The 53,776-nt window shown below is 42.6% G+C and overlaps 1 protein-coding gene across 1 annotated transcript; it reads right to left on the bottom strand.

Annotated features, from left to right (window-relative positions):
• Nucleotides 1-15,028: 15,028 nt before the first annotated feature.
• Nucleotides 15,029-53,323, bottom strand: LOC133003448 (probable E3 ubiquitin-protein ligase HERC1). The gene is made up of 80 exons (XM_061073192.1): nucleotides 53,255-53,323; nucleotides 49,144-50,146; nucleotides 48,337-48,432; nucleotides 48,047-48,229; nucleotides 47,448-47,660; nucleotides 47,217-47,315; nucleotides 47,033-47,129; nucleotides 46,791-46,934; nucleotides 46,516-46,643; nucleotides 46,027-46,171; nucleotides 45,690-45,861; nucleotides 45,378-45,512; nucleotides 45,058-45,223; nucleotides 44,718-44,843; nucleotides 44,146-44,370; nucleotides 43,840-43,992; nucleotides 43,517-43,676; nucleotides 43,053-43,256; nucleotides 42,718-42,936; nucleotides 42,198-42,371; nucleotides 41,895-42,009; nucleotides 41,596-41,713; nucleotides 41,195-41,396; nucleotides 40,727-41,021; nucleotides 40,568-40,616; nucleotides 40,446-40,491; nucleotides 39,823-40,076; nucleotides 39,458-39,655; nucleotides 39,227-39,347; nucleotides 38,855-39,095; nucleotides 38,574-38,740; nucleotides 38,261-38,413; nucleotides 38,071-38,168; nucleotides 37,775-37,867; nucleotides 36,958-37,125; nucleotides 36,615-36,854; nucleotides 36,436-36,519; nucleotides 35,982-36,207; nucleotides 35,550-35,844; nucleotides 34,421-35,175; nucleotides 32,652-32,865; nucleotides 31,889-32,058; nucleotides 31,097-31,180; nucleotides 30,164-30,350; nucleotides 29,925-30,076; nucleotides 29,634-29,833; nucleotides 29,135-29,394; nucleotides 28,570-28,622; nucleotides 28,277-28,474; nucleotides 27,390-27,555; nucleotides 27,051-27,294; nucleotides 26,318-26,546; nucleotides 25,926-26,203; nucleotides 25,516-25,643; nucleotides 25,232-25,359; nucleotides 24,829-25,062; nucleotides 24,207-24,334; nucleotides 23,825-24,024; nucleotides 23,514-23,628; nucleotides 23,241-23,369; nucleotides 23,060-23,158; nucleotides 22,469-22,642; nucleotides 22,054-22,338; nucleotides 21,914-21,979; nucleotides 21,302-21,427; nucleotides 21,061-21,199; nucleotides 20,687-20,868; nucleotides 20,415-20,570; nucleotides 20,170-20,292; nucleotides 19,842-19,944; nucleotides 19,249-19,418; nucleotides 19,007-19,145; nucleotides 18,739-18,908; nucleotides 18,388-18,557; nucleotides 17,780-17,945; nucleotides 17,614-17,690; nucleotides 17,257-17,509; nucleotides 16,937-17,089; nucleotides 15,640-15,945; nucleotides 15,029-15,560 (listed from the first exon to the last, which is right to left on the bottom strand). The coding sequence occupies exons 2-80, from the start codon at nucleotides 50,113-50,115 to the stop codon at nucleotides 15,375-15,377; spliced, it is 14,469 nt and encodes a 4,822-aa protein (XP_060929175.1). The 5' UTR covers nucleotides 50,116-50,146; nucleotides 53,255-53,323; the 3' UTR covers nucleotides 15,029-15,374.
• Nucleotides 53,324-53,776: the final 453 nt, after the last annotated feature.

Raw genomic sequence — 53,776 nt, 5'->3', positions numbered from 1 at the left:
TGGAACTACCGAAGCAATAACTGTGGTTCTGTTTGTGACTACAGGTGTAGGTGGGCCTGCAGCGCTCTTCAGATCTCAGTCAGGCTCCTCTCCAATTATCACTTCTGGTTTCGCAAAGTCAAGATGGTGACGGACGGTGTCAAGCTCAAGGCCTCAAAATGGCAGCTCACAAACCAGTGGCTGACGTCACAGTTGCCACTTGGGCTTGATTCATTGCTGTAAGACAGAAGATGAGCAGATCAGTATTAAGTATGATGTTAGAAAGATATTAGTATAGCCTGTAGCTTAGCATGACGCTTTTTTTGTATTTTAACCACAACCAAGGAACCAGGCTAACAAGTCCCTGAATCACTGTATCATTGACTTTACTCTCACATTGCACAACTCTAAAACCATTCCCACAGGAATGAGATGGAATCACTTAAATGGAAATGCATTATGCAAATGACCTCTGAGCACAGATTGAACCGTAGTTCAATATCATATTATTGAATTATTGTTTATTTATGTAAATGTATAGTTTACTTGCTTTATTTGTTCATCACACCTGCTGAGTTTGTCTGGTTTGTCCCTGAAGTGTTGAAGTGGGTTATATTTATCAAACTAGATCATATTATCAGCGATAATCGCCTTCTTTATCATTGATGTGGATTAATGTGAAAGATCCATCACTGCAGCAAACATTAACTGTATCTGATCTGATGCAGCGCTCCGGAAAATATCAGCGTTGCTGCCATCATCTGACCGAGAGGTCACAGGATAAATATTGGTTTCTGGCAAAGCGAAACAATATTCATAAAACATGTGGGCAGAAACTCTCCGCTGATTATACAGTATCTGGAAAGGACAAGATGGCAGAGAGCCAAAGTAAACAAGTGGCTGGTGAAGATAGTCAAAATATCATGCAATGCCGGAGGTTCAGATATTGTTTCTCAGGACTTGGCAGAGAAAAGCAGGGCTGAGTCGTCCGTAAATATTTTGTTCAAATTTGACAGTGAGCGAGAAAGTGGAATCCAAAGAATGCAGAGAGTGCCCACTCTGCACTGTAAGTGGTTGTGTTCAGTGGTTTCTCTGCTCCATTCGAAGCAATGAGGAGGGAGTTAGCAAGATACAAAACCACACAATCTTCTGCCCAATTCCATTTGTTTCTGTGTGTAGAAAGCAGGTCATTTCTATTCTCTTGTCACTGTGACAACAAACCCCCTGTATTAACCCCAATAAACTAAACCACTGTGAACATATTCAAAAATCACATTTACACCAATTAAATCTAGTGACTCAACTCTAAATACCATAAATATGTTCTAGACTCCATCATGTAAGTATTTACCTGCAAAGCACCTTACTAATATTGTTACAAATACTGCTGTTAAGTAAAGTGGATACATTTTGTATACTATACCTGCCTTTTTACTGACTTACATATATATATATTTCTATATTTTTATATGTATATGTATTTCAATATCTTCCTACAGTATATACCCTTTACTCAAGTACATGTCTCTACAAACAATATTTTTTTACTGAAAGGTTTTTATTGTACATTTGCTTTATTTTGTTTAACTTCTATTCTATTATCTGCATCATTCTGACTATCTGCTGCTGGAGCCAGAGGATTTCACTGGTGTGGGGTTAATAAACTGTTTTCCTATCATCTTATCTTACATCATAAACACTTAACAGAAGCATTTGTAAACTAGAATTGCACTCAGAGCACAAGGCCCGGCAGTAAGTATGAAAATCAGTCCACTTAATATGCCACATTTTTAAATCAAGGTCCTTTAATTATTCCCTGGGAAAGTGTTGTGCATGTAAGAAATTACCTTATTAAAGAAAATGATTTATAACTCATAGATCTTCCTCTTCGGCCGGATGGGCAACACGATTTGATGGATTCTGTCTTGGCCCCCGTCCCATTGTCCCACCGAAGATATTTATTGTGTGTTTTTTGCTGACAATCACACAAACAGACAGGGGTGAAAACGGGACCTCCTCTGTGAAGATAATTCACATTTTTAATAAAAGTTCTGAAGGTAGTGACACTCGAAGAGATTCTGGAAACAATAATGACTAATGAAATTCCTGTGAAACCCTTGAATCTCTTTGAACCATGAAAACAGAGCACATACATTCACCTACAGGACTTAAGTTTTGAAAAATCTCCTTATTTTCTATGTGTGTGCTTGGTTTTGGTGCACGGCTCAGAAAGTGTCTGACATTGTAAGTTGCAGCAAACTTTTCCCTGGCGCGACAACAAAGCCGTCAGTCCATGTTTACAGCATTTGATGGATTATGGAAATTGCTTTAATCTTTTTCGCTGGAAATAAAGCGACATTCCCGCTGATCATCAATCTGCCTGACTTCAGAGTTCAGGCTCAAACTAACTAATGAGGACCTGAAAGTATCTGCTCCTCTCTTAGTGTGACACGGACAAGTCTGTAGGTTCTGGAATACAATGCATGAATAAAAATCATCAATATTAATAAGATTCGATTCACTCATATATGCACACATATTGGGTTTGTGGAAAACAGTGGATGTTCCTTCCCCCCCCCCCATCTTTCATTGCTCCCGCTTACAAGCCGGCAATAAATCTGCTTGGCCGACACAGACTTTGGATGACTCAGAGTCCGTCCACCTACTTACATCACACAGTCATGCATCACGTGAAAAAAAAAAAAAAAAAATACTTTGGCTCTGCAGCCGTAACCCCTCTGACAGAAAGCTATCAATATCGAGAGGCTCCAGCTAAGCGGGTACAAACTGTCGCCGTATTTCGGGAGTCGGGAAGCTGACAGCGTCCCGCCACTGACCGATGTTGTAGCCATGAAAAAGCTTTCAGAAAAATTAGTTTTTGGAGCTAGAACATAACAGCCACTGATGGATTGCTCTCAACTTATCACCTCTATGGGCGTCAGGGCAGAAGGTTCTCACTCCTCCCCGCCCTTGTGGTTCATGGAAAGGTCGCGGCGACGTCCCCCACTAATCAAGAATGACACTGCTGTCGTGTGTGTCCTGCTGTTTATCCTATGCCTGCGCCCCCTGTGTTCACAGAAATGTTCTTTTAGAGCTGTACGTTGTGATCCCAGGGCAAAATGTTGCAATAATAAAAACTCCCCATCAACCCGACGTAACGTCCTGCCCTCGTCGCAGCAGTAAAAGTAAATAGCAGCTGTGCGGGACATGTGACCGGGCCGCCAACCACACACGCAGGGGAACGAGAGCCATCATGATTGATAAGCCCCAACATCGCCTTAATTGAAGACTGTGTGGCAGCCGGGTATATCTGCTTGAAACACACAAGCGTGCACACGTTGCTACCTACTTGATGCATGAATAAACACATGCATGCACACAGGGGGTTTCTGAGAAGCTCTGCATTTTCTTCTTCACGTGCTGCTGTCGATCTTTGTTTGTGCAGTGTTTCCTTTGTCCATAGCCAAAACCCAACAAAAAGCAAGTCTCCGTATATGTTCTGACTCCATAATCATACTAATAATGTAGCCGGTGTAACACGTGCTGGACAGCTGGTACAGCTTCCAGTCCACCCCCCCTTCCCTTCTCCCTGCCAGCATACTTAGCCCTGGAGGTCAGCCGTGTACCATTCCCCTTGTTTAATCTCATTATGCAATTCTTTTGCTTTTATTTATTTTATTCTCTGAAAACGCTTCGTAATGATTCAGAGATTTTTTTTCCAAGATCGATGTACACTTGATACTTGTTTTTTATTCCTGTGATTACTGCTAATTTTGAAGAATTTCAATTTCCGGCTGATGTGTACATGTTAGTGTGTATGTATCATGTTATTGTGTAATTCCACATTTATGTGCCAGTTACAGCACATATCTATTACCCTACTTTTGTTAACCTATAGGAATTGGTAAATCCATTCCAAGCATCAAAACAACAACATCCACATGAGTAAAAGTGTGTTTTTAAGAAATTTGAAGAATTTCTAAATATAAATTCAATTTCTGCAGCTTTAGGGCCAACTGGTTTCTCTGGGCCAACTGGTTTCTCTCCACTACCCTCCAGTTTTTGAGCCCCAGCACGGAAAGCGGAGACTATCTTGGAAGAAATAATATATATATAACACATGGATATCCCCAGGGACCCAAGAGTGTTAATCTATGCTTGTAGTCAGGGATTTCTATAAACTTCCATATGGTACATTTTCATTAGCCAGCTCTCAATAGTACTCAGCATCTAAATTATAGGAAAAGAGTCATTTTAAATGTCCACATGATTTGTGTCATAAATGTATATGTTGGCCATTTGATTGAATCATGTTGTTCTGAACCTTGTTACCCAGACATGACAGAGCTGGACAGTAAATCCACTTCTCAATGATAAATGAGGGAGACTTTGCTGTTGCCAATGGACACAAGTGTTTCCTGGCTAGCTCTCCACACAGTGTGTGCACATGTTGCAGTTACATATATGCTACCCTATGTTTTGGATGCAGTATACGTCTAGTGCAGCATTTCAGTGACACATCAAGTATAAAACAGAACATTTACATAATGCATTACATGTTTAAAGCCCTATTTGAATTAGAGATAATTATCTGCATAGGTGTCATTGTGTGCCGGTTAAGCTCGAATGAAGAATCGTTCAGGAAATGTGGGCGGAGGCTCTCATGTTTCTCAGCGCCACTTCTCGCCGTCTTCTAACTGGGGTGCGTTTACCAGCGCACACAGGTCACCCGACACTTTGAGTGTAATGCTAGAGCCGTACCCACATCACTCACACCGCCACTGCAGGGTAAGAGTTGATCACAGGCAGCTCAAGTGCAAAGAAAGGACACCAAGCACCTGATTAATCTCTGGGATCATCCTCCTTAACAAACAAATAAAACGAATCATTTATATTCAGACTAATCTAGTCAAAGTCAGTCTGGTGTTGGCGTTATACAACCACATGGACCAAATACTAATATGCAATTGACCTTGAACCTTGAACAATTCTAATAACACTGTAAACGGAAATAAAATCCCCACTAATGCAACGTGAGAATTATTTTCTTCATCTTGCTCAACGTGAACGTCACAGGCACGAGGAGACTTTGTTGTATTTGCAGGTTTTTAGATAATACACCAGGCACAGTTGGCTGCATGATTAATATTGCAGTTAACCAAGAAGCCGAAGATAAATCACAGGCGCTGCTTAAAATATAATCTTCGAGGCTTTGAAGTCAGCATATAAGGACTTTTATGTAGGTCAGGTTTGCAGATTGAATTCTCACGGATGTCTAACATATAGCGTAGGATCCGATCTGTAGTCATGAATTAAGATCATTTCAAGTTCAAATAGCGATTCATTCCCCATCCCCGGATGCTCTCAGAAAATGATGTAATTCAAAGAATAAAGTTTGTGTCTGGCCCCATATACATTATCATCAACCCTCCATGCTACATACAATTCACTGTCTCCAACAGCGTGAGATGGATTTGAAAATAACTGACTTATTACTTCTGTAGATGTTACAATACTATTTTTTCCTTATACTTATATAAGGTAAGGTATACTTCTGAGTTTGTTTTCTATCTTTATGTATTGAAGAGCATGGTCTTTAAGTCTGAGGAGGACTCGTAGATTTCACCTTCGCCTCTTTGGGCACGTGAAACCCCTGCTCTGGGATTTCTTCTTCTGTTATTCCCCTGCCTCCTCCTACTAATCCTGTTTGGAAGTGCTAATTACTCTCATTGCTCTGTGGCCTGTCTCAGGTGAATGACTGTCATGGAACTTAGTTTATTTGACAATGAGAAAAGAACAAATACTCTTTTGCCCTCGCCCTGGAGCTTTTTCGTGTGATTCTTCTTTTAAACACTTCATGAGGTTGAAGATTTTGTGATTGGCATCACTTCTGCATTCGGTGTACATCCCTGTTTTACTTGTGGGACCTTCCAGCGTGAAATATTGACAAATGTCTGGCTAATTCTGAAGTACTGGAAATCCCTTCTTCTTCACCGCTCTTAAAACAGCACTTGCAAGTGGCAGTAAGTGCAACTGCTTTTTTGGAGCAGCGAAAAATAAGTGGTTTCTGGAAAAAGAAAGAAGAAGCTTTTATCTTGGTGAAATTAATATACAGTAATTTAAAGACGTGGTATCAGATTTGTAGCTACATTTGCGTCCTCCCCATTAAAGTATTTCCAATGCTGGTATTGGAACAGCTCTATTTATTTGTACCCATTGGCCCTCCATACATTCCTACATGCCTGTCTATGCACATACATATGTACTGTATTGCATTAACAGTGCTCTCTCTTCTTTCGACCATCCCCACTCCCCCCTGTTCTTCAGACTAATGCAGCAGCCACTTGTGCGCTCTGCACCAGTGTTTACCAGAGACCCATTCATCTGCTTGAGATGCTTCCGTGTGCACGAGACAAGTCTTTTATTCAGCTTTTCATTAAAACATTAGCCCGATAGATCTTTACAACAATGCGTTTTCAGTATAATTTGGTTATAGTGAGTGGTAATCTGGAATGAACTCACATTAGAGTAAACTGTTTTCTTTCAGTACAGCCCATTCTCGTTCCCCAGAGGAGGCTGTGTTTCACATGCATGTATATCTGTGCAGTTTAGGTCCTCTGACGTTTTGTCACATATTCTGTCTGGACACGCACAGACTGCATTGCAGCAATCGGCTGCCTCCTCCCAGTCGGCAGCTTCAATATTTATTTCATGCAAAGTGGAAATACATAATCCGTGAATCTTTTTTTATCATGTTTTGATCCGTGTTGATTCTCCAATTTGCTTTTCTCCCTCAGACTTTATGTTCAGTTCTATTGCACGTCCTCGCCCGTCATACTTGCGGTGAAGGTGGTATGTTCAAAGAGCTTTTTTCTCATTAATTTAATTTATGATTATTGGTCTCAGCATGTAGAAAACCATTGATCGTATAGTGTTCTCACAGAGAGAGAAAAGCCTTTGAGGTTATTAACCTGAGGGAGAAATGAATGGAGGTAGACTACACAGGAATATAAATCACAAGAAAAGGTGAGACGTGGTTATTTTGGTCTTTGTGATTACGCTGCAGACACAGTTTGGCAGCTGGAGTGCGCTGCTTGACAGCTGCGTGTGGAAGTGTGAGTCAACGCATACATGTTAGTGTGTAACAGTGTTTGTGAGTCTGTGCAACATGTGCATTATCCCAGGTGCAGAGTTTGGGCTGCAAAGGCCTACTTCGTTTGTCATTTTAAGCTCAGAGGAAGCTTAACTAGGTCCCTAACCAACCTTCATTTTCTCCTGTGTCATCATCTCTCTGCCCCCCCCCTTCAGCACGCACACTCCTACTTCTATCATGTGCTTATGGTAGAGACATATACACTTGTGCTATCCCAGAATATTTATCTCCGAGTTGTCTCAAATTCAACACCAGATAATAATCTGAAAAGCATAAAAGCAATGTCTCATTAATTCAGCTTTAAACCTGTTTGACAACCAAATGTGCAAAAGTTTTTGATTCAAATTTCACCTCCTGTACTTGGAAATATTTGAACATCGCTAATCCCGCAAAAATAGCTGGGCTTAACCCTGCTCGCATAGTTATATGTCTATTTTTTTTTACGTATGATCATGGTCAAGCCCATCGGAAAACATGGCCAGATGGCGAACACCAGATGGTCGTGATTACCGAGAGTAAAAAATGATTCCCAATTTCAATATCATTAGCAAATAAAAAATAAAAAAAAACAGGGAGGGTGGCGGGTGAAAGAAATTCGTGTTCCTGGCTCCAAATCAACAAATAGGATTCCACAGAGAGGGTTGGAGAGAGAGGAGGGGGTGGGGAGGATTGCTGGTGCGTTGGTGTAATCACAGCAGAGGCTCGTCCTGCAAGGTCCCTCTCCCAGATGTTGTTGCGTAACAGCACATTGCAAATGAAAGCTCTCCGTTGTTTGCCGTTGGCTTCAAACCCCCGGGAGCGGCCGGCCAGCTTTGGCTGCCGGCCGCGGGAGGTAAAGCCGCAGCCATCGGTGATGAACTGTACGCGGGCCAACGGGTGGATGGACACGCCGCTGCACGACGTTTGTAAGCCAGAGATATTAGACAACTGTAGCTCCAGCTGCCATCGCCAGGGATGACGTACCATAACGGGGATTTTGAGCAAAAAGAGGACACAATGAGCGTCAGTGCGTATTTAACTTGAATTTTAATAACGGATATTAGAAAATGGGGAGAAAGACTAAGCTGCTCAAACACTTTGCTGAAGTTCAGACAGACAACTCACCTTCAAATGTTCATTGCAACAGTAGAACATGTTTGGCGTCTGGGCTCCGACTTCATCCCTCCACCAGATATGATTACATAGATGTGATGGGAGTGATGAGCAAATACTTATAACCCCAAAGTCTGAGCTCACAGGTGGAGGCTGGGGTTGTTGAGGGGCTGAAGCAACAGGGGCAAACAAAGGGAGTGATGGGACATTTTCTCAGCGTAAATAGACCGACTAAAAGGGTGGCTGTGTATTATGGAAGATTGTGAAGGTTAAGGTATGTCACATGATATATGTCACATGATGTGTGTCACTTGATTGGAGCAGCGCAGCTCGAGCTGGCTGCCTAAACTAGCTCACTAGGGTCGCTCCATTTAAAGTATATACAAATAGACAAAAATGTACTTAAGTAAAAGTACCACATAACTTTTCTATCTGAGTAAAAGTAACTTCTTGCTTTAAGATCTAATTAAATAATTAAAAGTATACTTAGGTCTCTCTTCTGAATATGTGTATTATTTCCCCTCATGTTAAAAAGGTATCTTTCAATAATTAAAAGAAAAAACAATGTGAACATGTAACAATGTAAAAATATTGTGAAATAGACAGAACAGATATTTGCTGAGGTATGTAGGTGGAGTAAAAGTTTAAAGTACCTGAAAATAAATCGACTTAAATAAAGTGCAGAGACACGAAAAGTAAATGTACTTTGTTACATTCCATTACATCTGTCTTATACATTAGGTCCTGTGTGTTGTCCTTTCAACATAGTGCTGAACCCTCCTCTTTAAATCAGGGAAAACCCTTTGTGGATAAAATTCAGGTTTTCTATACCAGTTGAAAGACTGAAGTTGATTCTGAATCTGATTTGACATCCCCTGTTATTACTCCGTCTGTTTGTTGAGAGCAAAAGTGGTGTAGAAGAGAGATTGGAAAAGAACCAGGTGGGAAAATTACACTGTATTAGAATAAATTGCACACAGCTGGGAAATATAAACACCATGTACTGTACACCAAACACATGGGGGCCCATGTTTCATGCCACACAGTGTGCATGGCATGACAATACAATTACTGTACTCACCTCACAATGCTCTGTTAGTCTCCTCCCCACTGATGATTCATCTGCTTATGTCATATACTCGAGATCCACATCTTAAGGTTGACGAGAGCTCAATGCACTGCAGGTTAAGAAAACACATGCAAATTGAAACGACACGTGCAAATACAGAAAACAATTTCCTCAATTTGACGGCACCTGCGCTGCGAAGGTCACGAGACATGCAAATACAGAAACGTGATGCAAATTGAGAAAATGGAAATGTTTCCATGGGACCCTAAAAAGTAATGCACCTAGCTGTAGTTCAATGCTTTGTGAAATTCCATCAGCTCTGATGAGCAGCAGAATTAAAAAACGTCACAAAGCAGAGCTTGTTCCTACTGCAGGCAAAACCTGTGTCTCATATCAGAGGCTTCGAAGGACGCAGGAAAAAGAAGGTCTTGATGGGCCAAGACACAATTTTGTATTTATAGGAATCACACATAACAATGAAAAGAAATTCAAAAGTTTCAAAAGAAGTTTACTTGCAAAAATAAGGAGAAGAATAAAAACTCACAGAGCGCCTAAACTCAGAGGATCAGGCATTTCCGAGAAACAAAACAGGCAGAGGTCATACACAAGGACAAACATGGCTGGCATGCTCGTCTGCTTGAACAAAGGCAAACAGGAAGTGAAACACAGGTGGTATTAAAACAATGATGTTTGATAGGATGATTGGAAACAGGTGAACAGAGAACACTGGCAGGAAACGGAGCAATAACAGGAAGTAGAACTTACTGAAAAGCTTGAGGAGAAGACTTAACAAAATAAAATGGGAAATTAAGTTAAGTATAGTCCATAATGTCCATGCGAGTTGATGGTTGTTGGTGATAGACGTGAAGTTAGCGGGTTAACAATCAGTCAGTAGGATGTATCATCTGGAAACCATGACCGAGGAGAATTTAGATCTGCTGGTGGTGCTAGATTAAATGTTATAGGTAATAGGTGAGTATCCTCTGGGGATCATGAATGTCAACAATTCACAGCAATCCATCCTATAGTTGTTGAGGTCTTAGTGGAAAAAAAGCAACAATTTAAACCTCAAAAAAATCTCAATTACATAAATTATACAGACGCATCTACAAGTGTCGTCTTGTGATTCATCCTAGAAAGGACCAGCATGAGGACACTGTACTGCCCCTTAAGATTCTGTTGCATTATTCATCAGAGCAGCATCACCAGGTTCACACCTTGTGCCACTTAAATCCTCCTTAAGTCCCATGATACACTGCTCTTCACTCCACAGGCCATTGAACAGGACCCACCAGCACAGAGCAAGGTGGTGAAAGCTCCTGCTGCACCTGCTGAGTCACATCAAACACTGAAAAGGTAAAAAAGGAAACAGAAATAGAAGTGATGACGAATTGATAAACTTATGAAACGAGAGAAAATGACGAAACATGAGTTGAAAAAAATGGGAATTATAAAACAATAAATTTAGAAAGGGGTCTGATAAATAGTTACATTTCAATAATGTGGCTTTAATGGAGTTTGTGCTTGATAAGAAGGTCTTCACCACCAAATGCCTTTTTTTAACAAGTGGAGTTGCAAGAGGAAAGTTTTACGGTGACGTTGACTGTCTTGTTGTGATTTACATCGATTCCACACTTATATCTCTAAGCTAAATAAAAAGCTATATCATACATATCGTTTCATTTGTTTCTCTAGTGCTGAAACTCAAACTGAAGTTAAGGAATACAATTTAATAATACAATTAAATGAATTACTTTGCCAACACAAACACGTTTTGGTCTTGTGGACACAACGTCTCAGGTTCACCTCAGGGGATTTTCAAATTTGGTAGAAACAATTACTTAGAATCATAGATTATTTTATCAGATTTCAGAGGTCAAAGGTCACAGTGGCTTCACCAAACATGTTTTTATTGGTGGAGGCCTACAGCCGCAGTGATTACATATACACATACTTTGTTTGAGTTGATATTGATCCGGACTAAAGTTAATGTGAAGTCAAAAAGGTTAGCAATCAATCTTTCTGCAACACTTTAAATGATTTGGCTTTGCATTGTGTTCCAATGAATTAAATCACGATGAATCGCACTGCATCACAACAGCAGTGAATTATATCACCTCAGTGTTCGGTTCATACGTGTCTGTAATGTGTTGGATCATTGGTTTTGTGTAACGGCCTCAGTGATGGAAATACACAGCCCGACAGTAGCTCCATATTTAACAGATGTGTGAGTGATATCGATCTTCTCTCTCGACGCTCAACAAGAAATGATGCATTCTCCGATATGTGAAGCCGTCTAATTTCGCCTGACTTTTAGCAAACTGTAAATCAGACCCAGAGCGTTTCGCCAAGTCGTTTATCCGGCACACATCTCACAGCGGCCGGCGAACGTCCACTGGTAGGCAGGCGAGCACGTCCGTATCACATCACTGCCTGAAACCGTAGCAGAGTCTTAAATGTCTACATGGGTCAAACTCTGCCTGCCCTGTAACAGGAGAGGAGAAGGTGCCAGCGAGGACAGTCCAACAAGCCGTGTGCCACCCGGGCACACATCTCAACACCGCGCTACCTCAGCGGTTCACTGACCCGAGCTCAAGTGCCCTTGTTATCACAGCAGCCCTCGTCCACTCAACGTTGAGATGAAATGAGCCTCTCTGATTTTAGAGGTGTGGGGGGGGATCAGGTGACCATTCCCTGTTTTACCACGGTGAGACAATGTAGGTCACACCCTCCTTTGACTAATTAAAAATTCAGCATGGAGAGACCTGCCTCATTCTCTTGCGGCATGAAAAATATTTTGCGAATAAGAATTAAAATCTCAAGTTTTGGACTCAATAAAGAAGAAGCCTATCGAACCTTTTAGTTCAGTTCTGCTCTTTCTGAGGTCACACTACAGGTGATGTTCACACTCACAGTTCCAGGCCCAGGTTCCACCTTTTAGCTCTTTCCTAACACGCATTTGAATGTCATTGAATTTGTTATAGTTTAACCTTATGTTGGATGTTTTATTGTTGAAGGATTTCATTCCTCTGCCAACGAGGTTATGTTTTCATATAAGCGTCTGCTTGTTATTTAGCAGGATTATGAAGAAACTTCGAGACGGATTACCACAACACTTTTTGAAAGGATGCATTGTGGGTCAGGGAAGAACCACTTCCTTGACTTTCAGAGACATATTCATGGATGTTGATGAAAACAATCAGGTAGGTTTAGGTGAATGATATATGAGCTAGTGAAATTTGGTGCAGATCCAAATAAAACTCCTGATCTAGCGAATTTGAATGTGGTTTTATAATAAATAAAGGACTGGGTACCATTCTATTTTCTGTATTCTTCACTTATATTTTATGTAAAGCTGAGTTTCAGTTGTTGAAAATGTGTTATAGGAAGAAATGCCTGTTGATGACACTGTGGTAGATCCAGAGTGGATTAACAGAGATTCCTGAAATGCATGCTCATTCATTACATTCATTGTGGATATGAAAGTACGTCGGAGCAGAGCTCATATTCACTGTGAGCGAACGCATGCTGCACAGCTACCCCAGCACTTCAGCTCCCCTGCAGAGTGTTAAATAATGATGTCTCCACAGGGCTGCTTTAATTCATGTGGCTCACTTAATAACAAACATGTCATTTCTCAGAGCGCGCTCGGCATGATGCAGGTCACCGATGGCCAGAAGTCCTGTACGCTCGGCCTCCCAGTTTCATTTCTGAGATTTGCAGTGTGTGAAAAAAGTTGTTGAAATGTCGAGGAACCCATGTGTCCCTTTGAAAATGGAGCAAAGAGTTTTTTATTTTTTTTTGTGAATTGCACCTTGCCTGAAACAAACATAGGTGGCCTAGTTAGAGCGGTGACACGCGAGCAGCACAAATGATTTCATGGTGCAAACTGAGACCAGCTGCACTTATTTGGGCATCGACTGGACACAAAGATTTGTGCGGCAGTGTTAACGGTGTGTTATTGGAGTAATTTGACCACACACACACTGTTTGACAAACAGTACGTCTGACAAACAGTGTGTTGTCGTCTATTTGTACAGATCAAATGAGCTGAACTGGAGAAACAGGGCGACAGAGATTATCTGACAGGGAAATGCATTGTCAACTATACAGGATCTATTTGTGTGTTTGTGTGTGTATGCTCTCTTGAAATTGTTGTGTGTGTGGAACGTCAATGCCCATTGACCAGGCTGCCCTCCTGAGGGAATAGAAAGTATTACATATTCATGAGCACGTCTGCTCACAATTGGATAAAGAGAAATAAAGCTGGTCTTATGGTAAAATTCTGAATCACTACGACACAAAGGTTTTACATCTGCAGGACTGTTATCTAAAATAAAATATAAAATGTAAGACTTTTAGAGAGTTGAACAGGTTTCTTTCCTGAATAAGAGAAAATCCTGTAAGATGAATTGGAAATTTGCTGATTCAGGTGCAAGAAGGAGTTCTGTTTCAAAATAAGCTGCAATTTATTCCTGTTATTAAAACCTTATTATGCGTCTATGCTTTCTTTCAAACTCATTTCATCCACACAGTGGCGTATCTAGGATTTCTCTAGACCAAGGGCTTTAAAGGGGCCACAAGTTAACATCCGTGAACAATCTCTGATTCAGTAAGGTGCCCATTTGAATTATTCCCGATTAGTGTTCTCCCTACAGCTTTGAGCAAAGCCACACACACAAACACCTGGATCCGCCCCTGTATGTATACAGTGCTGTGGACTATGAAGAGAAAGAGGAGGCTTGGGTTCTTTTCAGGTAAATATGATCTCTTTTTGGCAAAGAGACCTAAAGTAGATTAAATAATTATTATTATAATAATAATAATAGTAATGATAAAATCAGACGCAAATATCCTGACGTGTGGGTATTTTTGGTCAATCTTCGCCTCCTCTCTGAACGTGTGCTCTTGTCAAACTGATGGATGGATGTTGTATTTATATACCTGGCGAGGTCTCTACATGAAGAAGCCTCCCTCTCTCAGCTGCAGGGCTGCTGACTGCAGGTCGACTCGAGCCCTTATTGGTCGACACCACCGCTCACGGGGGAAACAGATGGGTAATAAGGTCACAGCAGACGCACCTCTCACCGGCAGACAAATTGCAGACTCAACAGCGCTGCCGACTCAGGACAACACCGGACTCAGGGGAGCTGCATTAGGATCCTTGCTCTGCAACAAGGACAGCTGTTGATTTGTGTGTGTGGAGCGTAGGCATACATTGAAATGTCACAAAAAGCCCAAAAGGCCCAGAAAACCTTTTTATTCTCAATCAGCTTCTTACTACAAACAAATTATTTTTTTCACATGATATATTAATCTATTTGTGATCATTCATCTGTGCTCTTATCACTGGTTTGAAAACTGGTTGGGGCTCTGGTGCCATGTACCTCCACGCACCAATCAGGATTTAGTAGCATCAGTTGGCTCCTGTTGCCAGGCGCTCTCCAGGTGAGGCAGATTCCTTCTCGACTGATCGAATCAGTAGAAATACCAAGAGATCGTTCCTCTAATATTAAATTTGACTATGGATTATTTGGTCCCAACTATTTCGTATCATGGGCTTCATTAGAACATAAAACTGGATCATATTGTATTGACCCATACTGCATCCTTCTGCTAATCTTGCTTACAAACCTAATAGATATGACCAGACCGGGAGGAACACATGCCTTTCTTGCTGGAGGCAGTAACTTCTCATTTGGATGCATACATTTCAACCACAGTACAACAACATCCTTATTTAAACACTCTTTATTTTACAATAACACTGCCTATGTTTGGCAGCTCATTAAATTATTACATATTTTCAAACAAACAGGCACATGAACTCCTTTATTGTGGCTTAGTCGCCTATATTTTGAAATCTTACTCCGTATCCCTGTAGTTTGGATTCAGAGTAAGCCCTGTGATAATTACACCTTTCACAGTCGAAAAATCAGAACTCGAACATCTAGAAACCAACAGACATATAAACAGAACACTACCGTACAGGTTTGGCCAATAAAACTCTGGGTTCAGTGCATAACGTGCATGGCATCGGAGAAAATACATTCATCGCCATGTGAGCCGCGGCTTTCTGCCTCAGTCCTCGGTGTCGGAGCTGTCCACGGGGTCCGTGTTGTGGGTCAGCATGTAGTTGTCCATGTCGATGGAGGGGCAGTTGTGGATGGAGTAACGCAGACGCTCGGCGAGAATGGCCTGACTCGTGTACGGGGGCAGGCGGAGCAGGAAGAAGCAGGTCTGAGCCGTAGGGAGGCCGTTGACGGGCTGGACGAGATAGGGAGGAATTCTTTTTAGTATTTGTTCTGATAAACAGGCTTGTGACTTTCTTTATCCGTGACCTTACCCTGTCAACCTTGATGATTTGGAACTTCTGCGCGATATCGGCCGGGTTGGACGGCAACCTGGACCTGCCAGAGACGAAGCGGAGGAACAGCACCCTCTCCTCGTTGGTGAACTCCTCCAAGCTCTTCCAGAACCAGCCCACGAGCTCGTGGCTGTCAGTGATGTCGCGGTAGCGCACCAGCTTCTTCAGCATGTCGGCGGAGACCTCGGGCAGGCCGCAGACCAGCTGTTCCAGCTGCAGCGCCGTGAGCAGGGAGAGGAGGGGCACGGGGATGATGGTGGACATGCCCTCTCTGACAGCGGCCACCTGCACACGACAGAGCGGCTTTGATTCTTCATCCACCGAGATGAAAGCAGCAGCAACAGCACGGACAACAAACAGGAGCAACTGTGTGGTGAGCACTAATGGAAACTGGTGGCAGTGAATGTACTGTGTCTGTATTATTATACTGCCTGAGAGGACATTCACGTTTTGGTGAATTCAGGGCTGTTTTTATTATTGTTCACTTTAAAAGTCTCCCTGCCTAATTCTTTTATCAGTATGTTTATTTGCTGAGGGTTTAAGATTTTAAAACAGACTTCCTCACTTTGTTACAGGAGACAAATGTTCATATTTAGGGTGATGATTTTAATTTGGGTTATTGAAAAGGCTCCATTGCTCCGAAAACAAATCCTGTTTCACTTTTCTCTAACTGTCCATTACGGCAGCACCTCTTTTCAGTCTCTGTCTGAAACCCTTGGTTTTAGCTCTTTTATCTTTATGTATGATTGAAATATATATATATAAAAGATATACAAAAATATAAAAAATAACCTACATATTTCCTCAGAACCCAATCTACAATCGAAGATTTTATTTTGACGTACTGGTGTATTTGTCAATTAACTGTTATCAAGCTCTTCATCCCATTAAAAAAACGATGATTATAATGTTGTTGTCTGCATTTGAAGTAAACAGGTGAATGTCCCTGTTACACTGGATTCAGATGCCTCACCCTCATTAGTTTCATCAGTATAAACAAACTGCAGGTGTATATGCATGGAAACATACTGCCCATCAGTAGGCTGGCTCACTGGTTTACTGCTGGTCAGTTATTTTTTGACTTCTGCTTTTGACCTTGAGAGTCAAATCAATCAATCGATGACACTTGGTGTAGACTTAGTAAATTACTTTTGTGTATCTTACAGATATCAGTATTCCCTAATGTGTACATATGTAGAAGATTTCATGCAGATTATAGGCTGATACTTTGACCAGCTCTGCTTAAGTGATTCTTCGACACCCCAGCCCTTCAAACCTGTGAATCCATCTCGTGCAGTCTGTAGTCCAGAGCTCTCTCCACATATTCAGTCTTGTTGGCAAAGTTGAGGGATATGTTTTGACCCCCAGGAACCACAGGTACCAGCCGTCCATCAGCACTGTGGGCCACGAACGAGTCCAGTGGGATCATCTTCACACAGGAGACCATGCCGGGCCGAAGGAAGGAGACAAACAGATAAAGAGAGGGCGTTGAGGAAGAAGAGATTCAAATGTCACTTAAATGTCCTTGGGCTTGGAAAGTTCAAGATAAACAGGAGTAGTAATAAACTCAATAAGTCAAATTGCTTAACATCTCACCACATGGAAATTTTCCTCTGTGATTCCACTGTTTTCTAGATGAAGGATGCCTTGGAGGGTGCGGTAGGTGAGCAGGTCCACTTCCTCAAGGTCAGGCCCTCCCAGTGGCATTGAGCAGAGCTGTTTCCACACCAATGGAGCCAGATGCAGGTCCAGAGGCTTCTTTGTGCGAATGGCCACGGCCATGAGGATTCCCAGGAAGCGGAACTGGACCATGTTATCCTCTGATAGAGCTGCTGGATTCAACAGGAACCTGTACGGACACACACAGGTCAAGATCATGTTTTAAAGTTTGATGGTCTGTTGTACTTTAAGGATGTAATTCTGCTTCATCAAAGGAAGAAACACAATAGGCACCTGTCAGTGTTACTGCCCACATCTGCGAAGCTGTTGGGAGTACGAATCAGGAGATCCACCACACCAGCCTGCAACTCCTGGTGAAAACAGAGTCGACACTTTGTACAAAAACTAGAATATTCACACTGCATTACAGTGTGCTCTCTCTGTGTGTTTTCCTTCCTACCTGGCACATCTCAGTGATGGTGTCGTCAAACACTCCTCCGGCATCATCGGCTCCCTCTCCAACCAGCTTGACCTTCCAGGCTCGTGACGGCAGCCGAAGCTCCAGAGGGTTTAAGCCCACGACTTGTTTAGCGATCTGCACGAAGATGGGCTTACTGGAGCGACCTCTGTGGAGTCGAGCGGAAGAGAAGGGACATCAATCTTCAATTACTAACAGATGTAAAAGCACGGCTGCATTCAAAGGGCGCTTTGAGGAAAACTTGCGGGCAAAGCATCAAATGAGGCAGATAAATGTCAGTGATACCTTTTCAGTATTAACTCTTTTACATCGAAATTAGCTGATTTTAAAATTTCAAATGAGTGTGTTCACCCGGGTGTCATGTTTTCTGATTGTATGCATTCCCTTTTCAGACAAAAGCCAGATGTAAGTGGGTGTTAGTGGGTTTTGTGACCAGTGGAAAAGGGGCTTAATAACAGCTGCGGCCAGTTGTAAATACAGCAGGTTGTTATGGCCCCCTCCTTCCTTTTCATCAGCTGTTTGTCCACCACACACACAGACTGATGTGTGTCTTCAGGGGTCAACTGGCTGAATATAATGGTCACCTTTACCTTGTGGAAATCCGTTTCACAGTGATCTGTGGCCCATACGTTTTGCCCTGGGTCATTGTTTTGCCGATGCAGCGCACGAGAGGCAGAGTGTTGACCTTGGGGGACAGGAGACCTCGGAGCTCGCCCCGGATGATAGCTGTCGTCCCTGAACTGTAGCGTGAAGTGGACACCTGAAGAGAGGCAAGGACAAGTGATAAAATAAGACGAGGTGAATGAGGCGCCGAACTGACAGAATGACAGTGTGGAGGAAATAAGATTAACAAGCAGGAGGTATTTTACTCCCAGTAAGAATTTAATGATTTTTTTCCTTTACATTTGTTCTTTTAATGTGTTAAAAAGATAGATTATTACTCGATTTTTGGAGTCCAGGTTGAGCAGCCTCCAGGACTTGTACATAAGATCAGAAAAGTGGTAGAGGACCCGTAGACGCATGCTAAGGACATCAGGGCTGCAGTCTTTCAGGGTGTTGTACTGAGGAGGGATTGACTGGGGAAGGCCAAGCTGGAAATTTCCAGAGCCACCTGAAGATGAAGTTAAAAAAAGAACAAGTTCCATGTGCATCCTCTCCCAGGGCTCATTAAATCAAGTACTTGTTTACAGACAATGCAGGGCTGTGTACCTGAGTTTTTCGCCGAGGTAGAGGGGGTGGTCCATGCTGAGCTGTGGCAGCGGCCAGCAGAGACCTGTTTGATGTTCTTCCCCTGCAGGGCTGATATGAGTGTGGGCTCTTTCACTAGGTTGGAGTGTCCAAGACCAAGCTGGAAGGCAAACATAAAAGACAACAGTGTTGTCTTTAGAGAGCTTGTGATGTGCGATGAAATCGAAGTGTACTATACGTTTATTTCTGATTGTGTCGGTTACCTGTCCCTCACTGTTGCAGCCCCAGGCGTAGACGTCTCCAGTGGAGGACAGAGCGAGGACGTGTTCACATCCCACAGCAATGTCTTCTATGAAGAGCCCCTCCAGTGACGGCACCACCTGAGGGCAGGACTTGTTCTTCAGCAAAGAGTCCGGCAGCCCGATCAGACGCTCTGAAGAACAAACAGGAGGAAGACAAGTAATGCATTATTTAAAAATACACTAAAAGGTTTTATATTTGTCTCTGTGTGCAGATTACAAGTTGTTGAAGTTACAACATTACCTGCATGTCAACAAATTAAATACTAGTTAAGTATACTTCATGAAATGTTGCATGCTCTGAAACATATTAGCCACAACTCAAAGACCTATGACTTAAATACATTTTTAATTACTAAAATAAGTGCTGGCTGAGGTCATTTTTTATGTAAATTATGAATTTGATAGTTTCTAATCGAATAATTTGCAATTAAAAAATGTGGGTTTTTAACAATTGTATTAAATTGTAGATATTTAAGCAAACGCTATATTTTTCCTCTTTTTACTGATGAAAACTCTCAAACATTCTTAGATTCCAGTTTCACACGGAGATGTACCTTGTCCAAAGGTGTAAACATGTCCGTCACAGGCCAGTGCCACAGAAAACTGAGTTCCACAAGTGACCTTCTTAATTCCCTTGTTGCACAGCTGCTCCACTTTCTGAAAATGGAACAACCAGACACAGTATTTCATCTACAATGCACTATAGAGTCACCTGTGAATGCATGAGGAAAAGCATTGGATTAAAATGAATTAACTGTTAAAGCAATGGATATGAAAGAAGATGTCTCATTTAATTCTCACTACTATCTCCAGGGAAGTAATCAACAATGTTTTTTGTCATTTGAGGATCCTGTGTTTGAGTCTTAGTCACCATTAACTTACCTGTGGGTAGTACTTTGCTGTAGAAGAACCGGTACCTAATTTGCCGTAATCTCCATCTCCAAATGCCCACACAACCATACCATCGAGGGACAGCACCAGAGTGTGGTTGAGTCCACATGACACCTGAGAAACGTCACCAAGTTTAATTAGTTTTCTGGCAGCATGACCTTTTTTTCACTGTGGAAACAACAATATCAAAAAAAATCCCACTTTTAATAATAAAAAATCATGCGTCTATTATTTACCTGCCCCACATGATATCCCTCTAGCGCTGCCACTCGTTCGGGCAGCATCTTGTTGGATGTTGACCTCTGACCCAGACGGCCGGATTCACCGCTGCCAAAGGTGAACAGCTTACCATCTGCTGTTACCACAGCAGAGTGCCGGAACCCACAAGCAAGCTAAGGAGAGAAAGAATAACAATATAAAAAAATCTTAAATTATTGATTCTTACACCGACCTCCATGATGCTTCTACCTCTACAGTATAATAAGACAAAAATGTCCAATAGCTCTACCTGAACGACCTCTTCTCCCTGTAAGGCCTCTATCTGTTTGGGTCTCCTCTGCCTTTCGCTGTTGCCGTGACCCAGTTTGCCGAAATCTCCGTCTCCCCAACTGAACACCTCCCCGGTCTCGGTCAGGGCCATGGAGTGGCCATCGGACCCACAAGACGTCGCCAGCTGAGTCACCACATACCCTGTTCACAAATCAATAAGCCAGTAAAGATTAACTTAAGAATAGACAATTAATGGAAGCTACCGAATGTAGCTGCAATTCAAATATTTGTTTGTCCTTTCTCTTCTGAATAAAATGCTGACTGAGGGAATATGAACATCTAAAAGCAGACCACCTCAAACTTGGGTTATTTGGCTCTTGATGAATAGTGTACCTTGGAAAGCAAATATAATAGTGGGGACATAGAGATCATCAGAATTCCCCTGGCCCAGTCTGCCATATTGTCCTTCACCGACAGCTAACACAGTCCCATTGGACTGTACAAGGAAGGTACAGTTCTGACCACACACAACCTGGATGACAGTGAAAAGCAGACACAAAAGGAGAAAGAAATGTTATTTAAAACCCACAGCGATGAAGGACAGAGTCTGTGTCCTGAGAGAAAAAGTTGTTACCTGTTGTGTCTGTGACAGAGTCGGTGCAAGAGTTGGCATCATGAGGTTGTTTCCCATCCCTGCCAACTGTCCGTAACGTCCGTTCCCCCACAGGAAGACCTCAGTCTTTCCTCCTTGTTGCCAGTCCTAAGAAACACAGCAGATAAAATGGAAATTAAAATACGACTGCACCTAAAAGAAAATACTAGTCCATTGTGCAACTATTTATAAGTTTCTCTGTTGCTGACAGAGGTCTCTTTCTGGACATGTTTGATTGGAAGGAGCATCGACCATGAGTTACAAGACAAGAGGGTATAAAATGTCATGAAGCAGCATGGGACTATGGGAGTTGTTGTCTTCTATCTGATGCGACGCAGACGGAAAATGATGCTAACACATGAGGTCATGTATTAAAGTTGTATTCGCATTATGCAGCAAATGGAAGTAAATTATCATGATCCATTATGAGGGACCAATGCAAACCAAGTCAAGTAAAAGGAAAAAACATCTGATTTATTTTGGATTATCTTAGTAAATAAGTCAACTAAATATATAACGTAGGTCTAGTTGTTTTTAGACATTTTAATGAAGAGTTGTCACATATTCATTCCATACACATGACTTAGCTCTTACCTCTGGTCTGGTGGTCGCCCAAGACATCAGCTGTTCATCCATCCTGAAGCTCCACTTGCTGTTGTCCTAGAAGACAGACAAGAGTCTCAATAGGTGTCCACAGTGTAAACCACAGCACAAAGAGGTTTGTCTCTACTCACCAGTGCGGTGATAATTTCACTGTCTTCCTCCTCCTGAAACTCTGAAGCAATGAAGGATTCTGGGAAAGCAGTACCGCTAGCGATAGCCTCAGCGCTGCGGACGGTGGTGGCGTAGTTGGCCAGCCAGCTCCACTCTGAGGGACAGGAGTTGGCGTCAGGGCCGCTGTGGTGTGGAGGTCGAGGGAAGCGGCACAGGTGTTTCTCCAAGGACAAGCCAACAGTCAGGGAGGCCAGGCTCTGAAGGAAGGCACTGTGGACGAGCTGGTCACCTGCTGCCACGTGGGTCTGCGGTGATGTAAGGAAAAGGAAATAAGTCCCAGCTGAAGCTCACATGGACACAAACATACAGTAGTGACACGTTTTTATTGCTGATAGGGATATTAACAAGCCCAGAAAATTAAGTTTAATTAATGACCCGCTCATGGTTGTACTGCTCCTGTAACAGCAACGGCAGTCTCTCCAGAAACACAGCCAAACAAGGCGCCCGATTTAGACCCAGGATGTTCTGGCTTCTGAGAACCATACGGCAGGAAGGTAGCACGTGATTCTGACTCATCCAGTCGGGGGTGCAGCAGATCAACAAAACATCCTGGGATTGAAACAGGAAAGAGAAAACTTTTTTAAACAGTGTTTCAGCTTTTGAAGAAATGTACTAATACATGAAAGTCTGATTCATAAAAACAAAAATTCACTATCGAGTAGTATGAAGAAAACTGAGACTGGCTACCTTTGGCTTATAGTTCAGCATTGAGGAAAATAAACTTATTTGCTTTGTCAAGATTGACAAGAAATCATTAGTACTCTTGTGCTAAATATGAAGTCAGAGCCAGGAGATGGTTAGCTGGCTATATAGTCTATAGCTGACTGACTAAAGCATAAATGACCCCCTTTTAGCTGTAAATCACATAAATGGACAGATATGAGAATGGAATCAATCCTCTTATGTAAATGTCTGTAAAACAAGTATGTTGAACTATTCCTGTAGGTTTGGAGTGATCCAAATTACCTTTGATCTCCCAAAGCAGGCAGCGATACCCAAGCTTGGTATCCAGGTCGTACTCACAACTGAACCCAATCCTGTTACAGTTTGTAAAACTGAACCATCCTGAAAGAGACAGAGGAAGTCAAATTCTGAAATAAAACTTCAGCTAAGAAATTGGCAGAGGCAGAAAATACTGTTTTCTGACCTGTAAGGACCAGATGTTGAGCAGTCCCCCGATGCCTCCAGTTACCAGAGTCAGTCCACTGGAGCAAAATGAGAGGGACTTCACTGCTGTGATGTGGCCATGAAGTACAAACACACACTTTGTACTGTCCTGAAGGAAAAAAGAAACAGAAACAGGTGATATCATGAGCTAAAACTATAAAAAATTAGATAAAACTATGAGTAACATGGTATTTTCAGATAATTTCATAATATTAGTAGAACTAGGTCAGTAAAAGGAGCTCTGAAAACTAACCTTGACTTCACTCTCTTTTTTTTTAATTTGAGGTTTGTTCAGTAGGTTGAACAAAGACACACCAGTGCCCCCCTGTGGCAGTGTCCAGACATACACAGATCCATTCTGACAACCTCTGTAGAAGGATGGAGATAAAAACAGAATTGACGACAATAATCACACATGAAAAATTAACAATCCTTCATGCAACTACTATTAGATAGTGCCAAATTTTCACAAATTGTTTGTACATCTTTCTATAAAACAGTTTTTTTCCCCAAAAACGGCAGAATAATCAGAGACCAAATGAAGAATGTGTTATTTAAACTCACGCAGCCATCATGAGCCTGGGTTCAGGTGCTCTGCCAGCGAGTGGGCACCACTCGGCGATGTTAACGGTGCTTCTGTGACTGAGGGAGTGCAGGGTCACCCAAGTTCCACCAGAGTTTCCCAGTATCTTTATTTCCTCCGACCTTCCCAAACAGAGCAGCAAGTGTCCCGTGGGGTCCCATTTGAGAGAAGTCACACTGTCCTGTAGAGTGAAGGGAAGTGGAGAGGATCAGTAAGAACAAATAGCATGGGAAAAAATACTATTTAGACAACAGAGTGACAGATGCATTTGGGTATGAAGGACATGCAGTTGTTTGTCTCTTTTGTAGCACTCTTCAGCATTGCAGAGTAAAAATTGGTATAGTAATAATCTTGCAGACAAACCTGGAAGACAGACAGAACTACTGGCTGCTCATTCGCATAGGTCTCAGCCTCGGCCAGAAGGATCTTTCCACTGGGATATCCCACTGCAAATGGCAGGTTCTCACTGTGCCAGGCCACACATTGAGGAGCTACAAGGAAAGAGGAGCACAGAAGAGGAATCTTTTACACCAATGGCTTTATATTGTGTAGAAACACATGTTTAGTTTTTTGCCAAGACAAGATGAGGAGATTGATACCACACTCAAGTTTATATGCTAAATATGGAGGTTAGACCTAAGAGTTGATTGGTTTAGCCTTGCATACAGGCTAGAAGCAAGGGGATCACGCTACTATGGTTGTGTCCAAAACCAGAACTTAAAATGTCGTGAGCACAGATGTGTCCATTCAAATACATCTCCTAAAAGGAATTACCAAAATTTGTAATTGCCTGCAAAAACTGTTTAACATTTAAAAAAAAATTCAAAATCAATTTAAAATATTTTCCGAATCTCACATTATCTAATGTTTCCCTTAATATTTACATTAAGAACATGTGAAGTGAGGATTTTCATGAAAACCTGTTATTATAATTGAATAAGTATGTAATAGTGTGTAATAACAGTGTTTATAGCAGCTTCCTCACCTTCCTTCCTGTGGCAGTGGAGGAGTTCAGTGCTCCTCACATGCAGCTCTATTTCCTGCATTGAGATCGTGATCTGGAGCCAGCAGAGGGACCCGTCCAGCCGACCCACCAACAGGCTTTCAGCAGGACTTTTCTTACTACCGGCCGGCCGCTCAAGAAGCCACAGGCTGTTGGTCTGAGCCCAGCAAAGCGCCGTGACCCGGGACACTTGAGCCTCCACATGACAGTGAGAGCCTGCACAGTGAAAGGAAATATTCAGGTTGTAGCAACTACAGTTTTAAATATTATAAATTACATAGATGCTGTGGAAAAATAATATTTGAGAAATTATTATTCAAAGCAGTTGTTTTTAAGTGTTTCGAAACATGACTTATGTTAGATTTCATAGATATGTTAGACCCACCCTTGATGGTCATGATGTTGATCTGTTTGTTTTCAAGTGATGCCAAGAAGTTTCCTTCTACGCTCCAGTAGACGGGAGACATGTGATGACATCTACCAGGCGTCTCACTGTTTGATCTGTCTGTCTTACTGCAGAAAGACAATAATAAAAATACAATTTAATTGTCTAAAATGTATTTCTGTGTAAGCACATTAGATTAGTCTTATTTAAATATTTTTTCTACAATAAAAGGGCTTGGGCAGCTGGAGGAATAGTTAAACAATAAGGCATCGGGCAAATCTAACCTGGTGATACAGGAGAAGGTGGTCTGTAACTCTGCTGTGTTGTGGCTGATGCTCCACAGCTGCACCACCTTGTCTTGGGAGCACGTGGCCAGCAAACTCTCCTCACTGCTCCAGTAGCAGCTGGCCACCTGAAACAAATGGAGATAATGCAGAGATACTTTTACAACATGTTTTGTAGACTTTATCATACACATTAACTCAATAGAAAATGTAAGGACTTGGCTAAAGATTTATTACATCAATCATCAATCATGTTTAAGAGACTAAGACGAACAGACAATCCAAAACGTCTGTGTCATTGAAAGTCCTGGCCGGAGTTAACAGAAGCATAAAGCTGTTATTTTAAGCTCTGTTTTCATGAGGATTGTTGATTTAAATTGTACAGAACTGACCAACACAAAGTCCCTCACCTTGTTGTAATGTCCTTCCAGCCTCTTGAGGGGACATTTGCGCAAGTCACCTGCCAGGTCGCTGTATGTTTGGGGACGATTAGGAATGTCCCTTCCTGTGGAGGCCAACAACTGCACCAGCTGCTGCGTTGCCCACTGGCGGTGTTTGCTGGTGAGCCTGGCAGACAGGACACATGCTGCCAGCGCATTTGCCAGCTCCAGAGGGCCCATTCTGGCACTAACAAGGGGCAAAGGGGAAGGAGGCAAGGACGAAGAAGACACCCCGTGGTTCCCTGCATCTAGGTTAAACAGACACAGGCAGAGTAGGACAATGAATAACAGCATTACAATATTTCAAACACTAATAAATTAAACATAACAGCACAGCTACCTAATAAAAGACACCCTCTCACCATTGGTCTCGTGTTCAGTCCTGTCTGGGCCGTAGCAGTGGACGCCCTTCTCAGTCAGCAGGGACACCAGACTCTGTGTGACCAGGAAGGTTGGGGGCGTCTGGTCGCTGCAGTCTTTCTGCATCTGGGCTCCCTGTGCTGCAGCTGTTAGACCGGAGTTCAGACCACCTCTCTGCTGTGGATCACCAGTGGCCCCAATGTTCACGCCCGTAGCCGCGGCCATTAGGTTCTACAGACAGGCATATTCATATTCAGACAAATGGATTAACCCCCCCGGAGGGAAATTCAAATAAATGAACTCATAAATTAATAAAGAACATAAACTAGCAGCAATATTAGTTAAGTATAATTATGTACATTCACATTTGAGTATTAACATAAATTGCCTTGCATTTGCATATATGTTCACAATTTAACATATAGTAATTTCATCATTTATAATTTCCGAGGTTGTTTTTAATTTCATCTGATAAATTGCCCCTTTTTTAAAACATAATAATTATTTTTTGTATTTATATAGTTCTTTACATCTTTTTTATGCACTTATTGATATCAAAAGCAAATGAGACATTGTGATTTAGAGCGGATATATTAATATTACAAACTCAATCAAAGAAACACAAAAACATATATATATGTATACAAAAAATAATTTAAAAAAACAAAGGAATAAAAAGAATCACACCCACAATATCCAAGAAAGTCATACACAGTATTCATTAATAGAACTGACCTGAGTGCATATCTCCACTAGCTGTCTGTAAGCAGTAGAGCTATGGGACACCACGCTGCCGATGGCTGAGGTTAGGAAGCTGAGGCAGGTGGAGTTGTTGCGTTCTGATCCCTTCACACCCAACTGTCTGTCCACGCAGGTGTGAGCCCTGCCCCCCGCTGCCAGAGTCATCAAACGCACCAGGATGCGAATATCAGCCAGACCCAAGGACTCTAACCCATTGGAAGGGCTGCACACTGAGGCACTGGAGAGGGAGATAAAAGAGGACTCTTGAAACCCCACTGATCACGTGGTGAACTACATATCAACAGGGCCGCACTCTGTTCAAACACACTGTACCTAGAGGCGGTCTGAGACAGAGCTCTCATCACCATGCTGTAAGCCAGCAGAATCTGGGCTGTGGAGGTGACTCTTCTAAGAGCTCTCAGTCGATCATGAGAGTTCCTCAGTGACACCGCCTGCTGTCCCAGGCTCAGAGAGGTCTTCTGCTCAACAAGGGCATTCCCTGGTGAGGAGAACAAACACATCAAACCACAGTTAATTAATTGCAGGACAAATCCCTGATATAGAAAGCTCGCCGACAGCATGAAAACACAATACTTCATCACTGGGACAAATGGGAGTGTATGTGTCTGCTATGATAAATGATTGATGAGTCACTAGGCTGCAGTTAATTTGATTGTGGATGGATCCTGCCAACAAGCACAGAGGGTATGTGGGTGTGTGTTACAACAAGTTGGCAAAATGGTTCATTAGAGATGAAGTGAAAGACAAATGAACTGCATCAGGAACCAGAGGGACTGAGTCAATGTGACCTCATGTTCTGTTTGTGATCAGGAATGTAATATTCAGAGATGAGCAGGAATTTTTTATCATAGTCACGGTTGGTTGGTTTGGTGTCATTCTGTCGAGTCATTATATATCTGCAGAGAGAATGACTAGAAAAAACAAAAGGCCCCTTCCCTGTCAATTACCTAGGATGTGTCAGCTCCTTTGCATCTGCACTGGGTCAAGTGGATATAAATTAAAGTTGAATAAAGGGTAAAAGAAAAAATACATTTATACTAAACATTTAATTAACGTGCCATGATAGCCGGCTGTGAATACGTTACCCATTTGATGTGAATGTGTAAGTAGCATGTGTGTTTAATCATAGGTGATGGATCGAGAATCATATGTCAACGGGTGTGGGCAGATCCGGATTTGACGTGGAGAGTCCTCCGTACCTTTGGGAGCTCGTGCTCTTGCTGGGTCAGCAGTGCTGTAAACCCGAGCTCCGAGGGGATCTGGTTCAGTGAAGGTTATGGCGTCTGGCACCAGCTTCTTCTCAGTCAGCCCCAGGGGTCTCAGCAGGAGCCCAAAGTCCTCCAGTCCAGTCAGCTTCTCTGTGTCACACTCGTCTTGGTGGCTCATTTCCCAATCATCTGAGCAAACAGAAGGGCAATTCATGTAATAAACAAATGCATTTAACGAAAACCAAGGGACTTATCCTATTTTCAATGAAAACGAAATTTCTTACCATCTGAGGTGCTGTCTAGCTGGCCAATCAGATCAGAAGTCAGACCTTTAATCCTAAAAGCAAAAGGAGGACAAAACAATTAAAAAGTAAAATGGCACGAAGCAGAGCGCATACCTCCGCCAATGCCCATTATTAGGCCTATGAAATCACATTTAAATTTGCTAGATCCAGATTTTTTTGGGATCTGCACCAAATTTTATGAATTCATAAACATCAGTCTGTTTTTTTTCATCAAGATTCATGAATTATTCTCAAAAAAATCTATGAAAAAGTGGAAAAAAATCTAACTTAGTTTGAGACAGTGAAAAACAATCCCTGGATCCAGCCCCGGATCTGCACCAAAATGCTATAGTTTATTCCTTATGTTATGTTTCTGCATAATTGTGCTATATAATAAACAAACAAAAACATAACCTACATAGTGGAGGTAATAATAGGCTGTGAAGTTATTTTAAAATGTTTCTGAGATTAAGAAACAGGCATGAGGCACATGATAGGTTTCTATGCAATTTGTGGTGCATGCATCCATTTCCTGCAAACATAATTTCACCTATATCTGCTTCACCTTTCATATTTTGAAGCTGTGTCACTCAGGTTGGCAGCCAGATACTTTTCCCTGCAGGAGCTGCACAGGAGGTAGAATGGAAAGTTTGAGCCGCACTCCCCCTTGAACCAGACGTCCACGTAGGCCCCGGTGCTGTCGTAGCCCTTTCGTGCAGCACTCTGCCCACACCCCGGGTGGCGCCGCTTTATGTGATTGTTGAACTGCAGCGTGAGGGTGTTGCACAACTCGCACTTCACCATCTGGCTGTGTTCTTCTCCGGCCTAAAATTAGGGTTATACGGTAAGGGGGATGATCATTTTTCTGGTATACGTGCAAGAAGCAAATAGTGTAAGTTTAGTCAAAAACCAGGTTAAGTCTAAAAGAAGCTCTTAAGTCCAGTGCATTTTGTAGGGATGAACAATATATACTATATATTTCTAATATGATTAGATTAGATTAGTTACAAGTTAATCTATAATAACATAAATATATATAATATATAATAATTTTATTTTGTCACCTCTACTATCTGGAGTGTGTCTCTCTCCAAACTGAAGGTTAGCAGATCCTCATAAGTTTCCTCATGGTACGGGTCGTCCATGTAGCCCAGCTCTGTCTCGTCCTCAGCAGAGTACGGATGAAACTCCACCTGCTCCGGCCATTCGCCCACAGCTGCGTGTTGTTGGTACAGCGGCGTGAGGGTGTTGGGTGATGGCAAGTCTGAAAAGATGTGTTTTTTTGTTTGTTTCAGTAAATGATCACTAAAATTCAATCATGAAATAGAAGCAGGAATAGGTGCTGTCCTTTTTACAATTTACTAAGTAGTTTTTCTGACCCGCCCTTCGGAACGACGTCCTCTGAGTTGAGCCAGAGCGCCGCCGCCGTGCTGGAGGAGGCCTGTTCCTGGTCAGGTGGACGTCCAAGAAGCTCTCTCTCTCTATCCAGTCCAGCCCTGGCAAGAGGCTATAAACCAAACAACAAGCAGCCCATGAGCAAACTGATCGTATTCTTACACTTAAAACGTCAAAATGTCATTCTGAAATCTGTGACCTTTCAGTGGGCTGACTGGTGGAGCGCTCGGGACACTGCACCGTCTCTGGCCCATCGGAGGACGGGGTCTCAGGAGCGCCCTCTGGTCTCGGCGACTCGGCAGCCAGCTGCTCCTCAGTCAGGGGGTGCTCGAGCATCCAGCTGGCCAACACCTCGATGGTTTGTGAGTCCAAGTCACCAGCTACATCTGGGGAGGGGGGATCACAGAGAAGTTGAATTGTCAGAGTTCAAAAAGCAAGGACGGATCATGGAGTGCTGCGTCGTTACTTCATGTCGGACATCGCCACCAGATGATCACGCTACAGTGTCATATAAAAGGTCAGACTGGCACATCTGCTCTGATAGTGTGTGACGAGGGGTGATGTGAAATGTTTGATATGTTAGTGGAGGGAAATTCACTGATGCTAAACTGGAGTTAAGTGTAAATGTGAAATATTCATACACTTACATGCTCATAATACGCATGTGATCAGTGCCATCCGTAAACAGAAATATATGTAATAGGTTAACTTTTACCACATAGTGAAAATGCAAAAAGTTGTATTAGAGGAACCTCAATTTATTTTCCTAATGAAAATCCAACAGATGACTTTGCTCGAGCATATTTTTAAAAGGAAGAAAAGCAGGATGCAATTTACTCATGGAATCTCCTTATAATATGTTTTAAAATATAATAAATATGATTTTGCTGCTTTTTATTTATGCAATGAAATCAGAAACTAACATATACTGAAATCTTAGCTAATGTCCACCTGAGTAACAGCATTGTATTCATCCTAAAAGTTTGAAAGAAAATGCATTTTTCTCCACACACGTACAATACTTGTCTTATCACACGGCTGTAGCACACAGTGAAAGACAGATGTTTTGAAATTAGAAAGCACATGAAGCAAAAAAGTTTTATGGCATCAGACACACTCCACAAAGCAGTACCTGCTGCCTCCATGGCCCAGTAGATATGTCTCATAGAGAATCCCATTTCTAGCAACCGACTGGTGACAAACATTTGTGTCCGTTCTGGTGGTTGAGGAGAAAAGGAAAAACAGAAAACAAAAGCAAGCACACGGCTACATTTTTTAAAAATTTAAGTACATGAAACTGCTGTGGACTTTAGCAGGGAACTTAATTGTTTTTTATTTTATTTATTTCCCTCTATTTATTCAGTTTGATTAGTCTACTCGCAAAGAAAGAACTCTCCTATCCTATCTACAGTAATCCTTTTCGATTTAGTTCTGTTAAATTAATAATTGCACCTACCAATCAATAAGCTTCCATCCAAATATATCCTCATGTAGTTTAATGAACTTCCCAGAAATGTTCAAAAATAACACCAACATAAGTGACAATGAGAAAACGCTGCCATTCAAGCATGTAAGTGCACAGAATTGTGTCATGCATGCAATCCATTGTTGTAATAATAATTAAGGTCTAGTGGCAGAGCAAAACACATGCTGTTTTGAGCAGCAGATTAAGTTGTGACAAGTAGCTGGACATATAAGTTCATGCAAGAGACAGAGTTTCCAGTGAGTTACCATTGTTTTACTGTTCTCCTGATATTAAAACACCTAAATCTAGCTTAAGTGTATTAATTTTTCAATTGCATTAATAGCATGTTTGCATATGGAGCCAGCATGGGGAAATGTTTGTTGTTGTCTATGTAGTACTTTACTTTACTTTGACTTTGTACAGCTCCTCCCACATTAATGTCTTTAGGTCTGTTCTTACCCAGGCTGCTCCTGGCCTGTGTGCTGCAGGGACCTGGTTCCATGAAGCTAGTCTGCTGCTCTGTGAAGGCGTCACAAGAAGCAGAGCTGGCCAGGCTGAAGCATGGGTGCAGAACGGGGGGAGCACTAACCAGGCCGGTAAGCGTGGGGAACCGAGTTAGTACCATGTGCCTAGAGGGAGCGAACATACAGTATGTACAGTAATAACACAGTGAAGGAGGTATTACATAAACAGTCTGAAAACCATAAGGTGAGGTTTAATTAACCTGATCTAAGAAGCTTAGAAGACAGTTATTCAAGCAATTGTATTTCAAGGTTTTGCTGAAGCCTGCTAACTCAGAAGGTTTTACAATAAGTGTTTTGTATTGTGGGAGCATTTTGGCTAGGAGCTCTTGTCCAAAGTCTCCTCCCTGGATGACTCTGATTCTATTTTTCATTTTATTACACAACCCTGAAGCCGTTTATTCACTTCTGGAATGCAGGGGTGACACTGACACTCAGGTCCACTGGCTGGGTTAGGAGAAAAACAAGCAGGCAGAGCTGCAGCTGAGACTGAGGACAGTGCAAGCAGGATCCTCACTCTCTTCTCGTCATACAGATCCTAACTCACCCATTCCCTGGACTTCAGACAAGCTGCCGCTGCCAAAAGATACAGGTCTGTAGCAATCAGTCACATGAGAATGACTCCAGTTAATGTGTTTGTGTCTTTTAATGTGCTGTAACAAGTATATATCAAATAAATATTTAGATTTTTTTCTACTCACTGGAGGAGGCTGATGGGGAGGAAAGGATGGAAATTTTCAAGCCCATCCCCCTGCAGGTTTGTTGGCAGAGACGATGCCAAGTCTGTGTTGGAGGACGAGGCAGACGCTCTGTTTGATTGACCGAAGATGGCGGTGCCCTCCGAACCTGCACTGTACAAGGACACAGAGCTGGAGGACTTGGAGATGGGCTGAGAGGACAAGTGGTGGCCGGATTCTGTAAGAAAAGCAGAGTGATGAAGGTTAAATCATAGACCAGTTAGTTATTATAATACTTTTAAATTGTTTTACCTTGAATATGTTACAACAAAGCTGTATTTAAGTCTGTCAGTGCAAATCATTGAGCACAAGTCTGAGTCAGGTCAAAAGTCTTCATAAGGACAATGCAAGTTTTAAGTGTATCAAGTATGTAGCAAGTAGGGTTGCAAAATTCCGGGAATATTCAAAGTTGGAAACTTTCCATGGAAATTAACGGGAATATACGGAAATTAATGGGAATAAACGGGAATATACAGGAAATGTTGTGGGTAATTTATACTAACTGTATTTACCTTTTCATAAACAGACATAAATATAAACATTTTGTTTTGTCATAGGCTGATTTGAGCCCTGAGGAAACTTTGGGCACTTGACTATATGCTTCTGCATCGTTGTGTCATTCTTAACATAGGTCTTTGCACAGTATTTGCAAATGTACACAGCCTTTCCTTCTACATTGGATGGGGTGAAATGTCTCCACACATGAGATAGTGCACGTGGCATTGTTCTGTAGAATAAGATGAGAAAAAAGTTTGTAAAAAAACACTAATGCAATGCCAGAGATAGTTAGCCAAACAATTGGAATCGTCTGTAAACATATTTTACAATTGATGGATAAATTAATGGAAATAGGCTAGATGAACAGATGAACAATCCTCAATCAGCATGCTAATATATTTTCCCCAGTAATATCATCGAAACTTACCTGACTAGTCCTGCACACTACAGCAGGCCTCAATAGTGCTGTAGTGTGAAGGATGCTGGGAATTATCTGTGCATGTGATGAATGGGAAGAATGCACAGTGGAGGGTTGAAAATCAACGTGCAGCGTGTGCTGCATTCCATACATCTTTAAAATAGAGTTTTGAATGATGTTTTTATTGCTCAGCGTTTAATTTGCGTTTTTTTTTTTTTTTCAAAATTCCCAAAATCCCCGAGCTAAACTTCCCATGGAAAGTTTCCGGAAAGTTTCCGGAAATTTACCGGAAACGTTCCACCCCTTTGCAACCCTAGTAGCAAGTAATTTGATTCACATTCAATTCAAGAATGTTTTAATAGTTCTTTTTTGAATATCAAGTACAGTTGCAATTAGTTGATCGAGAGAAAATTAATTAGATAACTTGATAGTTAATTTCCTTGTATGAAAAGGAGAGTTCACAGAAAAATGAAAATGATCCACTGGCCATTTTCTCATCATTCCCATGGTTTTGTTGACCAAACAAATATTCCAGAAAGTAATCAGTTGAAATAAATTGATATATTAGTTCCTATCATCAACTTTATCCTTCCAATGCGAACACAAAATAATCAATTATTCATGGTGTGTGGCTGAGCAAGAACTCTATGTCACCATCTTGTTTTTAACCTAATTGTGTCTTGACTTTTCAAATTAAAAACATCTGAGTCCATAATCGTAATTTTTGTGACTTCAGTCCAAATTTCTAATCTCCAGCTCCCCACCACAGTTACCTGACCAAATATGAGTAGCAGATCTGATCTATAAATGCAGATACCTTTGCGTTCTTTGTCCTCCTGCAGTCTGTTCATGGCTCCCTTGTAGATCATGACCTGAGCCCTTTCCAGGTCGGACAGAGACACGCTCTGTTTGATGGGACAGGGCCTGACCGCCCACTTCACCATGCTCTGCACCACATACTGCAGCACTGATCTCAGCTCAGCGCTCTCATCCCATTGTTTGCAGCTGCCCTTAGCCTGGTCAGGGTTCAGGCTGGAGAGGGGACTCACTGAGGAGTTGGAGGGGTCATGTTTTGGCACCAGAAGCATATCAGATAGCTTCTCACAGCTAAAAATGACAGTAAGAGATTTGAGAGCTCCAATGAGGAGATATGAGACTCTAACCGCTCTCAGTTCAAGTGCAAAGGCATCCACTTTAGAGGTTTGCAACGTTTGGTGAGGTAGGGGTTGAGATGTTGACTCCTGATGGTCAGCAATCTTTGAGGCATCTTTGTTTGAGGGCGGTGAAATGCAGGGTTCCGTCTCAACCTTCTGATCCTTACACCTGTTCCTGTCCTCCTCTGTCAGCCATCTGATTTCATCTGACACGTTTTCATCTGGACAGCTCTGTGTCTCCGTGTTCTCCTCTGAGTATTTCCGTTTGGTGGGGAAAAAACCTCCAAGCCACCCCTGCTCCTCCAGCAGCCCCATCAAATAAATCAGATCCAACAACACTGTTGGCTTGAGACCTCCGAGGCGGCTGACGTCGCAGCAGGACACATCGCAGGGCTCCAGTGAGATGGCCGGGGTGTCGCTGGGTGACCAAGAATTCATGGAGCTTAGTTATTGCGAAGGATGGGTAGAACCCACAGATAGATCATGGATTGACACCAGGACGGATTCAACAGGGATTAATGGATTTAAGAATGAAGAAGAAGGGGCAAGAAGAAAGTAAGATCAGAGGGGTAAATGGTGAAAATAAAGTAGAATGTTAGAAAAATTACAGAGGATGAAAAATAAACACTAACAGAAAATAATTATACAGAGTAATAATGATGCTGAGTGGACCAAGACAAGAAAAATATAATAATTGTTTGATGGAGGATAATGAGAATTGACATTTAAGAACCATGCAGTGACATATCATCAAATGTAAGTGGAGTATGAAGGAATTTATTTTTATAATACCTGACAGAGAGTTCTGCCTCCTCCCACTGGAGCTTGACCAGGGAGCTTCCTTCTTTCAGGACACCGAGCAGAATAGCCCTGCGTCCGCTGGCCTTGTGCAAGCACAGGCCTCCAGCCCGCAGACCGCTGTCCACTCCTCCGATCACAGCCAGCACCGGCCACACTTCAGTGCAAAGAGCAGCCAGTTTGGCCTCTGACAGCGATGGGCCAAAATTGTGCAGTTCCCTTGAGTCGTCACCAGCCAGGCCTTTGTCTCTGTCAGTCTCTTCTTTCTCAAAGCGCGTGGAGCTGAAGCCTGTGGAAGAATGTAAGCGGGAGACAATCAATCAACCACCCAATCGTAGGGATGATCATCATTAACAGTTTAACTCTTAACCTACTGCAAGAACAAAACAGCAGACTGAATTAAATAAATGTTAACTTGTGTCTGACCCTGACTGTAGCTTCCTAAGTCCTCCTCTTTCAGCAGAAAACCAATGAGCTCCAGGTGGGTGTGGATGTAGTGGTTGATGTGCAAGGCCCACGCGTCGCACTGATGGAGCCGACGGAGGAGCTGCACTGTCGACTCCAGCAGCACCATCGTCCGAGGGCTGCAGAGGGGATCCCCGGGTAGTAGGTTGCTGGGCATGCCTCTCATCTGCAGGTCCCGCAGCGCCACCTGAGAGAAATACAGAGGTAAAGTTTTGTTGCAATACAAAATATTGTTACTTGGAAAAATCATGCAAACCCATTATCTCACCATTTACAAATGACTTAATAATAGTATTGGTTGTGTCTAACCCTAACCCTAATAGTGGCCAAGGATGGTGGTTATCAATAATGGAAATGTTTGGGTACAAAAACAAAAGTGCCCTTTTGCCTACTGTATGTTCAGTATATCAAATACCTTCTCTCCAGGATTGCTGCTGTAGAACAGCACACATGGGTAGAGTTCCGAGGCAACCACACTTTCAAATGCCAACTTTGGTTCCTAGCAGAAAAAAACAAACGCAAGAGATTATAGATAAAAATGTAACAGTCATTTGGCACAAAGCTTCAACATGACAACTGAGTATTTGATCAGACCTTGTCATTCTTAGCAAACGAAATGGTGTGAGCCTCCATGTCCAGGATGCAGGTTATGGTGTCTCCCTGGGTAAAAGAGGGAAGTGTGCGGACTAGTTCCCCGCCGTGGTACAGGTTGCCACTGTAAGCCCGATACAGCCACATATCAGTGGTGGTGTGGTGGTTGTGATCTCTGACTGGCCAGCGTGACACGCCCACACATGTGCCCTCATTGCCTCGGTTCTCTTTGGTTATGTAGAACTGAGAAGAGAAGTTGGGTTCACGTCAGGTTATTGGTCATTGCACATTTTAGTGGTAAAATCTCGTCAATAAAGACAGAAAAAAAGATGATTCTAATCCTTACTTTCCATATGAAGCAGCCAGAGGTGATGGCAGTGGTTGCCAGGCCGTAACCTTTCCCTCCTGAGCCATGGGAGAGGATGTTCCCACTCTCCAAAGAACAACAGACCAGCTTGTGTGGGTCAAAGGAAAAATCTCCAATGGGAATACATTCATCGTAGCTGCCATGGTTCTGAAAAACATGTGGGGGGTAACACTTAGCACAATAGCACTCGATATCAGCCTTGTCCATCAACTGATATTGAAAAATGACAGGTTATGACAGGTTATAATGCGACATTAACTTCTTCACTCAAACAGAAATTGCTAAATCACAAAAAATGGAAAGGGAAAGATTTCAACTCAAAATCAATATCAGCCATTTGAAGGGCACATTTTTATATAATGTAAGGTTTTTTATTCATGTAATAATCTTTGTAACGTGACACTTATTAGTTATTATTTGGTTTTATTTTCCAGTCTTCCCTTTTTTCACGACTTTGCCTCCGGCCCCCACCATGGATAACATGCCCATCTGTGTCCGTGCTGTTTTCAGTTTCATTACTGCCAAGACTGCATTTCTCTCACACTCATGAATTCACTTGTAGTAAAAACTAAGTACTTTCCTTCATGATATTTCTATCAAGGTAACAGACCAATTATTTGGTTAAAATTTTGAAGGAATACTGAAAACATCAATGTAAAATGAAATGCTCACGAGCAAAAGACATAACTTGAGTGAAAAGAGTTGTAAAAATATTTTGCACAACTTTTCTTCTAACAAGGTAAACAGACTACAATATGCTATAATGTAATGACATAGTATGATTCAAGTTTATTACCCCTGTGTCTTTTTCCTTCTCCTCCTGGTTCCTCTCGTTGAGTGGTTCCTCCCACATACAAACAGACAAGAACTGAAAGAGCTGTTTAACAATCTACAAGAAGAAACAGAAATATAGGAGAATTTATTCAACAATTGATCCAATTTAATGTATAAGTTCAAGTAAACAACACATCAGGGAGCCAGTAATTTAATCATGAATACATCATTGTCTTCTTCCGTTACTATAACTGAATGATTTCTTTTCCGAAACTTTAACTGAGTCGATATTTAAAATCACTGCACGCTGCATCGTACCTGTTGAATTTGAACTGGCTCAGAACAAGCAGGTAACAGTCTTTCTAAAACGTGAAAAGCCAGGAGCTTAGTGCGAAGGTTCTGGAAGCAGGGAGATCCTGAGAAGAGAATTACAAGGAACATGTGTGAACCGCTCTGCACTGTTAACAATATCAACACAGTTATAAATTATTATTCTGAAGAGGCTTACCTAAAGGCCACTTGTGCGAAATAATGGCCATGAGTGGATCGACCCATTTGACAAAAGTAGAAAGTCTTTTCATCACTCGTAGTGACAGCACACGCCTCAGAAACACCAAGAAATCTGCAAGCTGAGATTCAACCACTTTGCTGCTTTCCTTTCCTGAAACAATAAACCAACAGGAGGACTGTGCTCAAAAACACAAAGGGGCTATTTCATGGCTTCACAAATGCAATATCTGTCTTTTAAAAATTATACATTTAACTGTCCTCTTTCATTATATTGCATTGAAAAGACGGCAATATAGCTAAATTTGCCATACCAACTAGATTTGCAGTCTTGCTACTGGAGTCGGGATCTATTCTCTCAGCTGCTCCTCTCTCTGCTGTCTGCTGTTGGTGGAAAGCGTGGATGACATTTTGGAGCTGCTCACACATCACTTCCATTAGAGCTTGGGACACGTCGAGAGGCAGAGAATCCTCACAGGAGCTGAAAACGGGACAGCTTAGTAGGCAGATCTAAGCATATTATTCAGTGAATTAAATAGCAGAAGAAGTCATGCACACTTCTTTACAGCCAATCAATGCTTCCACGTTCTCTCACCTGGCAGCTACAGTCAGTATCTGAAGCAGGCGCGTACAAGCTAGTCTGACAGACCCGTTCATTAACATGGATCCTGATGCAGAGGCTGCAAACCAGCTCTGGTTCATCAGAGCACAGCTGTTGTTGGTCAGCACAGACAGGACATCCAGGATGCCACATTTGATGACCAGCACCAGGTCCACTGGCTGGTAGCAGAAATTCAGTGCAAACATTGTGGCCAGGAGAAGGTGCTGAGAGGAACCTGAGTACAGCAGAGACGATATGGCAAAGACAAATGTAAACTGCACCAAATAAGAACCAGGGAGAGATTCAATGATGTTTAAATGAAACATGAACATGTTAAACTGATGCAAAACAATAGAGCAAACAAACCTGTGTGTTCTCTTTCAAACAGGACTCTCTGTCTGAGGACACGCACCACCTGCTGGAAGAAGGTGTGGGCTGCAGACTGCAGCTCTCTTTGAGTATCAATACAAGCTGAACGTGTACCAGACTGGATTGAGATAAGAGGTATGGGTAATTAATACAACAACACAGTAACGAGATAATACATTTATAAACTCAACTAATCAAGCAACGTGAGAGCACAATTTCTTCATGTACCATGTAATGCTGCGTCTCATAATAAGCTCCTGAGGGAGAGCCAATGATTTGGGTCCCCAAAGCAAAGCACCCAGAGAGGAACTGAAGCTGCACGGACTGCAGCAATGCAGGGAACTGAAGGGCGACTGTGCAGCCACTGCTCTTTTCCTCCATCTTGGACAGGAAGGACGACATCTGACACAAAGCCTCCAGGCGCATCTGATCATAACAAAAACAAGCTGGTAGTGAGTTAGGCCCTTATGTGGCCGATGACATTTCATTTTGGTAAGATAAAGACAACAATAAAGCGGAGGTGTAGATGTCTAATTTCTCGGTAGCAACCTTGGTTTTCTTTGTAATTCCACATTAAATAAAAATCTATTCACCTCAGCCCTCTGTTGCTGCTGCAGTATAGCAAACGAAATGGCCTTTGGATCTGCCTGGCTACAAGTCTGTCCACTCGGCAGTGTTGGCGAGGAGGATGAAAAGTGGATCAGGCTTCCACAAGCAAAGTGGAACACCTGATTAAGAATCGGCAAAGTGTTGTTGCCACAGTGGGACATGGTGGCCGTCGGACTGATGCACTGTCGCAGGCGATCCCAGGCGTCTTTCATGATGTCCAGAGAACACAGAGGTAATCCTGCAGCAGACAGAGCCAAGGGAAAAGAGTGTTAATCATTCAGTGTTAACTTTGGTATGACAAAAACAAACTGGGAGTGAAATTTCCAATGAAACAGTCCGATCCAAAATGTTTCTAAATAACAAACAATGATGAAACCCTATGGTACAGAACTAGTGAAATTCATTCGACAGTTTGGAAAATATAATAATTATGGCAGGCTAAGCAGAGCGGCTACTAGCTGCGTTCTTATGTTCAGCAGACAGACATGAGAGTGGTAATCATATATATTCATATAAGAAATTAATCACATCATACAGGACTGAAGGGTATGACATTTCAAAATAAGGGCATTCATTGTCCATTGTAGGATTAACCTGTTACACTTACCCATTTTATTCTTGGAAGATCCCGAGGAAATTCTGGATTGGTCAGACTAAAAGCGACAAAGACAGCATATTAGCACCGATATGGGGGTGTAGGTCCACATTTTGTTACTGAACAAGACTAACCTGTTTTCTGCCATCAACAGTCATTGAAAAGGATTCTGTTGATGATTTCCTGAAAGTGGGAAGGTGCGAACACTTAGTTGAAGAACAGCTCACAACAATAAAAAACTGCTCCAAAAGAAAAACCACTAAACAACACACAATGCTTGGCATAAACTCTACCTCGCTCCAGCAGCCGGACTGTTCTCCCGTTCGCCAGGTTCCACCCAAGCAGGCCGCACCCCCAGCAGGAGGAAAAGACTGCGGGACACCACCAGATGGCAGGCGGCGTGGAAAGACAAGCTCTCCTCAGAATCCCCCTGCTTCTCCCACTGCGTTTTGGGATCGGGCCCCCCGTCCGGACTGACGGGGCTTTCCATGCTGTTGGGGAGGGTGGAGGTGCCGAAGGACTCGTACACCGTCACGTTCTGCTGTACCTGCATGGCCTCCCGGGTGGCCATGAATGATTCTAGGACTTCTGCAGAGACATGAAAAAGACACTTGAGACACAGCACTGGTTGTGATGATGACTTCGGTGCTGGTGGTAAACAAAAAGTTCTGATTGGGTCTGCGTACAAACTTTAAAATACAAAGAAAAGTAGACTGAACATTTCTGAGGTAGGGCGGAAATAGAGATTATGCATCTCTAACCTGACAGGTACGTACGGCTTGGGCCAAACGTATCCTCCTCTGCAACCTCCTCCTGGTTGTGGTTGGCTGTGGGAGGTGACGTCACCGGCACCTCCTGGCTACAGTGACCTACTGACGGCTGCACATGATCCTTTCCCAGTTGCTCCACTGATGGCACTGCCTCTTGCCTGTCTGCATCAGGACTTTGGGGCGATTGAGCACTCTGCAATTCCAGAGAGCAAAAGCATAGGCATTAAATATGCTTTATATACACCAGTGTTATTCTCTAGTGATTGTTACATTTACACAGCCATGCATATTTATAAGTTTGTAATTCACTTTAATTTGCCCTATCCTTGTTAAATTACTGGACTACATATATTTCATTGTGACATTAAGTTGAGAAATTTGTATAATGGTACCTGTTTGGCAGCAGCCTGCACCTGTGACGTCCTCTGAGAGTTTTTATGTGCCAGCAGAGTGCTTCTGATTTTATAAACTGTTTCATAGACGTCTAAAAGCGTCTCGCAGGGCTCGTATCTGAGTGGATAATAAGCATTGTGTCGCATTGCAATGAAAACGTTACAGTAACATTCAGTCACAGCATTATATCCTTTAAAAATAACAAACTGTCCTCAACAATAAGTACTGCTGAGTTTCTTTAAGAGTGTCAAAATACATAAAAAGGTATTTCATTAACTGTAATATTAGTGTTGCTAACCTGTCTTGCGAGCAGGCCTCACTCTGCAGACCGGTGTGTTTCAGCAGAGCAGCCAGACTGCAGCGACAGACCTTCTGCAGCAAACAGTCGCCTGAAGAGCCACCACTCTCCCATTCTGCTCTCACCACAAACAATACAGCTTCATTACAGGGAAGTCAAAAGCCGGAAAAAATCGCAACCAATAGACCAAATTAAAAAACAAAACAATGATGTATTATGTAAAGCAAATTATGACAGCAAGTGGAGCAATATTCATAAATTCTCTTTTAAGCATTCAAACAGAAAACGTGCAAGTACAAATACCTTTGCTTTGAGCATACTCCTCCATCTTCCTCCACATTCCACATGCAGCTCCTCTGGAGGATCCCAGAGCCAGCTCCAGCAAAGTCCTGGTCTCCTCGTTCAGACTCAGCTCAGCAAGCCGGGCGTCGCTGCTGCCCAGGAGCACCACCTCAGTCAGCCACGCCATGTAAGAGTCTACAGGGCAACACGTCAGATATAGGATGACAGACGGAGCAAAGCATTTAGGATATAACAGTTTATTTCCTCATTAGCAAAATACAATTATATCTTTAAAGAACAGGGTGCTTGTAACTCCCCTCACTGTATCCTCTATCGTCTAGTAAAACAGAAACAAAAAACTTTTTTAACAGTCCTTAAACATTCCTAGCCTCCTCCTACTGCCTTTTTTAAACAAATATTGTACTGAAACTAACAGCTAACAATGTGTTTTTATAGTTTTTATTTGTGTTTTAACAGAATGTGGTCACACATTGGCTTAGCACACGTGAACGCAGCGAGGGCAAGCAGTTTGTTTTATTACCCAGCTGTTCGTAGTCCATCTCAAGGCCGTTCCTGAGCAGGACATTTGATAGCCAGAACTCTGACGTTTTCTCCTGGAGCGAGGGCGGCGGACCCTGCAGCATACCACCAAGGCAACGGCCGACTGCCAGCGATACAGACCGTTCTAGGTCCAACAGCCAGGCCCACTTGCACTCCTCCTGTTGCTGCTGTCCCAGGCATTGGTTTCCTTCGATTTTATCTGGAGAGAAGAGCCGTTGTTTTGTTAAACTCATCTATATTTTTCCAGGAAGATTCCTAAATGTAAAAATGAGCCATCAAATTTTTTATTAATCAGGTAAGTCAAAATCCACTGACCCAAACAGGTCTTCTGAGGTTCTATCCCCAGTTCTTGTTCTTCCAGCAGCTCTGTCTCCGGCAGCAACCTATTGAAATCATTGAGCTGCTCCAGCAAGGCCAGTAAATGGCTGAGGAGGGGTTGAACTGTGCTCAGCGGGAGCAGCAGCAAAGAGTACATCACCTGGCACAGAATGTTGCCAGCCACTGAGTTGTACAACACCGCTGGGACACAGGACGACACGAGAAAGAGGGATAAGACTCACTGATAGAAATAACCGACAAACACAGACTAATAACATAAGCAACATAGAAGGTTTAAGTATAGATTTTGAAATCCATTTGTTGAATTTGTATATGTGCTTTTCTTGAGATGTCAGTGTTATACTAAAAAATAAAAGTAAACACTGAAATAACTAAAGTAAATATGTAGAGTTATAACATTATAATGACATACTACATGTGTTGACAGCCGTTAGTCTTACTGTTCAGCTTCTTGATGATTTGTTTATCCAGGGAACTCTCCTTTAAGAGTTTGGTGGATCTCTTGAGGGTCTCAGCAGCACAGGGAAGCAGCAGGTAAAGATGCTCACGAAGCAGCATTACACTGCTGTCGTTCTGCAGAACAGCAGAATCAGTGTGGACCTAAAATGACAAAATATTAGTTTATATAAGAGGTGTCAGAAAAATATGTAATGTGTACTGTTTCTAACAAAAGTAATTGGCAGAGTTCTGGTCTGTTATTTTTGTAATAATAATAATCTAATGTTACATTTTTGTATTTTGTATAGCTGTTACTGTAGTTCACCTCAAGGCTGGTATGGATGTAGCAATGGGCGAGCAGGTGTTTGTGCAGTCCAGACAGCAGCTGATGGAAGTGACAGGGAGGATCAGTTTGTCCCTGGCTACCACTAGAAAGCTGCTTGTCACTGTTTTTCTCCAATTCCCCAAATGCCCGCTCCTGTATGAGCACACACAAGAAAAGAAGATACATGTGGGTGAGTGAATAGGAACAAGGCTCTATTTTTAGATGTGCAACAGAATGTACAGGAGTTAAAGGAACAGCAGAGAGGCTGGTCAAACATTGCAACACATGATGTTCTCTGTTGCATACCGTGTAGAAGCCTATGCTGAGGAGCAGGGTTTTGAGGAGCACCTCGGCTAAGTGCAGAGGGTCATAGGACTCAGTGGAGCTGGATAAAGAAGGCGGCCGGACTGACACAGCAGGTGTCAGTGGGGGTCCCAGGGCTGTCACCTCCACAAAATTGCTGTAACCCAGTAGAGAAGCTACATGGCTCTGGTCCTGAAGGCTGCTGAGGACCATGTCTAACTGAAGACGCTGGAAAAAGAAGAGGAGAGAACTGTATAATATTTGATCATTTAAAGTCTGAGGCTACCGAAAACATTTCTGCAGAGAAGGAATTACGTTTTTACAGCATCACAATTTCACAACATTCAAGTAGTCTCCACATATTGCCTAGCAACGCTTCAAGTTGTTGGAGTGAGTTTGACTAACACACTGATTGCCAACTCTGTGTATCAGGATAAAAATGAGGGAAGCCAAGCAGCGACAACCGAATACACGTCCTCGTTTAAGAGCGATTAAACGGTTGAATTGTGCCCTGCATTTATAATAACATCTTCTATATAGAAGACATCTATGACAAAATGCATATATTGACGTACCTGGCCTTTGGAGAGGACATTCAAGCTCTGAGGGCCCTGAGGAAGGAGGGAGAGCAGCAGTTCTGTTCTTTCCCTCAGCGGAGGCAAGAGCAGAGAAGCACCGATAGACAACGTGTTCAAAACTGCCTGAGGATGGAAAGGAATATCAGCACAAAATGAAAATACACATGAGTATTTACTGCACACAATAAATAGGATAAATAGGATCTGACACCTTGACTCACACTTTAAGTTTGACCCAATGGTTTTTACTCCAACATTCAAAACATACAATCCCTCCCATTCCTTCTGTCATATGTGGCCATAAATATATCATTAAAATCACAGCCTTTTCGCTCACCTGTTGTATGGAGTCTGGCATATTGGTGTCTATGAGCCTGAAGAGCAGGTTTCTGAGAGGTCGGCTCTGAGCACCTAAAACCATGGCACCAGTGCCCCCAGCATGGGCCAAAGACAAGTGGATGGACAGCAGCTTCATGCACAGCAAAAGAAACTGATGGTGGTCCCTGAGGAAGAGATACAGAGAGCAGTGTGGCTTCAGTGGAGTACACATGTCCTGGTGAGGGTGATTTTTTGATTTATACTGAAAAAGTAGAATACCACGTTGAGGTAACTGATGATAATATTATAGCTGATTGTAATTGTAATGTTATTTCATACCTTTTAGATAAGAATGGAGCAGGGGGTGTGTCATCCCCGATCCCATCACAGTAACTTTCTAGGAAGTTGCGTAGGTAGGCGAATGTACTCTCTTCCAGGTCGACACAAAAGGGCCTGTGCCATGCCACCAGTTGCCTGGAAAAAGACCAAGTCAGTTAAAAAAAGCCGTGCCAGCACAAATGTGAACCTTAAATTTGAAAGTGTGTGAGACAAGATTAAAGTTCAGCAGTAAAACATTGACCTCTCATTGGAGCATTACTGCACAGAGATGCCACAGAGAGGGTATTCTTTGCAGAGGAGTTGAGATTTTACCTGTCAGTTGGAACTGCGGTCCAGGCCAGGCTGTGAGAAGTGCCTGCAGTGATTTGCTGGATGGACACGCCCTCTAGACCAAGTACTTTCTTAGGTTTGGTGATAGGTGTAGAAGTGTGGCCTTGCCCACACTGGCCCATGGTGTTGTTCCCCCAGGCATACACTTCATTTTCTGATGGAAGAAGAACAGCACATCTGGCAATTGGAGCTGATCTGCACTTTTAACATCCACAAAATTAAGCATTTTTCTTTTAGTGATGTATGACACACAAAAGAAGGACGACACTATATGCTAGCTAAGTATGCTAGCACAAGCTGTGTGCAGCCTGTGTCTTACCATGAGACAGGGCCAGACAGTGGCTGTCTCCACATGAGATATCAATGATCTTGGTGATGCTCAGATCCTCTATGAACCTGGGCCTCAGAGAGGTCGTCTCAGAGGAGCCACAGCCTAAACACGAGCCACAGCCCCATGCAAACACCTGAGGAGTCACATGAGTTTAAAACAAAAATAAATACATTATTGACATCTAGTCATAACCAACATCTGACCAAAATGCATTATTTGGACTTAAAATATAAAGGGCTGTTGAAGAATGAATAGAGTGACTTATATCAATGTGTTAGCATGTTCCTTCAACATAAAAGCTTGCCTTCAAAGGGAATGTAGAAAGAAATGACTCAAAAGTGGGTTACACTGCTTTTTGTAAGAGGATTAGTTTTATACAAGTAAGGTAAGCAATAGGTACACCTTTTGGGAATTAAATTGGAAACATCTGTCATGCAGCACAGCAAAAAAAATCCTCTATGACCCAGAATACCAGACCTGTCCAGCAGAAGTAAGAGCCAGAGACGACTGGCTGCCAGCACAGACTTTCCTGATGATGAATCCGTGCAGGGCCTCTATGACCTTGGGGCGATACACACGATTGGTGTCTCCATGACCTAGTTTACCTGTAAGGATGAGGAATAGCTTTAGAATGAGTATTGATTAACTGTCAATCAAGACAGTTATGTTATGAGACAAAGGTTTCTGCTATGGAACTGTCTGAGGGGCACAAAAAGCATCCCATTCCCTGATTTGTATATTTGTACATATACCATTGTCTCCTCCACCGAACGACCACACGGTGTGTCCATCCTGCGCCACAGCGATGGTGTGGGAGCTGCCACAGGCCACCTGACCTACGCCGCTGATGTCCTTCACCAGCGTGGGCATGTTTCGACTCTGGCTGTCACTGTGACCTGGTCAGGGAGGGGGTAAGTGGGGAATAAAGGATCGATTTCACTTTGACGGTATTGAGCCAAAATGCAATAAGCAACTTGAGAACTGAGGTGCGTACCAAGTCTGCCAAAGTCCCCTTCTCCCCACGTATAGAGCTCTCCATCATTAGTCACAGCAGCACTGTGTCTGTAGCCAGCAGACACACAAACTACTACCTGGTAGAGACATCAATTTAAACGTTTAAAAAAAAACATATGAATAAATGTAGAATCCATTTCCTAAAACCTCATGTGTTTGCTTACTTTGCCAAACAGTGGTCCTTGGATGATTTTGGGGTATTTCTGTGTGGCACTGTTGCCATGGCCCAGTTTCCCATACTCTCCATCTCCCCAGCTGAACACCTGGAAGAAAAGTTTTTTAAAATGTTAAAATTCTTAATGCAGAAATTGCAAAATTTTACCTGTAAGTTCAATTACCGACATGCAAACCTTTGCAATGTTTACAAGCAATCAGAAGTTATTTCAGTTTCTTACCTCTCCTTCTACAGTGATGGCCAAAGTGTGCCCATCAGAGCCCTTGGAGGACGACACTTTCTTCATGTTCCTATGTGGCTCCAGGACAAGTTTCTTGGGCATGGACTGATTATTCGAGTCCCCCAGACCCAGACGGCCATAGCTGCCTTTTCCACATGCTTTCACAGAACCATCTGCAGATACTGAGAACGTACAGTACTGACCCGCCTCAATCTAAAAGTTAGAACAATAAAGAATCAGAGGTAATGTGGCAGAACCATATGCAGTGATTATGATTCTGTTATACGTGGCACATACGATTTACTGTATAATTGTAGAATGAACAGACTTTCAGACAATAAAATTACTGTATGGAAATGACACAAACAATAACAGGTGCACCCGTGCTATCGCCACTGAATCAATTCTGTGGGAAACCCTGGTATTTAAATACTGCTTTTGATATATTGGCTATCGAAACCATGTTAGTTATGTAATTATATATTGGCTTAATATGAATGGTGAATAGAGGAAGAGGTCTAACAATCAATAAACCTGAAACATGTGAATAACTTGACACTTGTGGTTAGTGTTAGTGCTGTCCTTCTGGGCAACCATACCATTTGAGCGTCACTGAAGCCCTGTGTCAGTTTTGGCAGGAGGATCTTCTCCAGGGTTCCCTCTGCCAGCTGATGGCTGCTGTTGCTGCCCCACACGTACACCATGACCATGTCGCTCTCTGCACCAGGAGAAGCTGCATCAGTGCTGCAGGAGCACAGGCAGTAGGACGCCAGGTTACAAATCTGCCAGAGGGAAGGACGGTGGGGTTATTTAAGTCAGCTACTGAGAAGTGTCAGCATCAGTGACAGTTCTTAACAGTGTCTATAGTTTGTCACTGCATTCACGTTACCTCCTCAAAGAGGCAGAGAGCCGCCTGGGAGAGCCGACAAAGTCCATCTGCGTCCTTCATCAGCACCTGAGTATTGACACACTCTCCGCGGACACCCTGGAAAAAAAATTAGTTTAGCCTTCAACATAGAATTTTTAATACAATATAAGTCAGTTTGTGTGAATACTACAGTGGTCCGCATATACACTTGATCAATTTGATTACATTTTTAAACCAGAGGTATGTATAAGAACAAGAAAAGCCTCATTCCAAAAACTGACATGTCACTATACATGACCAGGTGGGGGGGTGCAGTCAGAATTGATAAAGTGGCAATAAACCAGCTCTTAGTGGAGATGCTAGTTAATAGAGGAAGCCTCAGGGTGTTTTTCTCTCACCATAAACTGAGAGTAAATTGTGGTGTGTTTATTCTCTCAGCTCTATATTTTAGCCTATATGTGAGATATACAGTACATGCTAAGTCTTAAAACCTTTATCATGAGCAGTTATTATTCAGGCCTTTGGCAGTACCCAACCCTGGCTGTCATTTATATAGAAATATTGCAACGCTGATTAGCCTGCTACAGGATGACTCAATATGCATATAAAGAGGGGGCAGGAAGACGGACTCACACTTAATCCTTATCTGCACATTAATGCACAACTCAAATGAGACTTAAAATACAGATGACATTTTGTGTCACAGTGTTATGGTATGGAAATTTTGAACTAAAAATGAATGACTGGACAGAGTAAATGGAATAAGAGTTAAAAGAATTGAATATTAATAAAAAACACAACACACAATTGGAATAAGTTGTGACATACCGAATATTGCCTCATTTGGAAAAGGGTTTGATGGATGACATCAAAGCCGACACCCGCTGGCTGCTGTGAGCTCAGTGAGGAGGAGGAAGACAGTGTGGAGGTGCATGAGGACATGGAAGCAGCCAGAGCTACCTCCACCCACTCCAGCAGAAACTTCAGAGAGCCTCTTTGCATGGCCAGGCCGAGCAGCAGCTCCAGCGCTAGCCTCCGACCGGTGGGGTCTGCGCCGCCAGTTCCACTGCTCACTGATGTCTTCTTGAGGAAGTCAGCCACCTGTGCCAGACAGTCCAGCCCCACTGACGGGATCTTATTCTCATTGGCCAGAGAGAGCGGTGGCAGCGAAGCGAGCACAGCGGAGGCTGTGGCGAGCACATCATTACAAAGCACCGACTCGGGGTGCACAGAGGCTGCGTATCTCCAGTTCTGCTGCAGTAGTGAGAAGAGCAGACTCAAACCTGTCCTCACACCCATCTCTATCAGAACATCTGTACCTGACTTAATTTTGGATGCTGCCCCAGGCAGGCAAGGCTCTGAGGCCAGCTCAAGCTGCCCACATTCAGCCCCGCTGTCGGTGGACTGCGAGGGCAGCTGCACACGGAATTTGTCATGGTATTTGCTGTGAAGTGCGTAGTAGATCCTCTGAAGAACCACCAGTCTGTGGTGGAGGCCCAAGGTGTAGGAGGTCTGCGTCAGCATGCGGTGAGCCAGCCATCGCTGGCTGTGAAGCAGAGATGACAGGTACTCTTCCTTCTCCGCCGAGGCACTGGACTCGCACTCGAAGTCAGGCAGGCGCGGGCCAACAAGCTCTTGGACAGGCTGGGCCAGAGTCACCACTTCCTTGTTGTGGAGGAGCCTACTGTAGAGCGCAGCGGCTCGGTGCCTCCTGGCGGTCTGGACGCCGTCTTCGGCCGCCCAGGAGCTGTTGAAGTGCTCCTGCCACTTGAGCAACACATGGGTCTGACAAGGCACCATGTCTGTGCATTATCTATTCTGTATTGTACACCTGAATGAAAGAGAGGGAGATGCGATTAGATCAGAGTAGCTGATGATGCCTGAATTCTGACAAAATAAAGAAATCAGACATCACTTCTTCACGTTTAATTAATACGGTTAAATGTCACATTTCTCACCATCATTAATTTACAAGCAACATTTTCTGTTGAAAGCAAATCGTCAAACGCATTTTCCTGCCAAGTAAATTCACTGTGAAAGTGTCAGATTTCTCCCTAGTGTTGGCTCTGTTCCAACATACAGTACATCCAGGCTTTTGCCATAGTCTCTGTGGGTATCTCTGAAATAGGTCGCCTCACCCTAGGATTACGTCTAACACACTAATGAGAAACCTTTTGTCTCACAGGCACTAACAAGAATCCCTGTAAAGACACATTCTCTGTCTATCTTCATTTTAAAGTATTAGTTAAATACTACGACAAAGAATGAAAACCTGCTTTGAGAGATTAGGCACTTAATTGATAATAATCAAATCCCTCCCTTGTTAATTAATTCATACTGTGTGTCTCAGTCTGAATGCAGTTGCCATAGTCATCGTGTCAATGTTGATCACCTGATGCTCTGACATTAAGATCAACACGGCTCCACCGGACCCCCCGGTTTGCCCGCCTGTGTGCAGTTTTGTCGGCTTTATAATAATGAATAATTAAACGCAAATCGGATGTTGCCAATAACTGGAAATAAATACAGGTTTAAGTTTTCCCAGCTTCCATCTAGGTTGATCACATGTAGCCAATGAAAACCATGTAATCCGTACGTCACAGCTTATTAGTGTGTAATTTCATGGAAAGTTGGAAACACTTTCCCATGACATTAGAGTACATTCAGCAGACCAATCCTTAACTATATAAAAAGTTTATTTGACAACCACTCGATGAGAGAAAAAGAGTTTGAGAATAACATACATTTTTCAGACTTCATGGAAATCTATGCTTTTAATACAAATGCATTTCTCTCATGAATTGCCATCCCTGTCAGGCAAAGAGCAAACTAAACTAGATATCCCCACACTCTTAGCTCACGGCTGAGACTCCTGCTATTATTAAAACTGATAGAAAAACACGAACCGGTGTGAGTGATAGAATGCTAGTAACGGCCTGCTAAATATGTGAGCCTGACACTTTGACTATGGTCCACGGTCACAGAGCCACAGCTCTCCTGCCTTGCCTGAGGCCTGCAGGGCTATATGGTTTCCACACTGGCCAAAAATAACAGCGAGCATTGATATAGTAATGGGCTCTACGGTTAGGCAACCTGAAGCAAGCAACCACCAGCAATGTTAGGCACAACAATCACTGATTACACAATGTACGATGTTGTGGCAATAATAAAATGAACACAGATTGGGCTCATAAGTAGGAACAGAGGCTAATGATAAAAGCAATACCTTGCATATGTCAGAAACCAATATAAGTGGCTGACATTTCTTATTTATCTTTTTCATTATTAAACAAGGAGAAATGCACAAAAACATTAATATAAAAATGAGAAGTGATGATCTATGCTAGTCAGCTAATTTCCATCTGCAGCACAAATCTACGAGAACACGTGAACACATACCAGCACATTCATTCAATATTCAACATTCACTGCAGGCAGCTCCATGTATGACCAGCGGAAAAGTAGAAGTGAGTGATTTAAGAAACTAGGTCACATATTATACAAAGCTATGTCAACATGTCGTCTTTTACCGAAAATGTGTCACCGTCCTAACAAACTGCCGGAACTGTGCTTCTTATCTATGATGCTGAGGAGAAAGATGAGCTAATCTGTTGAGAAAGGCTCTCAGTCTTAATGTATTGGTTCCAACCATTAACTGCTCTGTAAATTATTAACACTTATCCATTCAGTTTTTTTCATTTGTTTGTTTATGTATTTGTCAACAGGATTACTCTAGAAGTACAGAACCAGTGCAGGACCAAACTTGGTGGAGGGATTGGTCAAGCGTCAGAGAAGAACCTTCTACATTTTGGGGGGGAAATGTATTAATCTTTAAAAAAAATAGCCACATTTCTGGTGTCCAGATCTATGAGTTTGTACAATTTAGTGCAGATTATCCAACTGTTTATTTAGCTTTGCTTCTATTATAAGAACCTGACAGATGTGTACAAATGTTTGGCTTTGGTGCAGGAATACATGGTCTAGATTTACTATAAATCATTGAATTACTTATCCGATAAAACATTTCAAAATATAACAGTGAAAAATATCCTAAAAGGCATCTTGAAATCACTTATTTTCAAACGAACCATTTCAACCACAAAGATGTCTTATATAGCGTGAAAAAGAACACATTCTAACCCATATAAAGGCATCAGTCTACAAGGAACTACCCTCTACATCAATCTTTTAAACCCGTCCTCTTTCACACTGAGAGAAGCCAAGACAAATGAGGCTTTACCACCTGAATGTCTCCTGACCACATCCCTTTCAGGCCCTGATGGGAAGAGACCACTTCTGACATCTAGACTCTCTCTAGTCAGGAAGGATTTGAAAGTCACCCAGGAACCGAGCTGGAGGAAGTTTGTGCTGCTGTTGCCAGGACAACCCTCGACACAATAACTGTTTAGTATGCAGGGATGAAAAACATTGATGATGATGTGAGCTTTGGATAAAAAAAGATGAAATCATATGAATTCAACCTAATGTCTCACAGCAGCTTCACGGTTGGAGTGGAGCAGCAGTAGTGAAACACTGCATTGTGGGAAATGAAAACTGAATCTCAACTGACAGCATAGTTTGATTTATTCATAACAAACTGCGTTGCTATATTTGCTGCTTCTCACTCCGAGGCGTCTGTCAACATTAACGCCGTGTGTGTGCTAGCTCAGTGTTATTGTATCATATTGGTAATATTCGTTATCGAAATACGTGAGTGCTAAAACGCAGCCTGTCCCCGACGTGTTGTTCCCAAACACCGGTAACGTGACCGAGCCTCTGCGGCGGTGACAGCTGAGCTAAGACCCGACCAAGCCCCTCCGTCTGCCCGCTGACAGCTCCCGGCTCACCGCTGCCCGGGGCTCGCTAGCATCGTGCTAACGTGTCAAACGCCACCGACACACGATGACAACAAAACAACACACACACACATGTGAGTTACCGTGACTGTAAACATCCGCCGATAAGAGGTCAGCGCTACCCGTCCAGTCCCGGTGAGGTCTCCCTCGGACGCAAATATCACCTCAACCTTCTTCTCCTCTTTCCTCCTCTTCTTCGCGTGGCTCGAGTCTGGACCACTGAGGAGGGAGACCACTGCTGGAGGACTACTCTGCCGCCCCCCCGTGTCATGGAGTGAGAACAGGTGTCTTCAGTATTATCATCATTATATCCATCCTCCTCCTCCTCATCGTCATCATGGTCATCATGGTCATCATCCTCATCCTCATCATTATCATCATCATTATGATCATATCATCCTTCTCCTCCTCCTCCTCCTCCTCCTCCTCCTCCTCCTCCTCCTCCTCCTCCTCCTCCTCCTCTTCATTATCATTATCATTGTTATCATCATTATCATCCTCATCCGTATCTTCATAATGATAATCATAACTACAATAATCATTTTCATAATCATCATCATCATCATCATTATAGTCCTCCTCCTCATAATCATCATTATGATCAC

Source organism: Limanda limanda, chromosome 1 (genome assembly GCF_963576545.1).
Source record: "Limanda limanda chromosome 1, fLimLim1.1, whole genome shotgun sequence".
NCBI classification, from domain to species: Eukaryota; Metazoa; Chordata; class Actinopteri; order Pleuronectiformes; family Pleuronectidae; genus Limanda; species Limanda limanda.
This window is presented reverse-complemented; position numbering and strand designations above follow the sequence as displayed.

What these genes read in the sequence shown, in the direction of transcription:
- LOC133003448 (XM_061073192.1), bottom strand. Translation starts at nt 50,115, where the DNA reads ATGGTGCCTTGTCAGACCCATGTGTTGCTCAAGTGGCAGGAGCACTTC. An exon ending in AGAAGGAAAAAGACACAGGG is followed by an intron (nt 37,126 to 37,774) that starts GTAATAAACTTG and finishes CATGTTTTTCAG; the next exon opens with AACCATGGCAGCTACGATGA. An exon ending in TAGTGGAGATATGCACTCAG is followed by an intron (nt 26,547 to 27,050) that starts GTCAGTTCTATT and finishes GCCTGTCTGTAG; the next exon opens with AACCTAATGGCCGCGGCTAC.